Genomic DNA, 72,089 nt, shown 5'->3' with positions numbered 1-72,089 from the left:
ACATACGCCTCAGAACCGTTCTTTTTAACCAGCTTACTCTTAAAGGAATACTGTAGTGTAATATAATCCCAGCAGTTGGACCCCCCATGATCTCCTGTACGGGGCCGCGGCAGTCCACAGGAAGTGCCACTAGGTGGGTTAGGGGGCTTTCTGCAAACTGTTTTAACATTGATACATGGGGGGCGGGCTGTTGGCCGCCACATCATGCTGGGGACGGTCACGCTCCCTTCCTGCGGACTGCCAAGGCCCCGTATAGGAGATTGCAGGGGGGGTTCCAGCGGTCCCTATCCTAGGGATAAGTTATATTACACTACAGTATTCCTTTAATCCAAAACACAGGCCAGGGCAACCAATGCAATGTAAGTACCCTGAAATTGCCTAAAGATAAAATAGTTAGATTTTTTTTCTAGTTGAAACAACCACTATTAACTAAAGAAAAACCTGTACTGTGGTAACAGATTGACATAGAATTATCTAAACTGGTACTGTGTATAATGGCCACAGTTAAAGGGAACCTGTCATCACTTTCATGGTGCCTGAATAACAAATCATTGCGTGATCCCTAGAAGCTTGTCCTCGATCCACCAGGCTGGTTAGATCTCTCCTTGTTTGAGTATAGAAAGAGATCCATCATTCAATGCTAGTGAAGAACGAAGAAGCCAGCTATGTATCTGATCATCAGTACAGGAAAGAGTTCAAATGCAAATAATAATTTGAATTACCATTACAGGGTATTTCTGGCCAAAAATTATTGATGGCCTACCCACAAGACACTTAGGCATGTTTATAGTGGTGCAGCTAGGTTACAGCACCACAGCTCCTATTTATCAGTTATTTTTGGCAAGAAAACCCCTTTATGTCTTTTTGTACCTCCATAATCCATACAAAGCAGTCATTGAAAAATACAGTATGTCTTGTTGCTGAATTGGGACATCTCATTGTCCTCAAATATAATACTTGTTGTAATGGAGCTGGATGTGGATCCTCTAACCTGTGTGGCTGATGACACGGACCATATCGGGGAGCGGAGTCTAAGGTGCCGCTGGTCTTCACCAGAGCCCGCCACAAGGAAGGATGGGCTTGCTGTGGCAGGCGACACCCAGGTCTCTACCCCCGACACGGCTCGACCACACAGGTAGCTGGGCAAGGCGAGGTACCGAAGGATAAGGCAGTAGCGAAGTCAAACATAGCAGAAGGTCAAGGCAGGTGGTAAAGGTGCGGAGTCAAATAACGTAATGGGAAGGTCTGGATACACGGGTAAGGGAAATAGGCAATATGGAACGCTTACTCTCAGGCTAGGGGCACTGAAGGGCCGGAAGGGAAGTGTGGGAGGTGCAGGGACTTCTAGTGTTGTGTGAGGTGCAAACACTAATTATGGGCGCACTTGCCCTTTAAATTTCAGAGCTCCGGTGCGCATACGCCCTAGGAGACGAGGATGCGTGCACCGGAGCTGAGACACAGAGGCAGCAGAGCAGGGTGAGTGACGGGCTGGGACTCGCATGCGGGCGCCTCCCGCGATGCGAATCCCAGCCCCGCCGGCTAACAAGGACACAGGGACACTTTGCTCACGGCCGGAGCGCAGAGCGTGACACTTGTCAGGTGTTGTCTATTACAAAAACAATGAACATGGAAAATCTGAAAATGAATATCAGAATTCAGCATATTAATATCATAGTTAAAACCAAAATGATATGAATGAGGGTGATATATGGATACATCAGCCCGTGTATCACTTACTGTAGTATTCTGAGTACAGGGATTGTGTTCATGAACAAAAAATGAGCATGAAGATAGAGGGAGTAAAAAAGAGCGAGAGCAAGTTACATGAACAGCAAGACAGGTGTTTCCAGAAATTACAAAGCGGTTCCCAGCAGGACGCTGGGACTCATGAGGCTAAGTTGTATTCATGAAGAAAATTAATTTACAAAGTATGTAAGCTTGGGGCCGGAGTCTGTAAGCCTTTTCAAGAACAGATTAGTCATTACAAAGTTTTCTTCTTTTTTTTTTGCCTTTCTCAACAGCCTGTTAAACAATTAGTGCAGTAATTGGAATGGGAGCGACTACTAAAATGTGCGCAGCCTTAGAAACGATTCCTATTGAGACTGTATACACCTGCTATATAGTCACAGGAATCAAGCAGGATCAGGAAAACACAGTGGAATTTAAAGGGACAAAAAAACAGCAGCAGACAAATAGCTAAAACCTCCAAAAAGAGTGTATACTGAACAGTATACAACGTGTTAAAATAACTCTATAATAAAAATATTTATTGAATAATCCAAAGAGCATGTAGTTTAGGATTAGAATATCCACATGCTCTTTACCTTACAGAACCAAGAAATAAAAAAATAAAAAAGTTAGAATTGAAGGAAGTGTGGACCCCCCAAATGCCTGTATAAGTGCAGTAGATGCCCACTTGAGCAACATTTTAGTGTTTTAGGGTTTTTTTTGTAGCAAAAAACAGGTTTGGCAGAAAACATTCCGTGCAGATAATTTTTCAAACCATCTTTATAGTTGTACCTTGCTCCAAAACATCTGCATAGCTACAAATGATAAATGATAAAAATCATGCTGTCTGCACTCACCAATAGGGGGAGCTTAGGTGTTTACTGTACTCTGTTTATATTTTGAAATCAATAAAAAGGACCCCTACCCCACCTAGTGGCGGCTGCAGGCTGACAAAATGTTGTAATTATATTATAAATATGTAGGTTATTTGGAGATTTGTATTAGAAGAATGATTGATCTGAAAGTTCTGACTACTATAAGAGATATTAAGTAATAAATCTGCATAGAAACTGGACCATAAAAGTGATGATTTTATGGAGGACATTGGCTTCATTCAGGATAAGGGTATGTTCACACGGCGCTGAATGTCAGTGCGGAATTCCACCAGTATATTGCCCACAGACATTCCGCTGCAGCAGAGTGCCATTGATTTCAAGGGGATTCTTCTGCACTGTGCACATGGTGGAACTTCAAAATTCCGGCATATGCAGAAAGAATAGACAATTCTATTCTTTCTGCGGATTTCGCTTGGAAATGCATTGCTGTCTATGAGACAGCACATTTCCAAGCAGTCCTAGTGTCCGCCGTAAGTATCAAATATGCAAAATGTCCACTTGTGTTTTCTAGGCAGACATTCCGTACATTTTATATATCAAAGAGCAACACAGAAATAGAGATGAGCAAATTTTTGAAAAATTCCATTTGGCCGATTCGCCGACAAAAAAAAAATTCTCTGCAAAATTTTATTAGTAATGTATTTTAATAACGTGTTTAATAAAGTGTGTGTGTGTGTTTCACTTTTTTTCTAAATTTTTAAAAACATTTTAAGTGGTACTACTACTCCCAGCATGAAACAGACTGTTCCATGATGAGAGTAGTAGTACCTGTGCTAATAGACAGATCACAGCAGCTTTCTCCTGCACTGACATCTCTGCACTATACTCCGCTGGCCAGTGATGTGAATAAAATTCACATCACTTATTCCTATTTTCCTCAGAGAGCTGTGATTGGCCAGAAGGTTACTGCCATTCACAGCTCTCTGTGGGAAATATGAATAATAGATATATATGGCATTTACTCATACTACAGTGGGAGAAGAGCGGCCGGCCGCCTGCATCTATACATTATACAGAACGATTGCATCGGGTGTCAGAAGTGACACTTGCTGCGATCTGTCTATTAGTGCAGGTACTACAGCTCCCAGCATGGAGCAGAGTGTGATCCATGTTGGTAGTAGTACCTGCAGTTAAGGACAGATCACAGCAAGTGTCATTCCTGACACCCGATGCAATTGTCCTATGTATTGCAGAGATGCGGAGCGTAGGAGAAAGTCGCTCGCATCTATACATTATACAGGACGATCGTGGCGGTGTCGCTAATGAAGAAATTCGTTATTTTGAATCGAGTCGAAATCCAGATTCGGTCCGAATTGAATTTTTCATGAAATTCGTAAAGAATTCGACTTCGTCTGATTCGATTCGCTCATCTCTATACAGAAATGTCTCTTATTATGTATTTATACCAACACTGTAACAATAACAAGGGAACATCCTCTATACTTAGACCAAACAAAGATTCTACACCAACACAAAAGTGGGTTCTTTACTATAAGAGTAGTGAGACTATGTATGCCTAAGATGAGGAGGAAAAAGGAGGCCCTTGTGTCCAGCGCTGCTCAGTCCAGAGATGGTTCAGACAAGACGTAGGTTTTAAAAAAGGTTTATTTATATATTAAATAAATAAAACTATTAGTTAAAAGTGCATGCAGGCAATAACGCGTTTCGGGATCAGCATATCCCTTCTTCAGAAGAAGGGATATGCTGATCCCGAAACGCATTATTGCCTGCATGCACTTTTAACTAATAGTTTTATTTATTTAATATATAAATAAACCTTTTTTAAAACCTACGTCTTGCCTGAACCATCTCTGGACTGAGCAGCGTTGGACACAAGGGCCTCCTTTTTCCTCCTCATCCAAGCACTTTACGGGTTCCTGCCCAGGATACCGGTCTAGGCACCTTCGGCTGCAGCACGGATTCCACCCAATACCCCTAAAAACGGGGAGACACGCTTAACCCCAAGAGGGTCACCAGGTGAGAGCACACCTTGCTGGGGGACCCACCTGGGTATTCCTGTTTGTACGGTATCAGACGAGGCGCTGCCCTCTCTTTTTTGTTTCCTCAATTTCCTTTATGTATGCCTAAGGAAGTGGTCATAGTGAACTCACTAAAACAGTTCAAAACAGGGCTGGTTGGCTAAAAGTGTAATATTACTGGTTATACTTTCGCAGACAAATCCACAGCACTCACTAGGTTCTCACAAGAGTTCTGAAGATTTCTTAAAACTTCAGGTTAGGATATAGGAAAATTGTACAAAGTACAACTGGCAAACAACCCACAGACAACAAGCTCTCACAGTCTGTAGATGGAAAATGTAAAAAAAAAAATATGGATTTCAAAAGGAGGAAAAAATGAAAACGGAAAGACGAAAATCGCTGTATCATTAAGGGGTTAAAATTCCTGGTTATTTTGGAGCCCAAAACTTGCCCCGGGACTAAACCAAAGCAAGAGATGTGTTTGCCTATAGTTCCTTGCAATTCTATGGGACTTCTGGCAAATATATCTCCAGATTGTTTGTCTCGGAGCAAGTCTTGGGCTCTGAAGTTGTCAGGAATTTTAAACAGTTATCTTTCTTCTGGGACGATCATCTGTAGTGCACTTTAAGTATATCTTAGCATTCATGCAAGATTTATAAAATATTACTTTTTTTTATTAAGATGCATGTAAGAAAGTTGAAATCAAATAAACGTGTTGTATGTCAGCATCTAAAAAATGGGCAATTATATATCTTATCTTCGAATTGAGTTACAAACGTTTCAAATAATAAATTTTCCCATCTGTTACTATGTATTATACCCTTTATGGTTCTAATAAATGCAGCATAGATATAGAGATGAGCGAACTTACAGTAAATTCGATTCGTGACGAACTTCTCCGCACGGCATTGATGACTTTTCCTGCATAAATTAGTTAAGCTTTCCGGTGCTCCGGTGGGCTGGAAAAGGTGGATACAGTCCTAGGAGACTCTTTCCTAGGACTGTATCCACCTTTTCCAGCCCACCGGAGCACCTGAAGGCTGAACTAATTTACATAGGAAAAGACATCAACTGCCGAGCCAAGAAGTTCGTGACGAACCGAATTTACTGTAAGTTCGCTCATCTCTACATAGATATCTAAAAGTAAAAAAAAAAAGTGAGAATTCTCAGTGGTAGATACATTTTTTTATAAGTAACTGAAAAGTAAGCACACTTTGAAGATCACCGCAGTCTCTTCATCAGGAAGCAAGAGACCCAGGTAGTCTTGAAAGCCTGCTATTTTATCTTTTTAGTATGCAAGTAGAAAAAAAGTAGCCCCGTGTGACTGTTGAACCCCCCGCACATTCCATCTTGTCTGCACCTCCCTTTGTTGTCCTGTGAAACCCGCAAATAAAGAACCCTCCGTGATTTACCTGCAAACGTGGGGATTGCTCCGTTCTTCCTATCTTCTATAGTGTAGAAAAAAAGTAGATTGCACTCACCCACTTGTGAAGTTAAAACGTCTTCTTTATTGGAACATCATTAAAATATGCTGGGGGAGAGGGTAGAGGGATGCGGTCAGCGTAAGCTGACTGACCGGCCTCGGCCGGTCAGTCAGCTTACGCTGACCGCATCTCTCTACCCTCTACATCAGCATATTTTAATGATGTTCCAATAAAGAAGACGTTTTAACTTCACAAGTGGGTGAGTGCAATCTACTTTTTTTCTACTTGCATACTGCATATACAAGCTCCGAACATTTGATTGGCACCCCTTGAAGTAGATGTAGTCATTACCTCTGCGCTGTTCCACGCTCCACACTGTGTCTTTAACCCCCGACATCCCAGCTTTGGTGCCTGCCTTGTCTTTCTCAGCCTTAGTAATATTATCTTTTTAGTTATCCTTTAAAAAGTATCAACAACTGATTCTTACTTCTTTTATATCTTTTTCTATAGTGGTCAGATATGTTTTTTCCTGTACAGAATTTTGTGGTGATCTAAGACGTAAAGAATCATTTGAGGCAGTCATACAGATGTCAAGCTGAGGCAGACTTATAACTTTACTCCAGTCTACTTTGATGCATCATGTTCTGGGTCTAAATAAAACATAATAGATGGAGAAATAAATAGTATAATTGCATGTTAGAATTCTGTAGATTTTTGTGTTAAATGTTTTTAGATTACATCTAATTCCATAAACAGTTAAATGGAAAAATAATGGTCCCTTATGGTGTGAAAATAAAGGATTGTTAGTGGTAGATTATTGCCAGGAAAGCTATTTTGTCCAATACAGAAGCAGCCTGCAGCCTTCCCAAACCAACAATGGAATATTATTTAACATAATTTTACAAATGGGCCTCCCTTTCAGCCAGATTATAAAACAATCATGATCTGGGGGTTTAGAGGCCATTTAGTGCGGCCACTTCAGTCAGCCCTGATAAAGCCGAGCAGGCAGCGAATCCTAGAGCCGATATCGGTCGCATCTTGACACTTAAAAACTGATCAGAGCAAACTGCACATTATTTACGGCATGTTTAATGTGTCCCTGCTGAGAGTTTCCTTCTCCTTATGGGATATAGCAAAGACATCAATTACGAGGCTCTCTGCCTATCAGCTCAGAAGGAATATGATGATGCAGTTTAGCGTTCAGTACGTGTAAGAACAATTTGCAGAGATAATATTTTCTGGACATAAAATCACCTGCCTCATGCTGAGTGATAAAGACAATCTACCAGGAAATGGGCCATGATAATACTGCTTTTTAAATAGAGCGGACGTGGAAATCCAATAGGCAAATTCTAAAGCGTTTAGCTATACAAAGTTAGATGTCAAATTAATTTTTATAGAACAAATATTTTTCCTTAGTCGCCATCGCTAATAAATTCAATTCCTGAGGAGAGAGAATATAGTTCTCAAGTATAGTGTGAACAGTCACTTCCTATGGTGTCAGTGAACAAGCAGATATACTGAATGGCCACCGTATTAGAGACACCTGCTACCTATACTGAATGACCACCATATTAGAGACACCTGCTACCTATACTGAATGACCACCATATTAGAGACACCTGCTACCTATACTGAATGGCCACCATATTAGAGACACCTGCTATCTATACTGAAGGGCCACCATATTAGAGACACCTGCTACCTATACTGAATGACCACCATATTAGAGACACCTGCTACCTATACCGAATGGCCACCATATTAAAGACACCTGCTACCTATACTGAAAGGCCACCATATTAGAGACACCTGCTACCTATACTGAAAGGCCACCATATTAGAGACACCTGCTACCTATACTGAAAGGCCACCATATTAGAGACACCTGCTACCTATACTGAAGGGCCACCATATCAAAGACACCTCCTACCTATACTGAATGGCCACCATATTAGAGACACCTGCTACCTATACTGAAAGGCTACCATATTAGAGACACCTGCTACCTATACTGAAGGGCCACCATATTAAAGACACCTACTACCTATACTGAATGGCCACCATATTAAAGACACCTGCTACCTATACTGAAAGGCCATCATATTAAAGACACCTGCTACCTATACTGAATGGCCACCATATTAGAGACACCTGCTACCTATACTGAAAGGCCATCATATTAAAGACACCTGCTACCTATACTGAAGGGCCACCATATTAGAGACACCTGCTACCTATACTGAAGGGCCACCATATCAAAGACACCTCCTACCTATACTGAATGGCCACCATTTTAGAGACACCTGCTACCTATACTGAAGGGCCACCATATCAAAGACACCTCCTACCTATACTGAATGGCCACCATACTGAGACACCTGCTACCTATACTGAATGGCCACCATATTAGAGACACCTGCTACCTATACTGAAGGGCCACCATATTAGAGACACCTGCTACCTATACTGAAGGGCCACCATATTAGAGACACCTGCTACCTATACTGAATCGCAAACCATATTAAAGACACCTGCTACCTATACTGAATGGCCACCTTACTGAGACACCTGCTACCTATACTGAATGACCACCATATTAGAGACACCTGCTACCTATACCGAATGGCCACCATATTAAAGACACCTGCTACCTATACTGAAAGGCCACCATATTAGAGACACCTGCTACCTATACTGAAAGGCCACCATATTAGAGACACCTGCTACCTATACTGAAAGGCCACCATATTAGAGACACCTGCTACCTATACTGAAGGGCCACCATATCAAAGACACCTCCTACCTATACTGAATGGCCACCATATTAGAGACACCTGCTACCTATACTGAAAGGCTACCATATTAGAGACACCTGCTACCTATACTGAAGGGCCACCATATTAAAGACACCTACTACCTATACTGAATGGCCACCATATTAAAGACACCTGCTACCTATACTGAAAGGCCATCATATTAAAGACACCTGCTACCTATACTGAATGGCCACCATATTAGAGACACCTGCTACCTATACTGAAAGGCCATCATATTAAAGACACCTGCTACCTATACTGAAGGGCCACCATATTAGAGACACCTGCTACCTATACTGAAGGGCCACCATATCAAAGACACCTCCTACCTATACTGAATGGCCACCATTTTAGAGACACCTGCTACCTATACTGAAGGGCCACCATATCAAAGACACCTCCTACCTATACTGAATGGCCACCATACTGAGACACCTGCTACCTATACTGAATGGCCACCATATTAGAGACACCTGCTACCTATACTGAAGGGCCACCATATTAGAGACACCTGCTACCTATACTGAAGGGCCACCATATTAGAGACACCTGCTACCTATACTGAATCGCAAACCATATTAAAGACACCTGCTACCTATACTGAATGGCCACCTTACTGAGACACCTGCTACCTATACTGAATGGCCACCATATTAGAGACACCTGCTACCTATACTGAATGGCCACCATATTAAAGACACGTGCTACCTATAATGAATCCCTCACGATTGAGAGAATAAGGACCCGAATCTCCTCTCTAAATGGAGCAGTGGGACACCATGTGCAGCTGGATTCTCATGCAGACCCGCTGCTCCATTAAGCAGGGAGAGTGGGGTCTCTGATCTCATGATCACTGGGGATCCCAGAGGTAAGACGCCTCTCCTAATGACTTGCTTTGACTTCTTTATTGAATTGTCTAATTCCACTATTTGCTGATCGCTGGTCCTATTACACAGGTCAACACAATTTTAGTGTAATAGGGCCCAAGAGATATCCACACCTAAGCATGGCTTTTTCTATTCACTGTTATAATAAAATATTTGTAGGTGGTAATGAGGATGTTGCAGGCGTTCACAGTCCATCATACCTCTAAAACGCTGCAGGGAGCTAATGAAATGACACAAGGGGCTGGTGAAATGGCACAAGAGGGTGATTATATGGCACTGGGGGGTGGGGGGAATGAAATGGAGCAATGGGGTAATGAAATAGCACAAAGGGGGTGATGAAATGGCACAAGGGGGTAATGAAATGCCCAAGGGGGCATTGGAAATGGCACAAGGAGTTGATAAAATGGCACAAAGGGCTGATGAAATGGCACAAGGGGGTGGTGAAATTCCACAGGGGGCTGTTGAAATGGCACAAGAAAACAGTCCCGTGCAGGGCTCTACATGGGACCCCTACTCCACATACAAATGTGGGTCTAAGCGACCCTGCCGCTATGCCATAAACATCCCATTATCATCATATTCCTTTAAAGGGGTACTTCAGTGGAAAACAAATGTTTTCAAATCATTTGGTGCCATAAAGTTAAATAGATTTGTCAATTACTTCTATTAAAAAATCCTAATCCTTCCAGTACTTATCAGCAGCTGTATGCTCCAGAGGAAGTTGTGTAGTCCTTTCCAGTCTGACCACGGTGCTCTCTGCTGACAGCTCTTTCCAGGTCAGGAACTGTCCAGAGCATGGGGATTATCTTCTACTCAGAGCTCTCGGCAGAGAGCACTGTGGTCAGACAGAAAAGAACAACTCAACTTCCTCTGGAGCATACAGCGGCTGATAAGTACTGGAAGGATTACAATTTTCAAATAGAAGTCATTTACAAATCTGTATAACTTTCTGGCACCAATTGATTTGAAAACATTTGTTTTCCACCACAGTAACCCTTTAAGTCCAGCTGCTGGGATTGACACTTTTATCCGAGTTTTTTAGTGAGCAGATGAAGCGCGCACATCCCTCCATTAGTAGGATGGAGACTGAATGGTCATTGCACCGATAACTCCTATGAATAAGCTCTGTTGATTAAAGTCATTAATAGCAGCATCAGATGCCTTGTGATGTATGGACACAAATCTACCCCCAAGATAATCAGTCTTTTCGTGCCACGATTGTTTAGACATGTCCCGGCCTTCACATTGACAACAAGGCAATTTTGAGGAACGCACTGGAGATAAATGGTGTTAATGCCGCTAAGCAAACATGGCATTTTTGCTGTACTCTGGTCATAGATGAGTCACTAAGTACCGTGATTAATCACGAATCAATGTTACCAGGCTCATTTAGAAACTATCTCCCTCTTCAAAAACAGTTCGAGGCTTGAAATTTCGAAGCTAATGCGTTTATTCAACAAGCATCGTCTCTATTATTGGTTCTAACCCTTTGAGAATACAGGAAATGTGCGAGCAATTAAAAGAGAATGATGTCCTCCTTGTAAACACTTTGGCACATTTTTTATCTTGCCGGAGCGCTGTGCAAATATATAAATGAAATAATGCATCCCAGCTAAATTATGGCTAATGCAGTGTAGTTGGAAAAAATAGATTTCTTTCAATAGGATGATGGGTCACGGGCTGGGCTTTTATCTGCCCGTAAATGGATAGATATTTGCCTTGATTTTTCTTGATTAGGAGCATTATTACGTTCGATATACTTTTTTTTTAATTATCTACACTTTCGGGACGGTAGGCCTTATCCCTGCTACTTTTTAAAACAGCGATATTCTTCATTACTGGATTAGACAGCGAGCCTGTGTGGTTTATTGAAAATGTTACATGACATCGATAGGGCAGGAGGTTTAGATCAATAGTTGCATGGTACAGTTTATTGCAGTGTTTCCCAAGCAGGGTGCCTCCAGCTGTTGCAAAACTACAACTCCCGGCATGCCCAGACAGCCAACGGCTGTCTGGGCATGCTGGGAGTTGTAGTTTTGCAACAGCTGGAGGCACTTTAGATGGGAAACACAATGTCATAATTTAGAAAATAGAAAATGAATACTATTTAAAGGGATATTCCAGTTAAAAAAAAAACATCTTTTTCATATCAACTGGCTCCAGAAAGTTAAACAGATTTGTAAATTACTTCTATAAAAAAAAATCTTAATCCTTCCAGTACTTATCAGATGTTGAAGTTGAGTAGTTCTTTTTCTGTCTGACAACTGTGCTCTCTGCTGACACCTCTATCTATCTCAGGAACTGTCCAGAGCAGGAGCACATCCCCATAGCAAACCTCTCAAACTCTGACAGACAGAGGTGTTAGCAGAGAGCACTGTTATCAGACAGAAAAGAACAACTCAACTTTAGCATCTGATAAGTACTGGAGGGATTAAGATTTTTTTTTTTTTTTTAATAGAAGTAATTTACAAATCTGTTTCACTTTCTGGAGCCAGTTGATATGAACAAGAAAGTTGTTTTTCACTGGAATACCCCTTTAGGTAAAAGTTTGTATAAGTCTCTCATAGTAATCATGTTTGGATGCACAGTTATGATTTGTTTTGTTTGGTTTTCACTTTGATTTATTTTTTTGGTATTGTATTTGTTTTTGATAGTTCTTTTTTTTTAAGGGGACAGGTTGGCTTTAAAAAAAAAAAAAAAAAAACACAACAACAATTAATCAATCATTACTCACCCTCCAGAGTAATGACTCTAGAAATCCGCTACCCTTACGTCTTGGGCTGCATTCACATCTCATTTTTGCAATACGGTTCCCATTTCCGGTTTGATTGAAAAAAACGTATAGAACCGTATTGCAAACCGTATATATAGACATTTCATTGTAAACCGTATGCCAACCGTAGCATCAGGTTGTGTACGTTTTGCATCATTTACAGGTTTATACGGTTTTTAATGGTACACCAAAACGTAGTCTACTATGGTTTTTTTGTCCCAGTCAAAAACCGTATCCAACCTGTATACGGTTAATTTAAAATAGAGTTCTATGGTAACCGTATTGAACCGTATGTGCGTACGGTTACATCCGGTTTGCACAATAATGTTTTTCATTTATTTTTTAATTTTTGGGGGAAATTCAATAAAAAAAGAACTTTATTTAAAACGTTGACAAACATAAAACTGTATCCGTTTTTTTCAAGGAAAACGTATTAAAACGTATGCAAACGGACATCCGTTTTCAAACCGTATACGGTTTAAAAACATGATGAGGCATATGCGGTTGCATACGTTTCGGTCCGGTTTGGAGACATACGTTTTTTTACAGAAACGGGATACGGGACCCGTATTGCAAAAACGAGATGTGAATGCAGCCTTAACCAGTGGCACATATGGGGTATTTTGCCCCCGTGGAACTGGTTAGGACCAGTGGAATTTTAATGACACACCTCAAGTAATTAAAGTCTTTAGACCCTCCCACCTCCCCCATAAAAGGAGGAGAAACACCAAGCCCCCTTGTGTTTTTTACTGTCCTCTGGACAGTGTTAGGATCGATGATGGTCCTGTGGGACCCCCCTTTTTTCTTACTTTGATATATTTTGACATACCCTGTGGGGCTTTTTCTGCCCCTCTCTTTTACTACTGGGAGCTAGCCCCGGCGGTTGCGGCTTCTGCCGCTGCTCTTTTTCTATATAGGAGCCACAGTATGTGTTTCTGGGATCCTCTGCTGTGTGCGCATTCTCCAGCACTGCTTCCGGCCGCGCGTCCTTGCGCTGTTCTGGGGGCGGTGCGGGATTGCATCGCACGTCACTTCCGATGAAAATATACTTTTGATCCTTCTATTGTTATTTATGACTCCTAGCGATGCCAGGAATGTTTCTTTAGCCCCGTTTTTTCCTTCTCTTTAATCTTTTGATTAAAGAGGTTTCCTGTTCCTCCCATTGGGGGTGCCGCACTCCCAATGGGAGGAACAGGAAACCTCTTAAGGTTTTGGCGCCCAGGAGACTATTTAAACCTGCATATTGCAGTCTTTGGGTCGCCTGGAGCGGTTGCACAAGTTCTACTTGCTGCAACTTAACTTTGAGTGCCTAACTACTTAGCTTCTGCTATTTAGTGCTTAAATTTTTCCTATTTCTTCCGTGCTTTGCTCGGTAGAATTTTCTTCTTTGGGAAAAAAATTTTTTTTCCTTTTTCCCCCTCCCTTCTTTAACACTTTTGGCTCTTTTTTCAGAGCATGTCTTCAGCTGATGGGTCCAGGGATGCTTCCTCTAGGAAGGCTACCTCTAAAAGGAAACATCTCCAGTGCCATGATTGACTGGAACTACTGGAGGATGACTACCAATATTCCCATTGCCCGTCCTGTCGTGCTAGGAGTCAAGCCCAGTAAGAGCCAACCATTCAAAACATGGTCGTCTGGGTGAAAGATTTCGTCTCATCCAACATGAGTACCATGGGGCCTCCATTGAGGAGTTGAAACAACTCGTGACCTCCAAGCATGCCAGATCGTCGTCACCACCTAGGTCCATGGAAGTGTCGGGGGAAGCTGCTCGGGAATATTCCCAATCTTTTTCATCTGAAGATAAAGATCCTGAAAAAACTCAGCTGCTGCTTAGAACCATCAGGTCGGGGGACCATGATGTTGACAGGGATGAAGCCTCTACTTCTGCCTCTAAAGGGCCCAGGGCCTTTAAAGCAGATGATTCCCTCCTGTCTTTGATGAAGATGGAGGGGAAAAAAACAGAAAAAGGTCCCGTTCTAACCAAATGGTTTAAATGCATGTTTCCCATTCAGGAGGACCAGGTGCCTTCCTGGGGACCTGTTCTAAAGGTGGATTTGGCCATCTCAAAACTGTCCAAATGAACCCTGGTACCATCTGATGATGGTTCTAGCCTCCAAGATCCGATGGACCGCAAGGCCTACTGCGCCTTTAGGTGCAGCTATTCTACTGCCTCATCTGCTGCTTCGGTGGCTATTTCTTCTGCTGAGTTAGTAAAGTTTCTCTTACCATTTTTCTTAGATCCAGTTTGACCTAGACCAGGGGGTCTCTAGAGACGACATCCTTGCCTCCTATAAGACCGCTAGCTTAGCGATTGATTTTCTCTGTGATGCTGCCCCCCAGCAATTAAAGCTTGCTCTCTCCTCTGTGAGCCATCGCCCTCTGTGGCTTAAACCTTGGAGGTCGGATACATCCTCCAAGCATACACTTTGTGCTATGTCCTATGAGCCTGGCATTTTGTTTGGGACTGAACTCGACCGCATTATGGAGAGGCTGTCTGATAGGAAGGGGAAATCTTTTCCTCAGCAGTCCATTTGCGGTCGAGGCAAAAGGTACGAAACCAGACTCGAAAAGATTGGGGGTCCCAAAGACAAAGGGGCACTAGATGCTCCAGGGGTTCCAAGCGCGGAAAGTACCCTGCACCCTGACTATGGGCCTCTCCGAGGCTCTTGGATTGTTGCCAGTGCTCCCACTCTGTCTCAACTCCCTTCTACTTCCATTCTTGTGGGTGATCGCCTTCAGCATTTCCTGTCTTCATGTGAAACTCATATTCAGGACCCTTGGGTCCTTCGAATAGTCTCGGAAGGTTACAAGGTGGAGTTAGACAGCACTCCTCCAGACAAGTTTGTCAGGACCAAACTTTTACCTTCCAACAAACAAACAGTTTTGGAAGCTTACATTCTAGAATATCTCCAAAAGGGAGCCTTGGAAGAGGTTCCTCTTCAGGAGCAGGGGGCAGGAATATATTCTCCTGTGTTCCTGGTCCCCAAAGTCACTGGGTACTGGAGAATGATAAAAGACCTAAGGTTTTTCAACCGGTCTATCAGACTCAAACGTTTCCGCATTGAAACAATACAGTCTGTCATCAATCTTCTCATGCCAGGGGATTTCCTGGCAATCTTGGACCTAAAGGATGCTTATCTTCATATTCCCATCCATTCTGGGTCCAGAAGATTCTTAAGGATCACTGTCCAAATTCAGGGAGTTCTAAAGTTCTAAATCAGTTCATTGCCCTCTCGTTTGGAATTTCTTCGGCCCCACACTCCTTTACCAATGTGGTAGTTTCAGTGGTGGCAGCTCTAAGACTTCAGGCACTATGTATAGTCCCTTACCTAGATGATTGGATTATCAAAGCCTCTTCTCAAGTGATCCTGTCCCAACATATTCAAACAGCTGTTTCCCTCCTCCATTAACTAGGATGGATAATCAATTGGAACAAGTCCAATCTTCAACTTGCCACCTCAGTGAGATTCCTGGCGATCCTGATAGACTCGGTAGCCATGACTATTCATCTAACTCCCAAAAGAAAGCTGCGAGTTCAGGAAACAGACCAATTTCTCTTAGTTCCCAGGAGGATAACCCTCCATTATCTAATGAGAATGTTGGGACTAATGTCAGCAACCACGGAGGCAGTTCCTTGGGCATTATGGCACCTACGTCCGCTTCAGTCGGAAGTATTAGCCAAGTGGGATTACAGTCCAGAGGGACTAAATTCCGTGCACTCCCTGCCTCCTCTAGTCCGGTCCTCTTTGAGATGGTGGAGTCATCTCCAGGACGGCAAGTCCTTGATCCAACCCGTTTGGATCATACTTACCACAGACGCATCCCTTGTAAGCTGGGGAGTGCACTTGTTGGACAAAACAGTCATGGGGTCCTGGTCACCCCAGGAGAAGATGCCGTCTTCAAATCTCCTAGAAATCAGGGCCATCAGATTAGCCCTATTCCACTTTGCGCCTTACATCCAAGGCAAGGCGGTGAAGGTTCAATCAGACAGCATGACGGCTGTTCTATATATCAACAAGCAGGGAGGCACGAGGTCACAAAGTCTCCTGAGAGAGAAAGGTGTGATTCTGGATTGGACAGAGGTGAACCTCACCCATTTGTCGGCCGTCCACATACGGGGTACTCACAATGTGATTGTGGATCTGCTTAGCAGAGGTCTTCCTGCCGGAGAGTGGTCACTTCATCCAGACATCTTCAAGGAGATCGATCTCATGGCAACGAGGTTCAACGCCAAGGTGCAAAGGTTTTGCTCCATATACAGGGAGGACAATCCTGTAGCAATAGATGCCACATCCCTTGGAGGTTCAAGCTGGCCTACATCTTCTTTCCAATTTCCTTGAATCCGAGGGTATTGATGAAAATCAGGCAAGACCAAGTCTCTGTCATAGCCATCTTTCCATACTGGCCCAAAAGAGCTTGGTTCACCCAGCTCATTCAGATGAGTTGGGGTCAATTTTGGAGGCTTCCCCCAGAGCAAGCACTAGTGTTGGGACACACACACAGCTGCTCCAATCTCCAAATGTTCAACCCGACAGCCCGGAGGTTGACCAGCCCCTTCCAAATGTAGAAGGGCTTTCAAGGGTCGTCTTGAGGGCCTTATCGCACTCCAGATCTGAAGCCACATCAAGATCCTATAGTAGAACATGGAATATATACTTATCCTGATGCCGGCTACGCCAACTGTCTGCCAAGAATCCTGCTACTTCTGCAGTTCTTCAGTTTCTACAAGACAGACCAGACAAAGGTTTATCTCCTTCCACTTTAAAAGTGCAAGTGTCTGCCATCTCAGCTTTTCTCTACAGGTCTCTCTCTCTCAAGATCCCCTGGTTAGAAGGTTTCTTAAAGGAGAATCAAGCCTACATTCGACCTATCCTTGCATTGGATTTATCAGTTGTGCTCAGGGGGGTTATCATCTCCCCCTTCGAGCCTTTGGAGGAGGTGGATCTTAAATGTTTCTCTTCCTGTGTTAGCTCTACTCCCCTCCTCGGAGGAAAACAGAGAACTTCACAGCCTTGACCTATCGAGATGTCTTCATATTTACCTGGATCAATCCAAGGATTTCCGTAAGGATAAAAACCTTCTTATTCTTTTTTTAGTGGCTGTAAAGGCCACAAGGCTTCCAAACCAACTATCAGTCGCTGGATTAAGGAAGCTATTCGTGAGTCTCCTGTTTCTCAGGGTCTGGAGCCCCCTGAATTTGTTAAAACTCACTCTACTAGAGCAGTAGCTGCTTGTTTTGCAGAGAGAATCTTGATTTCTTTGGAACTCATGTGTAAGTCAGCTTCTTGGAGTTATCACTCCACCTTTATTTCACACTATAGAGTGGATTCCAGAATAGCTAGCTATTCCTCCTACGGACGGTCGGTTTTATCCTCGGCCAGGCATGAGTGCCCTCCTATGGGGGTATCTGCTTGCTAAATCTCCATCTGTGCCACAGGTTAGGATGTAAGGGAATCGTTAATTTCTAACAATAAATTTTTTTCCGTTAGTCCTAACAGTGGCACAACAATCCCTCCCTATATTTTTTGTATGTTTTTCTTTACTTGCTATAACAAAAGGAGGCTGGGTGTTTCTCCTCCTTTTATGGGGGAGGTGGAACAGTCTAAAGACTTTAATTACTTGAGGTGTGTCATTAAAATTCCACAGATCCTAACCAGTTCCACGGGGGCAAAATACCCCATATGTGCCACTGTTAGGACTAAGGGAAAACAATCATTGTTTAGCTATTGACCAATCAGAACTCCCGTATTCCGGCGGCGGGGATTATAAATTATGACAGTGTATACAAGAGCCGGCGGCAGCGCAGTGTAGCCGCATGTACCGCCGGCTTGTATAGTTAATAAATGCGGATCACAGCGGGACTCTGGATAATGACCTGCTGCGATCTGCACCTCAACCCCTGGACTACAACTCCCATCATGGACAGAGTCTGTCCATGATGGGAATAGCAGTCCTTATGGTGTCAAAATAGACACTTTGGTACGTGTCCTCCGAGGTGGTGTATATTTGCGCAAGAAAATGCTGTTTGCGCATTTTTTTGCGCAAAAAAAAAACGCAGTTAGTAAATTCGATTCTACAGTAGAAAATGCTCTATGGTAAACTTAACCGTAGACAAGGGGATGAAAAATTTTATCAAAATTTGCACAAAAAAAAGACTTGCGGTTATTTTTACGCCAAAAAAATAGACACAAAACAGCTCTATATACAATGATAAATTCCCCACAGGGTGTGTATACCATATAAATGATAACAGTTAAATTTGAGCACTCACAATCAACATTTTTTTCTGATCAGTGTCGTCCTTTTTTGTTTTCTTCTCTGTCCGCATCAGACCGCCATGTCGACTTCTTCAAGCCAAAATATATGTAAGACAAAACATGTTACACTCTGCATTTTTACAGTGCCCTCCCCTCATCTACACAATCTCCCCATCTATAGGTTATGAACTGTTATAATGCCCTCCTGCAGAGTAAAAGGACAGGTAAGTAGGCAGCCAGGTAGGTAGCTAACTAGATAGTTAGGTAGTCAGGTATGTAGGGAGGTAACTAGCCAGATAGGTAGGTAGCCAGCTAGGTATGTAGGTAGGTAGCCTGGTATGTAGGTAGGTGTGTAATTAGGTAGGCAGGTGTATAAGTATCCAGGTAACTAGCAAGGTGCTTTGTCATTACATCACTCATTTTACGATAAAATCTATGGCGAAAGCAAATATTTGTGGATAGAATTTTCTTTTAAAAACAGCACCGTCTGCAAATTTTGGAGGGGTTTGTTACTGCACAAAGATGACACATTGGCCCAGATTTATCAAACTGTGTGAGAGAAAAAGTGGAGGGATTTTCTCACAGCAACCAATCACAGCTCAACTTTCACTTTACCAGAGCTCCTTAGCTGAGCTGTGATTTTGTTTAGATTGGACTTTATGATCTTTTTCTTTTTATATATAAAGGTATATGAAGTGGTCAAAACTCAGCAATTCTAGACATATGATTGATGTCATTCCAAAGCAAAATTTGTGGCGCAAAAAAACTTTAAAGTCCTCATATAGTTAATTCTGTAGGAGGAAAATTGAAAGTGTTTTGATTTTTAGAAGACGAAGAGGAAAAAACCAAAGTGCAAAAATGAAAAAGCCCCGTGTTTTCTCACCATTTTTAGTCACTATAGGGAACTGTCACAAGTTACCTTTTGTTTGCAAACACTGAACAATTGTGTACTATAGCACAGCATTGATCAGTGCTATTGGCGTTCTATTTATACAGGCTGCCTATATTCTTGGAGAGCCGATCTGATGCCAGGTAGGGCCCCTACAGCCTTCCTCTCAGCTGATTGGGACTCTGCGATTTTGCCGCGGTGGTCCTGATCAGCTTCCCTGACGAGCACATGCGTTTTAACACTTAGACACTGCCAACAACTTTGATTGGAGCATCTAAAGGGTTAATGTTGGACATCGGCCTGATTGGTGAGGGTTCCAGCTAATGATTAATACAACACATGTACACATGTATGCCTTGCATCCTTAGGGTACGTTCATACGTACAGGATCTGCTGCATATTTTTGCTGCATATTTTGTGCAGCTGATTTTGCAACCCTTTGAAGCTAATGGGTTGAAAAATCAGCAGCACAAAACATGCAGCTAAAATATGCAGCAGATCCTGTACATGTGAATGTACCCTTTAAGGCAGTGTTTCCCATTTTTGCTGCAATTTTTGCCAAAAATTATTCTTGTAATGAGACATGTTGGTAACCTGTGGACACTGGAGAAGGGAAAGTGACCCCACTGGGCTTCTACCGCCCCCCCCCCCCCCCCAAGCCCCAGGTTATACTGCTAGTCATGGGGGAGAGAGGCAGGAAACCCTCACCCTCACAGCCGCGCTGTGTTCCTGAGAGGCCTGTCAGCTCTCGGCCCCCATCCTCTTCCTGTGCTGGGAGCGGAGCCCAATCAGGTATCCTTCATCCCTGTGCTGCTGCCTGTCTCTGCTAATGATACCCAGAGCAGGAGCAGCGCAGGGATATTTACATAGAAAATAACATCAGGGAAAGTAGCACTTGTCTGACTGGGGATCTGAGGCAAGTGTCCTGGATTCTCAGCAGCTGCAGCGGGCCGAGACCTTGGACTACATCGGAATGGACCAGCCCTCAGTCAGCCCCTGATTTCTTCTATACCTCACAGTCCTCACTGCTCTTATTGAAAGTCACGGCGGCCTGCAGACGTTAGGGGGATCAAACCATTATCGGTCCCCCACCCTGAATTCCTGGGGGGACCCGATGCAATCATCCTATCTAGTACAGCGCTCTCATCTCTGCTCTGTACTCCGGCCAGTGATATGAATAGAACATCACTCAACCATCCGTTCAATCACCACTCTGGGCGGAAAATAGGAATGAGTGATGTTCTATTCACATCTCTGGCCGGAGTATAGTGCAGAGATGTGAGTGCTGTATAGAGCCGCTCCACATCTCTGCTATATTATGGACAATCGCATTGGGTGTCACGACTGACAACTGGGGCGATATGTCTATTAGTACAGGTACTACTACTCCCATCATGTTTCATGCTGGGAGTTGTAGTACTACCTAAAAAAAATTAAAAAAATTGAGAGAAAAAAAAGTTAAACACTTTATTAAAAATTAATTATAATTTCTTTATAAAAAAATATATATAAATTTTGTTAAATACATTTTTCTTCCATCACTACTGTTTTTTTTTTTGGGGTACCAAAAAAAATAAAAAAGACAAAGGGGCCAAAAAATGCAATTTCCACTCAAATGCAAAAAACGCCTGAAAAAATGCAAAAATTGGGAGTGTGTTGTCCACTTTCGGGTATGTCCGCGACTGCTATTGGGAGTGTCCCCTATTCAGAGGGTGCAAATACATTAAGTCTTATGGGACTCTGCTGGGGAATTAAAAACTGTCCCCTATTGGAGATTTTACTGTATAGCCTTTAAAATATATTATATATATATATATATATATATATATATATATATACACACACTAGCTGAGTACCCGGCGTTGCCCGGATTTTACTTCCTCATCCTTGTTGGGGAGGAAAATCAACAAAGGAGGAAGCTTTTGACTTCAAATCCCATCCCCATATATTGTTGTCATATCCCAACCCCATATCCCGTCCTCCTATCCCTACCTCCTATATCAACCTCCTATCCCATCCTCCTATCCCGTCCTGCTATCCCATCCTCCCATCTTGACCTCCTATCCCATCTTCCTATCTCGTCCTCCTATCCCGTCCTCCTATCTCAATCCCCTATCTCGACCTCCTATCTCAACCTCCTATCCCGTCCTCCTAACTCGACCTCCTATCCCGTCCTCCTATCCTGTCCTGTAATGTGTACCAGGTATTGCAATATCTCCAGCCGTACAGAAGTTATGTGAGAACATACATTTCCCATTGATTTGCATGGGACTTTAAACAAAAACCCTGACCCTCACAAATGGGGGTAGTTAAGGGTTAAATTAACTATCCTATATTTTAAGTGGACATATAAGTAACATGTGACCAAGTATTATCGAAATATCTTCAGCCATTTGGAAGTTATGCAGTAGCATATATTTCCCATTGACTTGTATAGAAATTTAAACATAAACCCCGACCCTGGCAAATGGGGGGTGAGTAAGAGTTAAATCAACTATCCTATGTTTGTTGTTGACATATAAGTAAAATGTGTGCCAAGTTTCATGTTAATATCTATAGCCGTTTGGAAGTTTTTGTGGAACATACATACATACATACATACATACATACATACATACATACACACACACACGTTGAGTTTTATATATTATTGCCCGGTTTTTCCTTCCTAATCCTTGTTGGGGAGGAAAATAAAGGAGGAAGCTTTTGACTTCATATCCCAACCAACTATCCCGTCCTCCTATTCTGACCTCCTATCCCGCCCTCCTATCCTTATCTCGACCTCCTATCCCATCCTCATATCCCCAGCTCCTATCTCAACCTCCTATCCCGACCAGGTATGTGTACCAGGTATTGAAATATCTCCAGTTGTACGGAAGTTATGTGGGAACATACATTTCCCATTGACTTGTATGGGACTTTAAACATAAACCCCGCCCCTGGCAAATGGGGGTGAGTAAGGGTTAAATCACCTATCCTATGTTTGTTGTTGACATATAAGTAACATGTGTGCCAAGTTTCATATTAATATCTTTAGCCGTTTGGACGTGATGCTGGAACATATACGTGTGCGCGTGTGTGTGTGTGTATATATATATTTTTTTTATTAGAATCAATCACTAGAACACTCCCCTTAAGAAGGGTCAGGACACCACCAGAAAATTGTTACAATAATATGGAGTCAGTCAACAATCCCCGATATAGAATGCCATAAAGCAGCAGCAGTCTGTCCTTGCCTAACCGGAGGAATTAAAACTCACAATCAGGTAAACAGAAACCTCTCTCTACTGAATTTCGGAAAGTAATTCTGCTTAAAGAATTGCACTCGGAAACTCCACTGCAGCAGAATCCAATTGATGTCACATTGCACAGCGCAAACTATGGAATTTCAGGGGCGGACGTGCAGCGGTGATCTTGCTCATTCTTTCGACAGAATCTGCCTCGAATACAAAGTCGAATGGCAATGTACAGGCGGTCCTAGCACAGGTCTTCTCTGGTCAGAAATTCTGTCATGTGGACCTAGCCTTAGGGTCTATTTACACAGGTGGAATCTCCTCAAATGAGAGCCCAATAGACTTCTATAGGATTCAGGATTTTCACACAAATTAAACACAAGCCAGAAACTACCCACAGAAGAGGAAGCGGAATTGGTGCAGAAATTCCACCCATCTGAATAGACCCTAACTGTTGAAATACAGCTGATGGCTTAACCCCTTAAGGACTCAGGGTTTTTCCGTTTTTGCACTTTCGTTTTTTCCTCCTTACCTTTTAAAAATCATAACCCTTTCAATTTTCCACCTAAAAATCCATATTATGGCTTATTTTTTGCGTCGCCAATTCTACTTTGCAGTGACATTAGTCATTTTACCCAAAAATGCACGGCGAAACGGAAAAAAAAATCATTGTGCGTCAAAATCGAAAAAAAACGCCATTTTGTAACTTTTGGGGGCTTTCGTTTCTACGCAGTGCATATTTCGGTAAAAATTACACCTTATCATTATTCTGTAGGTCCATACGGTTAAAATGATACCCTACTTATATAGGTTTGATTTTGATCACTTTTTATTCATTTTTTAATGATATAAAAAGTGACCAAAATACGCTTTTTTGGACTTTGGAATTTTTTTGCGAGTACGCCATTGACCGTACGGCTTAATTAATGATATATTTTTATAGTTCGGACATTTACGCACGCGGCGATACCACATATGTTTATTTTTTTTACACTTTTATTTTTTTTATGGGAAAAGGGGGGTGATTCAAACTTTTATTAGGGAAGGGGTTAAACGACCTTTATTAACACTTTTTTTTTACATTTTTTTTGCAGTGTTATAGGTCCCATAGGGACCTATAACACTGCACACACTGATCTCTAATGCTGATCACTGGCGTGCATTAACACGCCTGTGATCAGCATTATCGGCGCTTGACTGCTCCTGCCTGGATCTCAGGCACGGAGCAGTCATTCGTCGATCGGACACCGGGGAGGCAGGTAAGAGCCCTCCCGGTGTCTGATCAGCTGTTCGGGACGCCGCGATTTCACCGCGGCGGTCCCGAACAGCCCGACTGAGCAGCCGGGTCACTTTCACTTTAGAAGCGGCAGTCAGCTTTGACCGCCGCTTCTAAAGGGTTAATACCGCACATCGCCGCGATCGGCGATGTGTGGTATTAGCCGCGGGTCCCGGCCGTTGATTAGCGCCGGGACCGACGCGATATGATGCGGGATCGCGGCGCGATCCCGCTTCATATCGCGGGAGCCGGCGCAGGACGTAAATATACGTCCTGCGTCGTTAAGGGGTTAAAGGGGGTATTCCAGGCAAAAACTTTTTTTTTTTTATATATATATATCAACTGGCTCCGGAAAGTTAAACAGATTTGTAAATTACTTCTATTAAAAAATCTTAATTCTTCCAATAGTTATTAGCTTCTGAAGTTTTCGGTCTAACTGCTCAATGATGATGCCACGTCCCGGGAGCTGTGCATGATGGGAAAATATCACCATAGGAACTGCACAGCTCCCGGGACGTGAGTCATCAGAGAGCAGTTAGACAGAAAACAGCAACTCAACTTCCGAAGCTAATAACTATTGGAAGGATTAAGTTTTTTAATAGAAGTAATTTACAAATCTTGAAAGAACTCCTTCCGGCACCAAGGTATGAGGTAAAAGGCTTGTCTTTATTTATTCCACAGCAGGATACATACAGATAAAGATGTCTGACGCGTTTCGCCCTTTGCAGGGCTTAATCGTAGACTAATACATCTTATAACAAACACGATTAAAATACTGAGCGGTCCGGTCACATGACCTACCGCATCATCACATTAAAATTGCATGGAAAAACTGGATACCTGGATAATACATGGATCACACCCTATTTTGGGAAAACCTGAGGTGGCTCTCTACGAGCTAATTCACACCATCCTATTTGGCCATTGCTCCTGTGTACGGATTTTATCCTAAATTTATACCAATATGGCTGTAAGCCTGACTAATCTGATAATCCCAAATGTTAAATACAATTAGTGTAAAACAGAAGGGCCATCTATGAAAATTGTATCGCTTATAGGAATGGTAGGAACGACAAAATGACTAATACTATCTGAGAACTAGTTTAAGACTATACGGTATTCCTGAGATAGTAACAAACTCACTCTTGTTTTATTTTATTTTTATCTATTGTTTTTACTTTTATATATTTTATTTTATTTATTTCAATTTTCTGTTGTTCTAAATATTGGAACCTGAGATGATTTTGCTGATAGAAATAGATTTTACATATATTCATCACACATAATGGAGATGTGGATGAATTTAGATAGTGCTTGGTACATTTTATTTTATTCTTATATATAAAGATATTTATCAATCATGGGAAACTGGATTATAACATTAGCTATAACATCATATACCTATAATTTTATAGTTGCCAATGTATATTCTTCTCGATTTCATGATTATATATGCACTTTACTATATTCATATTTTATTTATATTTTTATTTTTAATATTGTTATTACATTGTAACTTAAGTTTTTATTGTATTATATTTTTATTAATATTTTTATGATTTTAGTTTTGTTACTATTTATTAATACATCACTCGAGTTGTTAGTGTTACACCAAATATTATGCGCTATAATGATTATTTTATTTTAATTTTATTTTTGTTATTAAATTGTAACAAGACTCTTCTTTTTATATTGGTGAATAGCCTAGTTAATAGGTATTATTCCGTTATATATTAATTTATTTCATTATATTTATTTGTAAACGGCAATACTCTAACAGATGCAGACCAATTTTTTATGATAAATAGCATAGTTTAAAATATTATTTTGTTATGTATTGTTAATTTAGTTCATTATATTTATTTGTAAACAGCAATACTCTAACAAATGCAAACCAATTTTTATATATATATATATATATATATATATATATATATATATATATATATATATATATATATATATATGTTGTGGCGGGTATTGGATCCCTTGTGGAGCGTTTGGGTGAGTCGGTGGATTATCACTTGCAACCACTCACAAAAATAACTCCCACATTTCTACAGGACACTAAGCATGTCATTAACACACTTAATGGGGTGCACTGGGATAATTCTTTTTCATGGGCCACGTGCGATGTGGTAGGGCTCTACCCATCAATACCGTGGTCCCAGGGTCTAGAGGCACTCAATTTCCATTTGGAAAATTATAGCGAGTACTCCCCTGGTCTGAGGGAATTTCTCACCGTCGCAACAGAATTTTTGTTGAAACACAATTACTTTATGTTTGACGGTGACTTCTTCCTTCAGACAAGGGGAGCTTCAATGGGGGCGAAATACTCGCCCTCATTTGCTAACATATACATGTTTTTTTGGGAACAGAAATTCATATTCAATTCGGATAGCCCCATTTTTGGAGAAATTCACTGGATAGGAAGATTCATCGACGACTTGCTGATTATTTGGAAAGGCACTGAGGAGCGGTTTTGCGAATTTGTGCAGTACATCAGTTATAATAATCTAAACCTCAGATTCACCTCACATTTCAGCAGGTCGTCGGTGAATTTCTTAGATAGAACGTTAACCAGTAAGGAGAGCAAAATAGAAGTATACCCTTTTAGAAAGGATACTGCAACGAATTCGGTATTATTGGCATCATGCCACCCAAGACGTGATCAACAATATTCCATTTGGGGAACTCTGTCGTACCAAAAGGAATTGTTCGGACAAGATGAGGTTCGAACAAGTAAAAAAGGAAACAGTTGATAGATTTAAGGAAAGAGGTTATAACGATAAAGTGCTCCTAGACTCAATGGATAGAATTGATAAATTGGATCGCGATGTGTTAACAACATATTCAAATAGAAAAGGTAGTATGATTTCATCTAAAAATAGAAGTGATGGTACAAGAAAACCTTATTTTGTTACGCCTATAGTGTACAATTCAATCAAATAAGAAGTATAATTAATAAATATGTCCCGGTACTAGAAACAGACCCTGTCTTGAAAAATATAGTACAAGAAGGTATTACATCAGTATCCCGTAGAGGCCCTACGTTGGGATCCTCATTGTCACCCAGTTTATTTTCAAGCCAATCCAACCCCAAGAAAAATAGGAGAACATGGCTGGAAATAACAGGGTGTTGGAAGTGTGGACACACTAGATGCATTACCTGCAACTTTATAGAACAAACAAATAAAATAGTATCGTGTTACACGGGTAAAAAATATAAAATTAAAGATTACATTAATTGCAATTCAAAATCGATAGTATATGTGGCCACTTGTACTGCCTGTAGGATCCAATATACAGGTTGTACAGGCAACACCCTAAAAACAAGGTTTCGTAAACATGTGGCCGATATCAAAAACAATGTATCCAGTGTGTCTATGCTTTCTAAACACTTTAGAGAAGTACACAATAGCTTTTTGAGGGTCACAGGAGTGGAAAAAAATACAACTAGGAGCCAGGGGAGGTGATTTAAGAAGACGGTTATGTAATCGGGAAACATTTTGGATGTTTCTATTAGCAACTAGACATCCACAAGGTCTGAATAAGAGACTAGATTTGATAATTACCTGTCCGTGAAACACATCTTCCCATTTATATTGGTTATACACACATATATATATATATATATATATAAAATTGGTTTGCATTTGTTAGAGTATTGCTGTTTACAAATAAATGTAATGAAATAAATTAACAATACATAACGAAATAATATTTTAAACTATGCTATTTATCATAAAAAATTGGTCTGCATTTGTTAGAGTATTGCCGTTTACAAATAAATATAATGAAATAAATTAATAATATATAACGGAATAATACCTATTAACTAGGCTATTCACCAATATAAAAAGAAGAGTCTTGTTACAATTTAATAACAAAAGTAAAATTAAAATAAAATAATAAGTAATAAAAGAACCATTATAGCGCATAATATTTGGTGTAACACTAACAACTCGAGTGATGTATTAATAAATAGTAACAAAACTAAAATCATAAAAATATTAATAAAAATATAATACAATAAAAACTTAAGTTACAATGTAATAACAATATTAAAAATAAAAATATAAATAAAATATGAATATAGGAAAGTGCATATATAATCATGAAATCGAGAAGAATATACATTGGCAACTATAAAATTATAGGTATATGATGTTATAGCTAATGTTATAATCCAGTTTCCCATGATTGATAAATATCTTTATATATAAGAATAAAATAAAATGTACCAAGCACTATCTAAATTCATCCACATCTCCATTATGTGTGATGAATATATGTAAAATCTATTTCTATCAGCAAAATCATCACAGGTTCCAATATTTAGAACAACAGAAAATTGAAATAAATAAAATAAAATATATAAAAGTAAAAACAATAGATAAAAATAAAATAAAACAAGAGTGAGTTTGTTACTATCTCAGGAATACCGTATAGCCTTAAACTAGTTCTCAGATAGTATTAGTCATTTTGTAGTTCCTACCATTCCTATAAGCGATACAATTTTCATAGATGGCCCTTCTGTTTTACACTAATTGTATTTAACATTTGGGATTATCAGATTAGTCAGGCTTACAGCCATATTGGTATAAATTTAGGATAAAATCCGTACACAGGAGCAATGGCCAAATAGGATGGTGTGAATTAGCTCGTAGAGAGCCACCTGAGGTTTTCCCAAAATAGGGTGTGATCCATGTATTATCCAGGTATCCAGTTTTTCCATGCAAGTTTAATGTGATGATGCGGTAGGTCATGTGACCGGACCGCTCAGTATTTTAATCGTGTTTGTTATAAGATGTATTAGTCTACGATTAAGCCCTGCAAAGGGCGAAACGCGTCAGACATCTTTATCTGTATGTATCCTGCTGTGGAATAAAAAAAGACAAGCCTTTTACCTCATACCTTGGTGCCGGACGGAGTTGCCGGAGGCGGTGCCGGCAGTCCGCAGCACAGGTGCAGGAGGTGTCCGGAGCTGGTGAGAGCGGTATCCACATTCCTTTAATTTACAAATCTGTTTAACTTTCCAGAGTTGATCTATAAAAAAAAAGTTTTTGCCTGGAATACCCCTTTAACTGTGTGTCTCCATCTATTACAAAACTATAACTCCCAGCATGCCCGGACAGCCAAACGCTTTCCGGGCATGCTGGGAGTTGTAGTTTTGCAACAGCTAAAGGCAAACTGGTTAGGAAACACTGGCTTAGCCGGAAAAAAATAAATAAAAATTAAAATATAAACGTATATCGTAGAAAAACTTATTGTATGTAAGGTACTTAGAATGTATCACTATATTGCCCTCTTGTGGGCAAACAATATAATTCAGCCTTTGTCATACTCTATAGCAGATATCAAGATGTTACTGCCCAAAAGAGGCTATTAAAAAATATTGTACATGCTTTATCCTTACCTGTGTAAGCTGATGTGGCAGGCATGGGATAGGCTCCATGTTGGATTCACACACAATCTCTGAAACTACTTGATAATGCAGTCTATATTTGGGTGGGACATTTGATCACTGCACCTGGTCATCTAATCAGGCTGCTAGTGCTGGAGGTCACCCAGGTGAATGAATTACAGAGTTGTAGTCCAAAAGATAGGGGATAAGATGTCTGATTGCAGGGGTCAAGCCTCTGGGGACCCCTGCAATCTCTCATGCAGCACCCACTTGTGTGAGCTGCATGCAGTGCTGGAGGCTCCGAATCTGAAGCCTCACGACTACGGGGCCGGAGTATCGTGATGTCACGCCCCACCCCCTCAATGCAAGTCTATGGGAGGGGGGGGCGTGCCGACGGTCACACCCCCCCCTCCCATAGACTTGCATTGAGGGGGTGGGGCATCACAAAGGGACAGAGTCGTGACGTCACAATACTCAGACCTCGTAATCGTGACCCTTCAGACACTGTGCCAACTTCGCTCTCATGCAGACACCTACCTGTGGAAGCTGCACAGAGTGCAGAGGTCCCCAGCGGCAGGACCCCCATGATCAGACATCTTAGGGCTGGAGTACCCCTTTAACTGACCATCAGAGCCCTGTATGTCAATCATGGAGGGTCTGTGAGGTGGGGCAAGTGAGAAGGGTGTGGAACTTAAGGAGCTCTGCCCCACCTCCTTGACAATTGGCTTAGTCTGGCAACCACCATCATCTCCAAGAAAGGTGTGGTTTGCTTTTATACCATAAGGCTAGGTTCAGACTACGGAATCTCCGGGCAGAAAATTTCCGCCCGGAGATTCCGAGTGCGGCCAGCGCTGACTGAATCAGTTGGCACTAGGACCGCGCGGACACTGCAGTCTCCCATAGACTGCAATGTGTTCTGCGCGGATTTCTGCCTGAAGAGCAACCCCATTCTTCAGGCGGAAATTTCCATGCGGATTTTCCGGTCATACATTCACACTTCAGAATTTGTAAAGCGGAATTTGTGAACGGAAAACCATTCACTACACTATACATTTTAGCAAGGGGAATTTCCGCCTGCAATTTCAAAGCGAAATTACAGGCGGAAATTCCGTAGTCTGAACCTAGCCTTACAGCTATTTAACAGTGTCTGCAGAGATTCCCTTCGTACCTCTATATCTAGCCCAATTATTTACAAGCAGTCATTTCAATATTCTATATGTTGCTTTTATCAGTAATATTGGCTTTGCATAGTCTATATTATCCTTGGGGAGTGGTGGTAACTGATTCAATAAACCACATCTGCAAACAGTATTTATTAAGCCGCAATTTTTATTCCACTGAAAATTTATAAACCGAATTGGAAAAAATTTCAAAGGATGGAATTGCATTCAGACCTATGCAAACATATAAAAAAACAACAACATTGCAGCTACAACATATATTGTACGTTAAGATTTCCTGTCATGACCACACGATACATATGCTAAACTGCTTCCAGACAAAAAATAAAATCTGTATTTTTCTGCAGGATACCCAGTCCGAACATAACATCCAATGTCTGTACATATAAACATAGTAGCATTGTTTTTTGTTCTTTAACCTAACACTTTATTATTACTGCATTAGGTTTGCAAGTGTTTTATATATCTGAAGATGTCAATTAATATCAGTTACAGCACCAGCCCCAGAAATATTTACAGGCAGCCATGTTTCCTTTCCACGGACTCGAGTCATATTTAGCAGACAAAGTAAAGCAGTATAAATACATAAACACACGTATAGGGGATAACTTGTCATTCCCTGCACCAGCGCAGAGAGGCAAAACCAGTTGTATTTATTTATTTTTTTTCACAAAAGACAGGGCTATATTCCAGCTAAAAAAAAATCTAAGGTGGATTATAATCGTTCTTTTTGTCAAAACTGCTTTGGAGCACAAATGGTGCCTTTAAAACCAAACGTCCACAGCTTCGGCGCAATTTAGAAAATGAAAAGTAGAATGGTGACTAATGTATCTGGGCAACAAGGACATTTCCATTAAACAGTTTTGATACGAGACACTGGTGTTGCACATAGTAGCTGCTGAAATTGGCTACACTGCCGTCATTTTATAACCAGCACTAGAACAGTCAAAATAGGTTGCTATAGACATCTTTTGGAGAAGGGGGGGGTCGGCCAACACCTTCAGTCACGGTCTGGTGGCAGGATTCCTGTTTACATTCTAGGTACACCTTCTTAGCTCAAGACTAGCCAGAGACTGCAGTGATCAGGATACAGATTTGGCAGACATCCTGTAGACTTGCATGGGACCTCCGCCATATCTTTAGCTTTATTACTGTAGTCAACAGATATCCTGACACCAATCCAAGACTGGAGTTACCCTTTAAAAGGGGTACTGCACTGGAATTTTTTTTTTCTTTTTTTAATCAACTGGTGCCAGAAAGTTCAAACGTAATCCTTCCAGTACTTATTAGCTGCTATTTGCTCCACAGGAAGTTCTTTTCTTTTTGAATTTCCTTTCTGTCTGACCACAGTGCTCTCTGCTGACACCTCTGTCCATTTTAGGAACTGTCCAGAGTAGGAGAAAATCCCCATAGCAAACCTATCCTGCTCTGGACAGTTCCTAAAATAGACAGAGGTGTCAGCAGAGAGCACTGTGGACAGACAAAAAGGAAATTTAAAAAGAAAAGAACTTCCTGTGGAGCATACAGCAGCTGATAAGTACGGGAAGGGTTAAGATTTTTTTTTAATAGAAGTAATTTACAAATATGTTGAGCTTACTGGCACCAGTTCATAAAAAAAAAAAAAAAAAATGTTTTCCAGTGGAGTACCCCTTTAACTTGTCATTTCTTACCTTGGGTTTATAAATAGGTTATACAGCACACATTCCCACAAAAAAAAAATAAAAAAAATAAAAAAAAACAATGGGACATTGATTTCCACAAGGAATTTGTATCGGAATCCATACAGAATTGTAAACAGGTGAACATATCCTCATACTAACATAAATTAAAGCAAACTTGCTGCCCTGTGTCACAATGCTGAGAAGGCATGGCTTACAACCAATTCTTGTTGGTAAACGGTTAGGTAAGCCATTTGCCTTTACCGGTAGCTGCAAGTCATCACTACTGCCTACTTTAGGCATCAATATCTTGGCACTGTCAATTGTGACAAAGCACATATAAGAAACGGAACTACAGGTGCTTGCTATATTTAACCTCCAAATATTTAAGGTGTGTTTTATATAAGGTATGTTTGAGCATGAATGTAAGGGCTTCTCATACACTTACCAATAATTTGCTAAAGGGGTACTCTGTCCCTAAGACATCTTTTCACCTATGGCGGGGAGTCCCCAGTGACGGGACCCCCGCAATCTCTCATGCAGAACCCACCTTTCTCAGCTGCATGGAGTGATGATCGCTCCGTGTGTGAAGACTCACGACCACGGGGCCGGAGTATCGTGACGTCACGACTCCGCCCCCTTGTGACTTCCCGACTCTGCCCCTTGTGACTTCACACCCCGCCTCCTCAATGCAAGCCTTACATTGAGGGGGAGGGGCGGGGCATGACATCACAAGGGGGCGGAATCGTGACAATACTCCGGCCCCAGGGTTGTGAGTCTTCAGACACAGAGCGATCATCGTTTCATGCAGCTGAGAAAGGTGGGTGCTGCATGAGAGATTGCGATCAGACATCTTATCCCATATCCTTTGGGTAGGGGATAAGATGTCTTAGGGCCGGAGTACCCCTTTAAGATTAAACACAATGCTATTTAGATGACTATACCACGTACAGGCATCTCTACAGGCATCCAATCACTATAAAGTATAAAGTACTTCCACATATATCCACAGTATTCATGTACTGTGTGCCAAATTGGCATAAATTTTAAGCAAAACGCCAACGGTGTTTCCCCTTCAACTTCATAGCCCAAGACTACAGGGATTAGGATGTCTATCCAAGTCTATAGTCTCTGCCTATGAAGTTAACAGGCAATTCACACAGGTAGCCTACTGCCGGAGCACCATCAGAGTTATGCTTTAAAGAAAAAAATAAGCTATCAAAGACTGAGGCCCCTAAAGATTCCGGACAGTGCTGATCATGGAATAACACACAGTTATGACAAAAATAGATTAGGCTCTTAAACAAAAAAAAAAAACCTTAATCTTTTTTTCCACATAAAGGCACAGTAGTTTACTAATGCTGCAATGTCTGTAAATGTCATTGTAAAATAAAAATGGAGTAAAAAAACTATATACTGTTCTGTATGTGCAAGATATATGAATTAAGTTGCTCACACCAAGGGACAGGTCACAACTACTCAGTCTCACTATTAAGGGAGAGAGAATAATGGCTTATTTTATGGAGACAATTTCGGAGAGAGGAGAAAAAAACACCGACAATTTCTGACAATATGTCATTTTAAGCAAAGCTATGTTCCACAACCTAGAACTGTGGCATGAAAAAAGTGCTTAATGCTTATGATAATAGCAAATGCCAAATGTTTCTCAGGTACCAGAATATACACAGTAATGATGCAGTAACAGTGCCACAGGCCCCTTCAGACACCAGCAGGTTATAAAGATGGAGTGCAGAAATATTGCTATATACAGATATACAGGTACAAGCAGGTTCATCAACAGCTTCCATCTTAACACTGAGGTTAGCCATAAACAGGATTACAGTGTTCTTCTTAAGTCTGAAACAGACATTCATGTGGCGTAAGGTAAAATCTCTAATATGTAACCTATTTATAAAAATAAAAAACACAAGATATTGAGGAAGTAGTGCGATACCCACAATGAACGGAGTACCCTCTTTCAGTCAACCACTAAGGGTATGTTCACATGGTAAAAGACTCACCTGTGTAAAACTATGCTACGGCTTTCTCTACAGCACAGGGAGGGGAGTCTGAGGCAGGCATGAAGCTCCTACTGACTTCAATAGAAGCTTTAGAGCAAAACTACACAGAAAAGTGTAATACGTAAAGGAGAGAAATGGATCTAGACACTGCAGGGAAACTAGGAAATGAGAGAGATGGTTTCCAGCTTCCATAAAACAAAAAAGTTTTATTTCAATCCATTAAAAATATGAACTACAAAAAAAGAAAAAGATTTAAAATCCAAATGAAACGCCGACACGTTTCGGTCTTTCAATAAACCTTAAAGGGGTATTCCAGGGAAATAACATACATATATATATACATACATATACATATCTCAACTGGCTCCAGAAAGTTAAACAGATTTGTAAATTACTTCTATTAAAAAATCTTAATCCTTTCAGTACTTATGAGCTCCTGAAGTTAAGGTTGTTCTTTTCTGTCTAAGTAATCTCTGATGACACGTGTCTCGGGAAACGCCCAGTTTAGAAGCAAATCCCCATAGCAAACCTCTTCTAAACTGGGCGGTTCCCGAGACACGTGTCATCAGAGATTACTTAGACAGAAAAGAAAAACCTAAACTTCAGAAGCTCATAAGTACTGAAAGGATTAAGATTTTTTAATAGAAGTAATTTACAAATCTGATTAACTTACTGGAGTTAGTTGAGATAGATATATATATATATATAAAGTTTTTTCCTGGATAATCCCTTTAAAGTGTACCTGTCAACAAAAACTTTTGTATAATACCATTATATGTATATTTGTAATATACATTGGTTAAAAAAAGGTGTATATTTTTGTCCCTGCAGCTATTGTCTGTGTGTGTCTATGAGGAGTCCAAATACAGGAAGTGAGGGTGGACAAGCAGGGCTCTGTGCACCAAGAAAAAGCAGGACAGTGTGCACTTGGCTCTATAACATGCTCCTGGCTCATACATCAGGATGATTGACAAGCCAGGAGCCTGCACAGAGCCCTGCTTCTCCTGCCCCCACTTCCTGTATTTGGACTCCTCACAGGCAATAGCTGCAGGGACAGTACTTTTTCACCCAAAAATACACACAATTTTTAACCAATGTATATTACAAATATACATAATGGAATTATCTTCATTATATAAAGAGTTTTTGTTGACGACAGGTATACTTTATTCAGTGATATCGCTATAAGGTTTATTGATAAACCGAAACGCGTCAGCATTTCATTTGGCTTTTAAATCTGCAGGGTTTTTTTTTTTTTGTACTTCATATTTTTAATGGATAGAAATATTTTTGTTTTATGGAAGCTGGAAAACAATTCTCTCCTTTCCTGTATCCCTACCTGGGATCTGGCCCAGCAATTAACCATGCTTCCAAACAGATGATCTCCTGTGTTACTACTGAAACCATGGAAGGGCGAGCTGACTCTGCATTCATTTATCTTACCATTTACTGCAGGGTAACTTGCCATGATTAAATCTCACACAGCTCAGGGCACTCATGAACGGATCGATGCAGCGAAACAAACACTTAGACCAGTGTTTCCCAACCAGGGTGCTTCCAGCTGTTGCAAAACTACAACTCCCAGCATGCCCAGACAGCCTTTGGCTGTCTGGGCATGCTGGGAGTTGTAGTTTTGCAATAGCTGGAGGCACCCTGGTAGGGAAACACTGATTTAGACTGTACCAAGTAGTACGGATGAGGGGTGTGACAGAGGTGACTGTGTCTCTGCACCACAACAATAAACAAGAAAATCCATTGGTGAGTGCCCTTCTTTCTTCTGCCAAACGAAATCTGTACAGAAAAGTAGTGACCTATCACTTGTTTTCCATGCTGTTCCCCACCTGCTATTGCAGTCAATGGGAGCAGGGTATTGACCATGACACTGCCTGTTTTTTTTAATGCGGAAACCAAACTGTTCTAACATAACCTGACAGTTGTTCCCCCAAAAGTTATCAGGGGTTCCCAGCAGCAGGATTTATTTCTCTATAGAACTGACCTTTTCAGTTATGTACTTATACATAACTAGTATGTAGTATAAGAGTTATACACCACTGTGGTAGATCTATTTAGCATCAAGCACAGGCTTCACCACAAGCAAAATAATGATTTGAAAAGGCTGTCACATTTGTGGTAGTGTTTTCAATGTTTCATAGAGTTTTCTGTTGCACAAGCTCTTGAGTAAAGGTCTGCTTTCATTTTCAGGAAAGCTCCAGTTTAAAAAGGGGTACTCCACTGGCCAGCGTTCAGAACTAAATGCTCTGAACGCTGTTTCCAGGCTGCGGGGATTGGTCATTCTCCCTGTGGCATCGTGGCCGTGCCCCCTCCATGCAAGTCTATGGGAGGGGGCGTGGCGATGACATCACAGGGGGACGTGGCCAACAAACCCCTCAGGGCAAAAATATGCAAAACTAAATGTTCCGAATGTTGGCCAGTGGAGTACCCCTTTAAAACCAGTTTTCCATTGCTACCATTAAAGGGGTAGTCCAGTGGTGAAAAACTTATCCCCTATCCTAAGGATAGGGGATAAGTTTGAGATCGCGGGGGGTCCGACCGATGGGGCCCCCTGCGATCTCTCTGTACGGGGCCCCGACTCTCGGCCCAGATAGCGGGTGTCGACCCCCACACGAAGCGGCGGTCGACACGCCCCCTCAATACATCTCTATGGCAGAGCCGGAGATTGCCGAAGGCAGCGCTTCGGCTCTGCCATAGAGTTGTATTGAGGGGGAGTGTCAGCCGCCGCCTCGTGCGGAGGTCGACACGCCCCCTTCCCGCGGGCTGTCAGGGCTCCGTACAGGAGATCGCAGGGGGCCCCAGCGGTCGGACCCCCCGCGATCTGCAACTTATCCCCTATCCTTAGGATAGGGGATATGTTGCTCACCACTGAGTCACCACTGGACTACTCCTTTAAGACTGTATGTACTGTAGTTTGTATGTGGGCTACTTCCTAGCAAAGGCTGCAACATTTCATGTGGATGACACATTCACAGAACAGTTACTCAAGTATTCCGGTGGGGGAAAGGCTTCGTATATCAGACTATCATCAGGAATATTGTGCAAATGTTTAGAAAGCCTAATAAGTTACACAGGTAAATGATTATATGCCTGTCTGGTTCTCTATCAACTACCACAAAACCTCAGTACGTCTTACTGACAGCTTAGAAGAACATTGTCCTTTCTGTGGTAGCTGAAGACCTCACTCCATATTCCTTCTGATGGAGTTGAATATCCAAATATTGCACTAGAGACTAGTGGGCCAAAATGTAACGTTTTGGCAAAGCCACTCTATTGTCTGTGGTTATATTATGGAAACCTCATAGTGGTTAGTGAAACTACAAGAGAGGGCAGGATATCTATGATCTTAGATGATCCTAGATAACAGCCTTATTGAGACTTATGAAGAACACTGCAAGTTTCACCCTCGTCACATCAATACATCGACATCGGCTTCATGCTCCTCTTCGTTTACTTTTAAAGACAGGACTTCTTCATTTAGAAATAAGCCACTGAGTCTTTCCTTTCGCGCCTGCCTTTGTTCCTTCAGCTGTCTTTTTCTCAAGGCTTTCTGCTGCAGTTTCCTTTGCTTTGACCTTTTCTACAATGAAAAAAAATAATATATTCAAGTAAAAGAAAACCTCTTCACTGATGTTCCATTCTATTTCTATGGTCCTAAACATTTATTAACCCCTTTACACGGCAGGTGCCGGCTGTGTAACACGTCAGCGGCCAGGGTCAGAGTTGGCCATTTAACCCAGTATATGTCACAGTTTATGCCAACTACAGCATTTAGGCATCATACAAAACTGGGGTGTCATTAGGTTGGCAAAATAAAAGTAAAGATATAGAAAGATTTATAAAATTATGGGTGGTAAAGCTGCATCCAGAACTGAACTGTCTAAACAAACATTAAAAAGCCATTAAAGGGGTACTCCGGCGCTAAACATCTTATCCCCTATCAAAAGGATAGGGGATAAGATGTTAGATCGCAGTGATCCCGCCGCTGGGGACCCCCGCGATCTCACCAGCAGCACCCCCGTTTTTTAGCTGCACAGAGCAAGGATCGCTCTGTGGCTGATGACGGGCGGTGCAGGGATGGAGTATTGTGACGTCACTGCTCCGCCCCCTCGTGACGTCACACCCCACCCCTCAATGCAAGTCTATGGGAGGGAGCGTGGTGGCCGTCACAACAGATGCATAGATAGGGAAAAATATGTATATATTGGTCAAAAACCATACTGAAGTAAACAGGTGAATTTTCTTACGTGTTGGAGGGGTTGGGAGGAGCTTCGAGCATTAGTCATTAAATATTCCAATGCTATTTTAAGTTATAAGCCGGTGACGTCCCAGCTGTCAATCAAAACAGACTTATTCACTGCTATAGTCTATGGATGAATCAGTCAGATGGAGCGGCCAGGGAGTAAAAAGCTCTACCATGCACTTCATCTGCTTATAACTCGCGATCATAGCTGGTCCTAGGACTGAGATCCTCAGCCAATTACTGGCCGTAGAGATGTCCCGCCTCAGCTAGTGATTGGCTGAGAGCTGTGTGACACCCTGGGTCCTGACATCACTACAGGCCCAAATGTCACTATTTTAGACATTAAGAGGATCGCAGGCGGGGACCAGAGCGAGCAACGGAGGCACCGCGGGAGCGCTGGAGATGAGTAAAGATGTTTTTTTTTTATTTACTGTTCAATGGCAAAAAGGTCCCTCCCACTGGATAACCCCTTTAACACCAGTATAGATCCCTCATTAAATCAAAAGGAATCAGTGATGTGTGTAAGTTGTATGTGTAAAGAGTACAATTCATCATAGATTAATAATTTAATATTTGATAGACAATATTGCAATATATAAAAGTTAGAAAACAATTAGTAAAATAATTAATAAAAGCAATTTTATAAAAGGCGGGTAATCTAAATAATAGGCTGATGAACCACAGGGCCCTTGTGGTCCACTCAGTGATGGTACATTATCTATTCAGTCCGCAATACATACAGTGGGGCAAAAAAGTATTTAGCCACCACCAATTGTGCAAGTTCTCCCACTTATATAGATGAGAGGCCTGTAATTTCCATCATAGGTATACCTCAACTATGAGAGACAGAATGAGAAAAAAAGAATCCATAAAATCATATTGTCCGATTTGTAACCACTTAAAGGGGTGGAAAACTCTGTAGTATACAGCCCCTAAGAAGTACTGGAAGGATTAAGATTTCTTAATAGAAGTTAAATCTGTTTAACTTTCTGGCACCAGTTAATAGAAAATTTTTTTTTTTATAATATATAATATATATTATATAGGGCTGCAGGATGGGGTCTGTAGCAGTGTGGAGGATGGGGGGCTGTAGCAGTGTGGAGGATGCCGCATCCTCCCACAGCCCCACATCCTCCACACTGCTACAGCCGCCCCCCCCCCATCCTCCACACTGCTACAGCCGCCCCCCCCCCCCCATCCTCCACACTGCTACAGCCGCCCCCCCCCCATCCTCCACACTGCTACAGCCGCCCCCCCACCCATCCTCCACACTGCTACAGCCGCCCCCCCCCCCATCCTCCACACTGCTACAGCCGCCCCCCCCCATCCTCCACACTGCTACAGCCGCCCTCCCCCCATCCTCCACACTGCTACAGCCGCCCCCCCCCATCCTCCACACTGCTACAGCCCCCCCCCCCATCCTCCACACTGCTACAGCCCCCTCCCCATCCTCCACACTGCTACAGCCCCCCCCCCCATCCTCCACACTGCTACAGCCCCCCCCATCCTCCACACTGCTACAGCCCCCCCCATCCTCCACACTGCTACAGCCGCCCCCATCCTCCACACTGCTACAGCCGCCCCCCCCCCCCCATCCTCCACACTGCTACAGCCGCCCCCCCCCCCATCCTCCACACTGCTACAGCCGCCCCCCCCCCCCCCATCCTCCACACTGCTACAGTCCCCCCAAACCACCCCCCCCCCCCCCATCCACCGTATGGAAGCTGCAGCTCTCGGCGGTGGTGGGACCTCCTTCTGTTGCTTAGCAGCCGGGGGCAGGGACACGTCCGTGACGTTGGCCGTGCATACGTGCCGACGTTTTAAAGTGACAGCGTCCCTGCCCCCGGCTGCTAAGCAACAGAAGGGGGTCCCGCTGCAGCTTCCGTACGGTATGAAGGTGTAGGATAGATAGTTCGATATGGCAGTGTTTCCCAACCAGGGTGCCTCCAGCTGTGGCCAAACTACAACTCCCAGCATGCCTGCTGGCTGTCCGGGCATACTGGGAGTTGTAGTTTGGCCACAGCTGGAGGCACCCTGGTTGGAAAACACTGAGATATGGGACCAACCAAAGGAGGGCGGGGTGACCGGGGGCGGGGGGTGGGTCGGGTCTCCGGGCATTACTGGCGGCCAGTTGACTACCCCTGGCCCTAGGGTTTATTTTCGGGATTTGATTTGATTTGATTTATAGATAGAGATAGATAGATAGAGATAGATAGATAGAGATAGATAGATAGAGATAGATAGATAGAGATAGATAGATAGAGATAGATAGATAGAGATAGATAGATAGATAGAGATAGATAGATAGAGATAGATAGATAGAGATAGATAGATAGAGATAGATAGATAGAGATAGATAGATAGAGATAGATAGATAGAGAGAGATAGATAGAGAGAGATAGATAGAGATAGATAGAGATAGATAGAGATAGATAGAGATAGATAGAGATAGATAGAGATAGATAGAGATATATATATATTCCACAGGAGCACCCCTTTAACCCCTTAAGGGCCCGGGGTTTTTCCATTTTTTCCTCCTTACTTTAAAAAATCTTAACTCAATTTTGCACCTAAAAATCCATATGATGGCTTATTTTTTGCGACACCAATTCTACTTTGTAATGACATCAGTCATTTTACCCAGAAATCTATGGCGAAACGGAGAAAAAAAATCATTGTGAGACAAAATTGAAGAGAAAAAAAAAAACGCCATTTTGTTAAATTTTGGGGGCTTCCGTTTCTACACAGTACATTTTTTGGTAAAAATGACATTATTCTGTAGGTCCATACGGTTAAAATTACACCCTACTTATATAGGTTTGATTTTGTCGTACTTCTGGAAAAAATCATAATTACATGCATGAAAATTTATAAGTTTAAAATATTCATCTTCTGACCCCTATAACTTTTTTTTTTTTTTTTTCCGCGTATGGGGCGGTATGAGGACTCATTTCTTTGCGACTTGATCTGAAGTTTTTAGCGGTACCATTTTTGTATTGTTGGACTTTTTGATCGCTTTTTATTCATTTTTTTCCATGATATAAAAAGTGACCAAATATGCACTATTTTGGACTTCCGAATTTTTTATTTGACCGTGCAGTTTAATTAATGATATATTTTTATAATTCGGACATTTCCGCACTTGGCGATACCACGTTTATTTTTATTTTATTTATACTTTTTTTTTTTTAAATGGGAAAAGGGGGGTGATTCAAGCTTTTATTAGGGGAGGGGTTAAATGATTTTTATTCACTTTTTTTTGCAGTGTTATAGCTCCCATAGGGACCGATAACACTGCACACACTGATCTTTTACATTGATCACTGGTTTCTCATAGGAAACCAGTGATCGATGATTCTGCTGCGTGACTGCTCATGCCTGGATCTCAGGCACTGAGCAGTCATTCGGTAATCGGACAGCGAGGAGGCAGGTAGGGATCCTCCGGCTGTCCTGTAAGCTGTTCGGGATGCCGCGATTTCGCGGCGGCGATCCCGAAGAGCTCCCTGAGCTAACCGGCAACGTATTAGTTTCACTTTAGACGCGGCGTTCAACTTTGAACGTCGCGTCTAAAGGGTTAATAGCATGCAGCACCGCAATCAATGCCGCACTCTATTAGCCACGGGTCCCGGCCGTTGTTAGAGGCCGGGCCCGACCCGCTATGACGCCTTCAAAAAAATCATAACTTTTATATTTTCATCCACAGGCTAGTATGAGGGCTTGTTTTTTGTGCGAACAGTTGTCCATTGTAATGCCATCCCTCATTTTACCATAAAATGTATGGTGCAACCAAAAAAATACCGTATTTTTCGCCGTATAAGACGCACTTTTTCTTCCCCAAAACTGGCGTCTTATACGGCGAATACACCCCTATCGCGGCGGTCCCTGCGGCCATCAACGGCCGGGACCTGCGGCTAATACAGGACATCACCGATCGCAGTGATGCCCTGTATTAACCCTTCAGACGCGGCGATCAAAGCTGACCGCCGCGTCTGAAGGGAAAGTGACACTAACCCGGCTATTCAGTCAGGCTGTTCGGGACCGCCGTGATTTCACCGCAGCGGTCCAGAACAGCCCGACTGAATAGCCAGGTTAGTGCTTACAGGACACCGGGAGGGACCTTACCTGCCTCCTCTGTGTCTTCTCCGTTCAGGGATCCCCTGTATGGCCGGCACTCTCCTTCCTCGTAATCACGTCGTCGCGTACGTGCGTCGGCGTGCGTAACGACGTGATGGTGACGACGGAGAGCGAGGATACCCGGCCGGCAGCAGAGACGTTCCAGAGCGACGGGGACACGGCGACAGCGATGGAGCGACATCCAGGGCAGTGGTGACGGGTCCGGAGCGGCGGGGACACGTGAGTATTACCTCCTCCTGCAGTGGTCTTCAATCTGCGGACCTCCCGATGTTCCAAAACTACAACTCCCAGCATGCCCAGACAGCCAACGGCTGTCCGGGCATGCTGGGAGTTGTAGTTTTGCAATATCTGGAGGTCCGCAGGTTGAAGACCACTATTGGGTTCAAAACCGCAATTTTGCTAATTTTGGAAGGTTTTGTTTTCACGACGTACAATTTATGGTAAAAATGACGTGTTCTTTATTTTTTGGATCACCACGATTAAAATGATATCCATGATTAACACACTTTTCTATTACTGTTGCGCTTAAAAAAAAAAATCAAACTGTTTAACCAAATTAGTACGTTTAAAATCCCCCTATTTTGAAGACTTATAACTTTTTCATTTTTCCATATAAGCGGTGGTAAGAGGGCTAATTTTTTGTGCCGTGATCTGTACTTTTTATTGATACCATATTTGCTTATATAAAACTTTTAATACATTTATAGAAAAAAAATTTGGGGAATAAAAGGTTATAAAAAAGCAGCCTTTTTTTTATGTTCACCGTACGGTATCATTAACATTTTATTTTCATAGTTGGAATATTTACGCATGCGGCGATCCCAAATATGTATATACATTTTTTTATTTTATTTTTTACACTTTTTGGGGGTGAAATAGGGAAAATGGGAGGGGGTTTTTCTGCATTTTTTCACTTTTATTTTTACACTTTAATAGTCCCCATAGGGGACTATTTATAGCAATCATTCGGTTGCTAATACTGTTCAGTGCTATGCATAGGACATAGCACTGATCAGTATTATCGGTCATCTTCTGCTCTGGTCTGCTCGATCGCAGACCAGAGCAGAAGACCCGTGGAAGGCAGCGGAGGCCGGTGAGGGGACCTCCGGCTGCCATGCTGGATGATCGCCGCGGCAGCGCTGCGGGCAATCCGATCATCCATTTTAGTGTCCGCAATGCTGCAGATGCAGTGATCTGTATTGATCACGGCATCTGAGGGGTTAATGGCGGACATCCGTGTGATCGCGGATGTCCACCATTACTGGCGGGTCCCTGGCTGCTATCCGATGCTCGCGGTTATGCATAGGACGTAAATGTACCAGCTCACCAGGAAGTACATTTACGTACTGCATCGTTAAGGACTCAGGGCGTACCTGTACATCACTAGTCCCGCTAACAGGGATTAAACCGTTCTCATGAACGGGTCCCGGTTGCTATGGGCAGCCAGGACCCACAGCTAATGCCGGCACTGCAGATCGGGCCGATGCCCGGCATTAACCCTTTAGACGCCACAATCAAAGCTGATTGCAGCGTTTAAACTGAAAGTAAAACTATCCCAGCATCTCAGCGGAGCTGTTCGGGACTATCGGGTCAGAATCGGGATGTCCCCATTAGCTTACTGGACGATGGGAAAGTTGTCCCCTGCATCCTTGACGTCCGATCGGCGATCTACTGCTCCATGCCTGCGCAGCAGAGCGCCGGTAACACTGATCAATGCTATGCTATAGCATAGAACAGTGTATGCAAGCAAAAGATTGCATGGTATAGCCTCCTAAGAGGGCTAAACAAAAAAAAAAAAGTAAAAAGTAGTAAAAAAATTAAGAATAAAAAGTGTGAATAAGCATATATATTTATATAAGTATTAATATATATTGATCGGCCCTCTTTTTGCATTGTTGAATCCTGAGGCCACCCAATATACGGACATTACTACACATAGCTCCCTTCTGGTTAGCGTATACAAAAGGAGGGTAGTTCATAAGGAGACGCTCGTCTCAAACCAGTAAACAGGGGTGTGGAAATTTTATAAAAAACTACTTGTCCACGGGACTAACATGGAGCAAAATCTACTTGTCCCTCATGACGATCCACCTGTCCGGGCCAATTTTCGCTTTTACGTTCTGATTTTTTCGCCCTGTAATAGCCATAACTACCTACTATAATGATACCTTTTAATTTTTCAATAACATATTCTCCAAACCAAAAAATATATATATTAGGTGAAGCAAAATTGAAATAGTAAAGATTTTGCAGATTTGGTGGTTTTCTTTTCTATGCCATTTACCTTGTGGTTGAGGTAACATGTTAGTTTCATACTTTAGGCCGCCTGATTACGCAATACCAGATTTGTATAATTTACGTCATGTTTAACTAATTCTGAACTTTTTCAAATTTTTTTTAATTGCCATTTTTTAACCCCTGTAGCTTTATTTTTTTCCACATACCAGGCTGTATGAGGGCTCATTTTTTGCGCCACAATCTGTTTTTTATATCGGTACCATTTTGGTATTGATCTGACTTTTTTAATCGCTTTTAACTTTTTTTTCTGGGATATTATAAAAATTGCAAATCTGTGGTTTGGTATTTTTTTTTACATTTACCGTACGGGATACATAATGTTCTATTTTAATAGGTCGTACATTTACGCACAAAGCAATACCGAATAGGTTTATTTTTATTATGTTTACATGTTCTTATATAGGAAAAGGGGGTGATTTGAACTATTAACATGGAAGGGGTTAATGCAGCGGTCTTCAAACTGTGGCCATCCAGATGTTGCAAAACTACAACTCCCAGCATGCCCGGACAGCCAACAGCTGTCCTGGCATGCTGGGAATTGTAGTTTTGTAACATCTGGAGGGGCACAGTTTGAAGACCACTGGGTTAATGTGTGTCTTTCAAACTTTTATTAAAACTTTTATTTATTTTTATTTTTTAACACTATTAGATTTATAGGAGGAATCATTAGATTCCTCATACAGATGAATAGAGTTCTATTGAACTCTATTAATCTGTGTGCTCTGTGATCCATTGATAGATCCTGGCTGGACTAGGCTCTATCAATGACAGAGCGGGACAGCAGGAAGCAGAGGTAAGCCCTCCGGCTACCTCTATAGTGGATCTCCCCCCTGCGATCGCGCTGGGATAGGGGTTCCCAATAGGGGTTCCCAATAGGTGTACAGGCCCCCAGATATATATGACCCCTAGGGCTGGGCGGTATACCTGTTCATACCGAATAATGGTATGTTTTTTTTATATAAACGTGCATTTTCGCCGCCCGCACATAAGGATAATAGGGCATCTTCTATGTGCTGGGACCTGTGTGTCACAGTGGGGGAGTGAGCTGTGACACTCGGTGCAACCAGTATACCGCTTTTTCTGGAAACCAGGGAGCCTCCAGCTGTTGCAAAACTACAACTCCCAGCATGCCCAGACAGCCATTGGCTGTCCGAGCGTGCTGGGAGTTGTAGTTTTGCAACAGCTGGAGCCTCACCTGATAAAGAGATAGGGGTTCCCAATTGGTGTACAAGCCCCCAGATATACATGATCACCCAGGTAGGGTTCCTATTTAAACAAGTATACCCCCGTACAAAAATATCTCTATGGACGTTTTACACTTACTGCTGCCTGTAATGATCGCAGGACCTTTCGCGCGGGCCGGGGGATGCACGATGCGCGGGCCGGGGGATGCACGATGCGCGGGCCGGGGGATGCACGATGCGCGGGCCGGGGGATGCACGATGCGCGGGCCGGGGGATGCACGATGCGCGGGCCGGGGGATGCACGATGCGCGGGCCGGGGGATGCACGATGCGCGGGCCGGGGGATGCACGATGCGCGGGCCGGGGGATGCACGATGCGCGGGCCGGGGGATGCACGATGCGCGGGCCGGGGGATGCACGATGCGCGGGCCGGGGGATGCACGATGCGCGGGCCGGGGGATGCACGATGCGCGGGCCGGGGGATGCACGATGCGCGGGCCGGGGGATGCACAATGCGCGGGCCGGGGGATGCACAATGCGCGGGCCGGGGGATGCACAATGCGCGGGCCGGGGGATGCACAATGCGCGGGCCGGGGGATGCACAATGCGCGGGCCGGGGGATGCACAATGCGCGGGCCGGGGGATGCACAATGCGCGGGCCGGGGGATGCACAATGCGCGGGCCGGGGGATGCACAATGCGCGGGCCGGGGGATGCACAATGCGCGGGCCGGGGGATGCACAATGCGCGGGCCGGGGGATGCACAATGCGCGGGCCGGGGGATGCACGATGCGCGGGCGTCAGGTGCCGTCATCCCAGGTGTCGCACGGGACGTCAGTGTCACGCTGCTGCCTATGCTTCTCGGCGTCCTGCGCTTCCTATGACGTCACGGATAGTGCGCACCGCTTAAGGAAGGAGGTCGCAGGTACAATACAATCGCTGCGCACATTTTTCAAATTCTTTCGGCATTTAGAGCTGCTTGCCCGAAGCCGGGCTAAATGCCGGAAGAATCCACCTGCCCAGCGCCCAAAACTGCATGTCCCGGGCGTCGGGCGATATAATTTCCACATCCCTGAGTAAAGCCCCAATAAACATTTAAAATCACCCCCTTTTACAATTTTTTTTAAATAAAATATATTTTAAAAAAATCATATGGTACAGTTACGTGTGTAAATGTCTAAACTATTAAAATATAAGGTTAGCTAAACCGCACGGCCAAAGACGTACACATAGGAAAATACCAAAGTCCAAAATTGTGATTTTTTTGGTCACTTCATATACCATAAAAATATTAACAAAAAGTGATCAAAAAGTCCTATCAAAACAAAAATGGTACCAATAACTACAGACCACAGCGCAAAAAAATAAGCCCTCATATAGCCCCGTATGTGGAGAAGAAAAAAAAAAAAAAAAAAGGTATAGGGTCAGAAGATGACAATTTTTTGCATACTAATTTTGGTGCATGTTATAATTTTTTTCAAAGTAATAAAATAAATAAAACCTACATAAATTAGGCATCCTTGTAACCGAATGGACCTACAGAATAAGGATAATGTGTAATTTTCACCGAAAAGTGCACTGCACAGAAACGGAAGCCCTAAAAAGTTGCAAAGTGGTGTTTTCATTCCATTTCACCCCACAAATAATTTATTTTTTGTTTCGCAGCAGATTAGGTTATAAAACAAGTAATGTCATTACAACGTACAATTGGTGATGCAAAAAACAAGCCCTTATATGGGTCTGTAGGTGCAACATTGAATGTGTTATGATTTTTAGAAGATGAGGAAAAAAATAAAGTGCAAAAACAAAGATTTTTGAGACCTTAAGGTGAAAATGGGCTTAGTCCTTAAGGGGTTAAAGAATTTATTTGTAAATTATGGTGAAAAAAATATTTTGTCAATAACAAAAGTTCACCTCAATACTTTGTTATATACCCTTTGTTGGCAAATACAGAGGTCAAACATTTTCTGTAAGTCTTCACAAGGTTTTCACACACTGTTGCTGGCATTTTGGCTCATTCCTCCATGCAGATCTCCTTTAGATCAGTGATGTTTTGGGGCAGTCGCTGGGCAACACGGACTTTCAACTCCCTCCGAAGGTTTTCTATGGGGTTGAGATCTGGAGACTGGCTAGGCCACCCCAGGACCTTGAAATGCTTCTTACGAAGCCTCTGCTTCATTGCCCGGGCGGGGTGTTTAGGATCAATGTCATGCTGAAAGACCCAGCCACATTTCATCTTCAATGCCCTTGCTGATGGAAGGAGGTCTTCACTCAAAATCTCACAATACATGGCCCCATTCATTCTTTCCTTTCCTCTGATCAGTCGTCCTGGTCCCTTAGCAGAAAAACAACCCCAAAGCATGATGTTTCCTCCCCCATGCTTCACAGTAGGTATGGTGTTCTTTGGATGCAACTCAGCATTCTTTCTCCTCCAAACACAACAATTTGAGTTTTTACCAAAAAAATTCTACTTTGGTTTTTATCTGACCATATGACATTCTCCTAATATCCAATATTCTGGATCATCCAAATGCTCTCTAGCAAACTTCAGATGGGCCCGGACATGTACTGGCTTAAGCAGGGGGACACGTCTGGCACTGCATGATTTGAGTCCCTGGTGGCGTAGTGTGTTACTGATTGTAGCTTTTGTTACTTTGGTCCCAGCTCTCTGCAGGTCATTCACTAGGTCCCCCCCATGTGGTTCTGGGATTTTTGCTCACCGTTCTTGTGATCATTTTGACACCACAGGGTGAGATCTTCTGTGGAGCCCCAGATCGAGGGAGATTATCAGTGGTCTTGTATGTCTTCCATTCTCTAATAATTGCTCCCACAGTTGATTTCTTCACACCAAGCTGCTTGCCTATTGCAGGTCTACAATTTTGTTTCTGGTGTCCTTTGACAGCTCTTTGGTCTTGGCCATAGTGGAGTTTGACTGTTTGAGGACAGGTGTCTTTTATACTGATAAGTTCAAACTGGTGCCATTAACGCAGGTAACTATTGGAGGACAGAGGAGACTCTTAAAGAAGAAGTTACAGGTCTGTGAGGGCCAGAAATCTTGCTTGTTTGTAGGTGACCAAATACTTATTTTCCACCATAATTTGCAAATAAATTCTTTAAAAAGACAATGTGATTTTATGTATTTCTTTTCTCATTGTCTCTCATAGTTGAGGTATACATATGATGAAAATTACAGGACTCTCTCACATTTTTAAGTGAGAGAACTTGAACAATTGGTGGCTTACTAAATACTTTTTTGCCCCACTGTAAATGCACCCTTAAAAGTATATACAGTGTTAAAGGGGTACTTTAGTCAAAAAAAACAACAACCGGTGGCAGAAAGTTAAACAGGTTTGTAAATTACTTCTATTTAAAAATCGTAATCCTTCCAGTATTTCGTTCTATGTCAGGAACTGTCCAGAGCAGGATAGGTCTGCTATGGCGATTTGCTCCTACTCTGGACAGTTCCTGAGACAGACTGGTAATCACATTTTTAGAATTATATTACCAGTAACAGATAGATTGTTAGTTTAGTACTATAACATACAAGTTAGCATTAGAAACATTAGTGACATATTGGCCCTGATTTATCAATCAGCCTGAAACCCTGTCTGTCTGGTTTTGCCCACTGCAACCAATCACAGCTCAACTTTCATATCTTAAAGTTTTTTTAAAGTGAAAGTTGAGCTGTGACTGGTTGCTATCGGAAAAAACAGACAATTAGGGTTTCAGGCAGATAGGTAAATTAATCGGCTACAATAAATGTAATAAACCTGACACTGATTAACAGTTCATGAGGAAATAGTCACTTTGTAGATAGTATATTTATGTCATTGAGGTATTTATAGCGATAATATATTGCACTTTACTGCTGTTGCATCCTCTTTGCAATAAGGTCTCAGATTTAAATGTAGTTTTAAAGTTTGGTGCAGTGCACCTCTCACCCAAATACCACTCTGATCCTTAAATAAATCAAGTTTCATGGCGGAGGACTGCAAGTCCCATAATGTCTTTTCAGGTTCACGCCAGCAAGCGGTTTCCTGTGCTGTGCGCAGCTCTGTGGGATCACCGGACAGGTAGGTGAAAGGTTAGCTGAGGGCTTCAGCTTAGCTATCCCTAGAACTGTGATCTTCAATGTAGTGATGAGAAGTGGCATGCTCGTGTTTGCCGAACTAACGCTCTCTTAATGAACAAGTCAGCAGTGCAAATTTCATTATAAAAGATGCTATAGTGCATCACTATTTCAGATAGTCATCAATACTTGTTATAGCCCAGCAGGTGAATGTATGAAGTGTTAGGGTCCCTTCCGAAATGAGGCCACATCTCCGCGTGGTGGATGGGGGGGGGGGGACAGACACGTTGTGATCAAAAAGTGCGCTAAGAGCCTCCATTTTTTGACTAAGAGTGCTGCTGCAACCTTCTTTTTTGTATAATGTCTTTTCAGGTTCACTCCAGCAAAGTTTCCTGTGCTGTGCGCAGCTCTGTGGGATCGCTGGCCGAGTAGGTGAAAGGTTAGCTGAGGGCTTCAGCGTAGCTATCTCTGGAGCTGTGATGTTCGATGTAGTGATGAGAAGCGGCATCCTCGCGTTTGCAGAACAAGCGCTCTCTTGGCCAAGTCAGCAGTGGGTATGTCGTTAAAAAAGGTGCTATAGTGCATCAGTATTTCAGATAGTCATCAATACTTGTATAAAAACTCTTTCTACAGCAGAATAAAGGTGTACTATAGTGAAATACTGCTGACTTGTCCATCAAGAGAAAGTTTGCTCTTCTAACACGAGGACTCCGCACTTCGCGTCTGATCATTACACTGATCACAGCAAGGGCCACATCTCTGGCAAAATCTAAGGTGAAGCCCTCATATTACCTTTCACCTACCCAGCCGGCGATCCCACAGAGAGCCGCACACAGCATGGGAAACCGCACGCTGGAGTGAACCTGAAAAGACATTATGGGACTTGCAGTCCTCTAACACAGAACTTAAAGGGGTACTTTTAATCAACTGGTGCCAGAAAGTTAAACAGATTTGTAAATTACTTCTGTTAAAAAAATCTTAATCCTTCCAGTTCTTATTAGCTGCTGACTACTACATAGAATTCTTTTTTTTTTTTTTTTGGAACACAGAGCTCTCTGCTGAATCACGAGCACAGTGCTCTCTGACATCTGTCCATTTTAGGAACTGTCCAGAGCAGCATATGTTTGCTATGGGAATTTTCTCCTACTCTGGACAGTTCCTAAAATGGACAAAGATGTCAGCAGAGAGCACTGTGCTCATGATGTCAGCAGAGAGCTCTGTGTTCCAAAAAGAAAAAAAATTCCTCTGTAGTATTCAGCAGCTAATAAGTACTGGAAGGATCAAGATTTTTTAATAGAAGTAATTTACATATCTGTTTAACTTTCTGGCACCAGTTAAACAGATATGTACCCCTTTAACCTCTTAAGAACCCATGACGTATCGGTATGTCATAAGTCCGCTCCTGTTTTACAACGTGGGGCCACGGCAGCCGGGACCGGTGGTTAACAGCGCGTGGCATTGATCGTGGTGCCGCGCACTATTAACCCTTTAGACGGGGCGTTCAAAGTTGAATGCCGCTTCTAAAGTGAAAGTAAAACGTTGCCGGTTAGCTCAGGGGGCTGTTCGAGATAGCCGTGGCGAAATCGCGGCACCCCGAAAAGCTCTAGCACAGCAGGAGGGTCCCTTACATTGCCTCCTGTTGCCCGATCCCCGAATGACTGCGGAGTGCCCGAGATCCAGGCATGAGCAGTCAAGCGGCAGAATCATTGATCAATAGTTTCCTATGAGAAAAAGATCAGTGTGTGCAGTGTTATAGCCCCATGGGAGCTATAACCTTGCAAAAAAAAGTTTAAAAAAAATTAATTAAAAAAAAGTTAATCATTTAACCCCTTCCCCGACTCGATCCCGTGTCATACCGTCCGGCCCCCAGCCGATTCCTGTAGCTGGGGGCCGGCGTTAATAGCCGACATGCGGCCGGCTATTAACCCTTTAGATCGCCGCTGTCAAAGTTGACAGCGGCACCTAAAAGGTGTCTGTATCCTGTCCCTGGTGGCCCCCCCCCCCCCCACAGCACGATCCACTGCTGAGGTAGCCTGAGGGCTTACCTCTCCTGCTGCGGCGGCGGCTCCGGTGCTCCGAATGATAAAGCCTGGCAGGGCCAGGCTTTATCAATTGAGCGCAGAGCACACAGATCTATGGGATTGTATGTAACCCCATTGATCTGTATGAGGAATCAAATGAATCCTCCTAAAAGTCCCCTAAGGGGACTAAAAGTGTAAAAAAATAAAAGTTTAACCCCTTAAGGACCCATGATGTACCGGTACGTCATGAGTCCGCTACCGTTTTATAACGCGGGGCCACAGCGTGTCGGGCCCAGCCTCTAACAACGGCCGGGACCCGTGGCTAATAACACGCAGCACTGATCGCGGTGCCACGTGCTATTAACCCTTTAGACACGGCGTTCAAAGTTGAATGCCGCGTCTAAAGTGAAAGTAAAATGTTGCCTGTTAGCTCAAGGAGCTGATGAATGTAAAAGATCAGTGTGTGCAGTGTTATGGCCCCCTTAGTGAATAAAGATCATTTAACCCCTTCCCTAATAAGTTTGAATCACCCCCCTTTTCCCATTTAAAAAAAAAAAACTGTGTAAATAAAAACAAACAAACATGTGGTATCGCCGCGTGCGTAAATGTCTGAATTATAAAAATATATAATTAATTAAACCGCATGGTCAATGGCGTACGCGCAAAAAAATTCCAAAGTCCAAAATTGTGTATTTTTTATAACTTTTTATATCATGAAAAAATTAATAAAGCGATAAAAAGGTCCAATCAATACAAAAATGGTACCGATAAAAACTTCAGATCACGGCGCAAAAAATGATCCCTCATACCGCCCAATACGCGGAAAAATAAAAAAGTTATAGGGGTCAGATGATGACAAATTTTAAGCATATAAATTTTCCTGCATGTAGTTATGATTTTTTCCAGAAGTGCGACAAAATCAGACCTATACAAGTAGGATATAATTTTAATCGTATGGACCTACAGAATAAAGATAAGGTTTAATTTTTACCAAAAAATATACTGTGTAGAAACTGAAGCCCCCAAAATTGACAAAATTGCGTTTTTTCTTAAATTTTATTGCACAATTATTTTTTTTTCCCTTTTCGCCGTAGATTTTTGGGTAAAATTACTGATTTCATTACAAAGTGACTTCATTACAAAGCAGAACTGGTGGCACAAAAAATAAGCCATCATATGGAATTTTAGGTGCAAAATTGAAAGCGTTATGATTTTTTTAAAGGTAAGGAAGAAAACACTAAAGTGCAAAAACGGAAAAACGCTGGGTCCTTAAGGGGTTAAGGACCAGGGTGGTTACGTTTTAATCTGATCCCTTATTGCAAAGAGGATACTATGTGAACAACTGTGGGAAAGTGCAATAGATTATTATAAATACCTCAATGACCTCCTACCTACAAAGTGACTATTTCCTCATGAACTGTTAATCAAAGTCAAGTTTACTGTATTAAAATATTCCATTTATTGTAGCCGATTAGTTTACCTTCAGCGGGATTTACATAATATATGACTAATGTTACTAATAGTAACCTGTATGCTATAGTACTATACTAGTGATGGCGAACCTATGGCACGCGTGCCACAGGTGGCACGCCAAGCCCCCTCTGTGGGCACGCGGCCATAGTTCGCACAATGAAGGGGCCGGCCGGGCCGCACGGGAGCAGACAATTAAAACAAGGGAGCAGAGCCGGGCTGCTGCGGTAAGTTAGCTCCCTGCAGCTCGGCCCGGTCCCTTCACTGTGCGGCGACTGACTGTTTCCTACCAGCAGTGCGCAGCGCTGGGAGGTGAATTAACCCCACCACGGGCAGGCGCCGTTAATAAACGGCACAGCGGGAGTATTAAGAGAGCTCAAGAGCTGAGCTCTCTTCATGCTGGCTAATGCCGGACATCACCGATCCGAGTGATGTCCGGCATTAACACTTTAGATGCGGCGATCAAAGCTGATCGCGGCGTCTAAAATGCTGGTGACTGCCGGTTGCTCAGTGGAGCTGATCGGGACACCGGCGGCATAATGCTGCCGGGTCCCGATCAGCTGAGAGGACAGACAGAGGTTACTTACCTGCCTCCGTCCTGTCCCATCGGCGCTCCAATAATGCTGATAGCCTTTGCAGGCTGTAGTAATGGAGCGCCGATAACACTGATCACTGCCTGCAATGAATAGATTGCAGTGCAGGTAGAACAGTCCCCATGGCAGTTTTTTCCCAACAGGGCGCCTCCAGCTGTTGCAAAACTACAACTCCCTGCATGCCTGGACAGCCTTTGTCCGGGCATGCTGGGAGTTGTAGTGTTTGAACAACTGGAGACACACCGTTTGGAAAACTCTGCCCTATGGTGACTAAAAAAATTTGTAAAAAGAAAATGTTAAATAATGTTTAAAGCACCCCCACCCCCAATAAAGGGTTAAATCGACCCTCTTTTTCCCCATTTTTATATAAAATAATGTTACCAAAAAAAATTGCCGCATGCGTAAATATCCAAACTATTAAAGGAAAACTGTCTGCTTTCTCCCCCCGCACTAATCAGCAGTACTGGCTGGTAGTGCGGGGGACGCTGATCAGTTTGAGCCTTACCGTGCATGCCCAGATCCGCCATAATCTTTTTTCAATAAATGAAAATGAGGTGCTAACTTGCACCGATCAGGCTAACTGGCACTGTGACGTCACAGAAGATTACAGCAGAAACGGCAGGGCGGAGGCGGGCACGGTAAGGCTCAAACTGATCAGCGTCCCCCGCACTAGCAGTCAGTACCACTGGTTAGTGCAGGGGGAGAAAGCAGACAGTTTTCCTTTAAAATATAACATTAACTAAAACAAGAGCTTATATAGGTAATGCACCACCAACCACCAGTGTGTTTTCTTTACTAGAATGTTAACAAAAGATGTTAATTAGTTATGGCAACTGTATGAGCGTTTTTTTTCTTAACTTAAACCTCAGTATTCTGATTTAATTGCTGCGCTGGCACTTTGAGGGGAAAAAAGTTGGTGTGCATTACGGTTTGGGCGCTCGGGCTCAAAAAGGTTCACCATCACTGTACTATACTAACTATCTGTCTGCTAAAAATACATCTATCCACTAGATATCCAAATATTGTGAACTTATGTAACACTGTATAAACTTTAAATAGAGTATGTGTGTATGTGTATGTATATATATATATATATATATATATATATATATATATATATATATATATATACATACATACATACATACATACACCCCCCGTATTTATCGGCGTATAACACGCACTTTTTAGGCAAAATTTTTTAGCCTAAAGTCTATGTGCGTGTTATTGCTATGCGCTGCACGGCGCATGACGTCAGTGCGTCGCGCCGTGCATAGCAACGACGCAGGGGACGCACGCCGGAGGCCTGCAGCAGCGCGGACCCGACCCCGGCAACAGGTAATTATGCCACCGGGGATGGGGGGGAGGCAACGGGGCAGCAGCACCGGCAATGGGTGCCGCTGCCCCTTCTCTCCCCCTGGCTGTCGGCGCCGCTTCTCTCCCCCTGGCTATCGGCGCCGGTAATGGGGCGCCGGCACAGATAGTCAGGGGGACAGAACGGGCAGCGGCGCCGATAGCCAGGGGGAGAGAAGGGCCGGCAGCAGGGCTCTAGACCCCAGGAAAGGCAGGGGGAGAGAAGCGGGCAGCGACGGCCTCTCTCCCGCTGCCTTTCCTGGGGGTGCATCAGGGTATACACGCGCAAACACGCACCCTCATTTTACCATGGATATTCGGGTAAAAAAAAACCTTTTTTACCCAAATATCCTTGGTAAAATGAGGGTGCGTGTTATAGGCCGGTGCGTGGTATACCCCGATAAATACATGCATATAAATACATACTATATATATATATATATATATATATATATATATATATACACACTCATTGAATATATTATGTACCATCGCTGAGTGGACCACAAGGGCCCCGTGGTTCATCAGTCTATCATTTAGATTACCCGCCTTGATAATATTGCTTTTATGAATTAACTTTTTTTAAATGTTAGTTTAATTACTTTATCTATAGCAATATTATGAATTGTACCCTTTTTACAAACTTTGGAGGACTGTATTTATTTAAACTTATTGGGTAAAGGTTTTATACAGTAGCCTCAGTTATACGTGGGTGAAGTGAGCTGCACTCCATTTTCTGATAGATCCCTCATTACTTTCCTCCTAATCTGAACTACAAATGATCTTTTCCGCTACTGAAAAAAAAAAAAAAAAAAAAAAAAAAAGTTATTGACCAACTAATTGTTAGTTGCAGCAATAGAATGAAGTGAATGAAACTACCACTTGTGTTTAATTAGATCTCTTAAGGTACAGGTTATACCTAAAGTAAAAAAGGAGAGAATGTGAAGAAAATAAATTTTATCCTGTACTGAATATTTTAGAGAATGAAACATAATTTGCATCATAAATGTAAAGGATAGATGTACACTTACTTTAGAATCCCTAATCCTTTCTGCCGCACTTGCAGACAGATTGCTGTCGCTATGAGTTCGGCTCATGTTTGCGCTTGAGTTGGAGGCAGAGTTGCCCGCACTAGAGCCACTGCTGCTTGCCGTGCTCACCATACTGGCACTGCTACTGCTCACACTGGCTCCGCTCACACCACTTGTACTTGCTGTACTATAACTGCTCCTTTTCCAGCTCTCCCGTGTGGATCGCTGCCGTGGACTATGCTCCTTGATATAGCTCCTGACCTGAAGATTAAATAAAAGGAGAAAAAAAAGCCACACAAACACGTTATGGCAAAATAAAATAAAAAAGACGACCTATAAATCAATTTCTCCCTTTACTTATTGAAGAGACATTCTAAGTTGCATGGAAAAATGTGTTCATGATTCTATTACTTACATAGCACCAAAATATCATTTAATGCTCCTGATTTCTCACACTGGGGTAAATTTCCTATAAAGCGAATTAATATATTGGTATGTTTTTGGAGGGTGTGAAAAAAGCTAGAATACCTAGAAGCAACCCACAAAAACAGAAAGAACATACAACCTCCGTGCAGGTGTTATTCTTGGTCAGCATTAAACCCATAGCCTAGTGCTGCAAAGTAACAATACTTACTACGAGGGCTATGTACTGTGGGCCATTTTAGATAACAGTATATGCTATGACCAGCCTGCTTTGGTCAGTCCTGGGACCCTGCTAGTGTTTTAACTCCTTTACGGTACATTCACACATACAGGATCCTGTGCAGATTTGATGTGCAGGATTTGTAACTGCAGATTACAAGCTGTGCTCAGTCATTTAGTTTACATTGAAATCTGCAGCAGAAAATCCTGCGCATCAAATCAGCATACGTGTGAACATACCCTTATCTACTTCCTTCTCTCATAAGTATACTCCCAGGTAAAATTTATCAGTACCTATATCCATTATGTCCAGTATCCAGACAAACCTGTTTAAGCTTTTCATCAGTAAGGCAGTTCAGTTCAATGATAAATTCACTGTCCGTAGGAGAGATCTGCGCTGAAGGATCGATGATTTTTATTATGTCAAGCTGTTCCCGAAGTCCCATCTCTGTGCTGACCTTCCGACTAAGGTATTCTATGTATTCCACCTAGAAGGAAGCACAAAATGATAAATGACTAAAAAAAATGTCAGAGGCCATCCTGAAGAAGGAGAGACTCCTCATCTTAGGATCCCTTCAAGCATCACCGTGTATTCCTATTCAGTCACATCAGGATCTTTACGGAGTGATCCCTATGTGGACCTATCAAGCCTATTTGTAATGCAAAGCAATAATAAAATATTCTGCAGTCATGTCATCCTATTGATAATTGTCTAATCCTGTTGTACAAGCCTCTGATGAACCCCGATATCAGTTACCAATCAAGGAAGAAACGCGTTGGGACATTTTGACATTCCTCTTTCAAAGCAGGAATTACTAGATTTTGTGCTCAGGCAGGTTTTAGGGTGTTATCTACCATATTTGCTTGGGGTTTGCCTGTTCCGAGTTTTCATATTACAGTACAAGCAACGTGAACAACATTTTAAAGAAATCTCCTTTTCACACTGTGAAAAAAATCCATATGAAATGTGTGCATACACTAACCTGTGGAGTGGATTTTAATCCCACAACATATCAGTTTAGGTTGTGGATTTTCCCTAATGACTAACAAGAAAGTGAGTTGTTGTGCATTTTGCTACAGATATACTTTGACTCTGCAGGAAAAACCAGAGATGTGGAGTACAAATAATCGCAGCATTTTCAACTTTACAGAGACAAGCTGGACATTGGACTATAAATGTATGCAACTAACATTTTGACACTGAAATGCTTGCTGGGAAAAGTGATTACTTCTTAGGATTCAATAAGTTTTGCAATTATAATAAAGTCTCCTAATCGAAAAGGCTTTACCGGTGCTGTTTAAAGAAGCATTTCAGGGTTTTTGGGCCAACATTTTTCTCACTTATCTCACTATACATGCAGTGTCAACTGTTTCATCCCAGCTCAGCTGTATCCATACATTTCAATACTGCAGCTGAGTCATGTGACCACTAATCTGACAGACCATTACATGGCTTTATTTGTCACAGGAAGTGGTCTGTGCTGAGTCAGCTAACCTTCTGTGAGCTACAGGGCCAAATGACCACCTATCAGATGAAGGGGTTGTGTCGAAGATGCTCTGTGTATGAAGAGACCCGGGATGCCATTCTGAAGCTTTGTGGTGTTTATTACATTATTTTGCATGCAAATACTTCATAATGTAATGAATATTTGCAACTGTGACAGAAAGTTTACCTACAGGACATAACTTACTCCTAAACAACTTTTGCAATATTTGTGTTTGGTAACTACTAACCCAATATAAGAGCCATTGTGCATTCAGCTTTAGAAACTGTTCATTTTACCATTAACAGTCTTCATTTGGTGACATTACCTGCTCATCATTTGTCATAGCGCTCCAAGGGAGCTCGTCCAGATTCCTGTGTTTGTTCTTTTTCTTGGAAGGCAGGCAAGGAGAGCTAGGGACGCTGGGAATAATATCTGATAACACATCGCTGCCGCTTGCAATATCACTCCCAGGCAACTAGATAGGGATTAAACACATGGGTTAAATGCACTATACATTTAAAATATCATTAAAAACAAAAAGCTTGACAGATCACATAATCCTAATGACTAGCCCTATCTAGCCATGTGCTTATTTAAGTTACCTGCCACTCAAACTCGCTGTCAGACCAATCCCAGTAAGTACTGATGGATGAGGAGACATCACTGCACACACTTCCTTCTGGGAAGAGGTCAAAGGAGGTGAAGTCCTGGTCATCCAGGAGGGAATAGCAGTCATCCTGGTCTCCGACAGAGACAGAAGAAAATAATTCTTCACTGCATTCAGAGCTTGCCACACTGGTTCCACAGGACGTCAGATTCCACCTGTAAATATATGAACACGTATGTTATTGAGTTATATACTTATTTGGCTTAATGTCCAGATACCAGCCAAAACTACCGAGGTCTAAGTAAACTGCATAGCAAAGGCCTTGGACAATCTGGATATCACTAGTTCTATGAGAAGCAGGCACAAGATATATGTTAACACAAAGTGCTTTATAGTGTATGACACAATGTTATGTTGAATTAAATGGGTACTCCTTAAAAAAAAGTTTTTATTAAATAGATTATGTAAAAAAAAAAATTCTAATATTTTATTTTAAAAAAAAATTGTGTTTTTTTTTTGTTACGTTTGTAAACCTGGCCACTAGGTGTCACCCTATATGGCTCAAGATTACTTTCTCCCCCCCACATTCAGCACGTTCGGACCAACACTGGCCGGGCAGCGTGGCACGGCGTGGTCCGAACCGGACATGAATGAGAGGGAGATGTAGGCGGGCGGGGATATTAAAATTTTGCGTGCTGCACGCGCATGACCGCTGTGCTCGCTCTCTGCCCGTTTCCTATACAGGCAGAGAGCGAGTACAGCGCTCGTCGCGCAAAATTTAAATATCCCCACCCCCCTGCATCTCCCTCTCCTCATTCACTGCAGCGCACAAGCTGCAGGAGAGAGAGGAGATGGGCGGAAGAGAGCCCCGGCCAGGCTTCAGATGACGTTGCGCCTGCCGGGGCCGCCCACTTCCTCCCCTCACCAGAGAGCTCAACTCTGAGCTCCTGCAGCAGTTAAACATAAGGTATTTTTATGGGGATTTGTAGAAATATAAAGACAGGGATAGATGTAGTTAGTGTCGGGGACAGATGGGGAAATGTAATTTAGTGATAGCAACTCTTTAAATCTGCACAGTTATAACAATATACCGGCTATAAGTGCACTGTGAGTAGAGTTCATGGGATAACCAATAGTTAAAATTGATGGCTTTATAACCTAAAATGAAATCACTTCCTAATATACTCATTTTTCAGGTTGTGCACGTTCAGAACATAGTCATGTGGTCCTGGAAGGTCAGTAGTTTCTATTGGGCGATATGTTGACACAGCAGAAAGTGACTGGGAGCTGCCTTCACTCACTTCTATCAATATGTCACCCACTACAACAGGGGTCTCAAATTGGTGGCCCTCCAGATGTTGCAAAACTTCAACTCCCAGTGCATCGGCACTTTCCTGACAGGAAGTCTTACAGAACCAAGGTAGATGCTCTTGTCCCGTCCCTCACTGTGCTAGCGGTGGTCATTTTAGGACATGACATGTATAGTGTCCACACCTGGCTGCCTGTGCATCATATCCCTTCCCAGTTTTCCGCTCATGATGCTTCCTTGCATTTCTGAGAGCACTCGCAGCTCCTACCTGGACACAACTGATGTTATTGCCGCACTCTAGGCTCTCCAATAGAAGTGTGTGGGCCTTACATTTTCTTTGTGTACATGTCCCATTCAGCAAGAACCTTTATTGTAGTGTGAGAGGGCTAGGCAGGGAAAAATAAAGTGCAGAGCTTCCCATAGAGTAGTATTGCAACAAAAGGAATGGTAAAAGTTATATCTCAATAAAGAAACTGCTCACCTTTGGGTCTTATAATAGCATAATGGAATATCCACGGTAGTGGTGCTGCCTCCCAGTAATCGGTACTGCGGGTTTCCCAGACCGATGAATACAAATCAGTGACTGGAGGGTAGAAGAACAATGCCGGGTAACAGGCACAATCCACTGGAACAGACTTGCTTCAGACGGGTTGAAGATAATGTTGATTTATTAGTCAAAGATACATAAACATTTTATCTTAAACCTGTCTGAAGAAAGTCTGTTCCAGTGGATCGCGCCTGTTACCCAGCATTGTTCTTCTACCCTCCAATCACTGATCTTTATTATAGTGGGCAGTTATTTGGGAGTGACAGCATTGTACAGCGTTATTCTCCATATCAATTCTGACCCCTCCTTATTGGATTTGAACCCATGATCCTCAACCACACCATTCTAGTAGGGCTGGGCGGTATGGCCAAATATGTGTATTGCGGTATTTTTGCAACTTATGGCGGTTCCACGGTATATAACGGTATTCCCCCCCAAAAAAATTTGCGCTGCGCTGTCCCCATCGGGGTACTACTCACGTCACCCGCAAGTGCTACCTCTTGGTCTTCCCGTTTGTTGCCGGAGCTGACACTCTATACTGTGCAGTATCCCTATGCCCGGGCTGCAAAAGGTAAACTAAAATAAACTAAACGCATGTTCCAACGACGGCCTTACGCTGGGGACGTGAACGTCGGAGAGCCGTCAGCCTATCACCGGCCGAAGCGATGTTCCGCCTCGGACGTTAATAGGCTGAGCCCACTGTCATGTACGAAGCCGGCTTCTTACATGACAGTGCGCTCAACCTATCACCGGCTGAGGCGGAACATCGCTGCGGCCGGTGATAGGCTGACGGCTCTCCAACGTTCCATTCCCTAGGAAGCAAATCCGGACCCATTGGGAAGGTGAGTTAAAGTTTATTTTGTTTACCTTTTGCAGCCTGGGCATAGGGATACAGTATAGAGCAGTGGTCTTCAACCTGCAGACCTCCAGATGTTGCAAAACTACAACTCCCAGCATGCCCGGACAGCCGTTGGCTGTCCGGGCATGCTGGGAGTTGTAGTTTTGCAACATCTGGAGGTTGAAGACCACTGGTATAGAGTGTCAGCGCCGGTGGCCGCAACAAACAGGAGGAGGAGGAGGAGGAGGAGGAGGGCAGTGCTTGCGGGTGATATGCGAGTAGTACCCCGATGGGGACAGCGCAGCACTGGGCTAATAAATTGGGGGGAGGGGGGCAGAACAGTGCTCGCGGGTCACATATGATTAGTGGGGACAGCGCACTGCGGTTGATCATTCATTCCCGAGGGGGAGGGGCCAAACCGTTATTGCGGTATGGGTTAAAATTCATATTGTGCAGCACAAAAATGTTGGTATTCGGTATGAACCGGTATACCGCCCAGCCCTACACTCTAGCTATATCGATGACATCCTCCACAAGTGATAGACACATTGTGAGCCCCTGACATGTATGACCTTACAAGAATATCGGCGATTCCCCATCATAAAGACTAGGGTTGCACGATTTGAGGAAAATGTGCGATTGTGATTATGGGGTAAATATTGGGATTTCGATATACGATTGCGATATAATAAACAAATTGTGAAATCCCTCCTAATTCATGTCCAATCTCCTCATTTCATATAGCCAACATATAATGGGGGAATTGGAGAACTCCCCAATCTAAAGGAAAGAGAATAAGTTTTAGATCACAGTGAGTCCGACTGCTAGGACCCCCGCGATCTCCTGCAGGCGCACCCGGCAGTCCAGTAGGAAGGGGGGTGTGTAGACCTCCGAATGAAGTGGTGGCCGACACACCCCCTCCATGTAGGTCTATGAGATAAGTAGCAATATGAGATACATGGAGGAGGGGTGTTGGCCACCGCTTCGTGGGGACTGCAAGGGTGCGATACAGGGGATCACAGGGGCTCCCTGCTGTTGGACGCCCCACGATCTAAAACTTATCCCTTATCCTTTGGACAGGGGTAAGTTTTACTGCACTGGAGTATTCCTTAATAATGTCCCCTTCTGACCCCTAAAACATTCTTATTTTTCCATATACGGAGCAGTAATGGGGCTTATTTTTTGCACCATCATTTGTATTTTTTATTGCCACCATTTCTGTTTTGATTGGACTTTTTGATCATTAAATTTTTTCCTACTATATGAAGTGACCAGAAATCAGCAATTCTAGACTTTCTATTTTTTATGTTTACGCCATTGACTGCGCAGTTTCATTAACGTTATATTTTATTAGTTCGGACATTTATGCACGTGGAGATACCAAGTATGTTTAGGTTTATTTTTGTTTATTTTATTTTTTTAAAAATGGGGGGGGGGGGGGATTAAAATTTTGATTTAGGGGAGGGGGCTTATTCACATTTATTGCCTCTTTTTTCACAATTTTTTTTAAATCCACCATGGAGCAGTATTTTCACACAGTGTTTCTCCAGTTGTTGCAAAACTACAGCAGAAAGCTGTACGGGCGGGCATGCTGGGAGTTGTAGTATTGCGACAGGTGGACACACACAGATTTTTTTTGGCTACTAGACCAGTGTTTCCCAACCAGGGCGCCATCAGTTGTTGCAAAACTACACCTCCCAGCATTTGGCTGTCCGGGCATTCTGAGAGTTGTAGTGTTGCAACAGCTGTAGGCACCCTGGTTGGGAAACAGTTCTAGACACTGATCAATGCTGTGCCATAGGAGCCTAAAGCACAGCACTGATCAGTGTTATCGGAACTCCATTACTACAGGCTTTTTGGAGCACTGAACGGACGAGCCAGAGGCAGGTAGGGAACCTCAGCTGATCGGGACCTGGTGGCATTTTGCTGCCAGTGTCCCGATCAGCTCCACTGAGCTACCGACACTTCCTTTTGGCAATCAACGTTGATTGCGGTGTCTAAAGTGTTAATGTCGGTCATCACCCGGATCAGTGATGTCCGGCATTACCCAGTATAAAGCGAGCTCAGCTCCTGAGCTTGCTTCATAGACCCTCGCTCCATGGCTGCACCGTATATAAATGGCGGGGCTGGACACGGGCTGGAGGGGACGGGCAGCTCGTGAGCTCAGCCTGCAGCTGCCGGAGCCCAGTGACCTACTCTGCTGCAGCGTTTAATCTGCATGTCTGCTTCTGTGCGGCCAGGACCGGACCTTCAGCGTGCGGCTCACTGTTTCGCTGCATAATCACATGTTTTTTCATAGGGTGAAATAGTTATCGCATTATGCAAAAATCGCAATTCACTTGTGACTTATCATGGAGCCCTAATAAAGACACAATGTAATAAATCTACTCAAACATCTAAAAGAATAATATAACAAGATCAATTACTCGGCCTTCGCTTGTATGTCCTGGGCAGTATACTGTACACACAATCACTCGGCCCTCGCTTGTATATCCTGAGCAGTATACTGTACACACAATCACTCGGCCTTCGCTTGTATGTCCTGAGCAGTACACTGTACACACAATCACTCGGCCCTCGCTTGTATATCCTGAGCAGTATACTGTACACACAATCACTCGGCCCTCGCTTGTATATCCTGGGCAGTATACTGTACACACAATCACTCGGCCCTCGCTTGTATGTCCTGGGCAGTATACTGTACACACAATCACTCGGCCCTCGCTTGTATGTCCTGAGCAGTATACTGTACACACAATCACTCGGCCCTCGCTTGTATGTCCTGAGCAGTATACTGTACACACAATCACTCGGCCCTCGCTTGTATGTCCTGGGCAGTATACTGTACACACAATCACTCGGCCCTCGCTTGTATGTCCTGAGCAGTATACGGTACACACACTCGGCCCTCGCTTGTATGTCCTGGGCAGTATACTGTACACACAATCACTCGGCCCTCGCTTGTATGTCCTGGGCAGTATACTGTACACACAATCACTCGGCCCTCGCTTGTATGTCCTGGGCAGTATACTGTACACACAATCACTCGGCCCTCGCTTGTATGTCCTGGGCAGTATACTGTACACACAATCACTCGGCCCTCGCTTGTATATCCTGGGCAGTATACTGTACACACAATCACTCGGCCCTCGCTTGTATGTCCTGGGCAGTATACTGTACACACAATCACTCGGCCCTCGCTTGTATGTCCTGGGCAGTACACTGTACACACAATCACTCGGCCCTCGCTTGTATGTCCTGGGCAGTACACTGTACACACAATCACTCGGCCCTCGCTTGTATATCCTGGGCAGTATACTGTACACACAATCACTCGGCCCTCGCTTGTATATCCTGGGCAGTATACTGTACACACAATCACTCGGCCCTCGCTTGTATATCCTGGGCAGTATACTGTACACACAATCACTCGGCCCTCGCTTGTATATCCTGGGCAGTATACTGTACACACAATCACTCGGCCCTCTCTTGTATGTCCTGGGCAGTATACTGTACACACAATCACTCGGCCCTCGCTTGTATGTCCTGGGCAGTATACTGTACACACAATCACTCGGCCCTCGCTTGCATATCCTGGGCAGTATACTGTACACACAATCACTCGGCCCTCGCTTGCATATCCTGGGCAGTATACTGTACACACAATCACTCGGCCTTCGCTTGCATGTCCTGGGCAGTATACTGTACACACAATCACTCGGCCCTCGCTTGTATGTCCTGGGCAGTATACTGTACACACAATCACTCGGCCCTCGCTTGTATATCCTGAGCAGTATACTGTACACACTATCACTCGGCCCTCGCTTGTATATCCTGAGCAGTATACTGTACACACAATCACTCGGCCCTCGCTTGTATATCCTGGGCAGTATACTGTACACACAATCACTCGGCCCTCGCTTGTATGTCCTGGGCAGTATACTGTACACACAATCACTCGGCCCTCGCTTGTATGTCCTGAGCAGTATACGGTACACACAATCACTCGGCCCTCGCTTGTATATCCTGGGCAGTATACTGTACACACAATCACTCGGCCCTCGCTTGTATGTCCTGAGCAGTACACTGTACACACAATCACTCGGCCCTCGCTTGTATATCCTGAGCAGTATACTGTACACACAATCACTCGGCCCTCGCTTGTATATCCTGAGCAGATTACTGTACACACAATCACTCGGCCCTCGCTTGTATATCCTGAGCAGATTACTGTACACACTATAACATACAGGGGGCGCCCACCTGTTGGAGTGGAACCGGTGCAGTGGGTCTGTGCGGTGACAAGAGGACAGCTGGCAGCCGAAGTCACTGACGTCCAGGCAGCCCTCTTCACTGATGCTGCCCCGCTGTGAGAGAAGGGGGAAGGGCTCGTCCGGGGCCAGGAACTTCTCGTACAGGCCTTCAGACATGATGCAGGATTTAGGCGGCAGAGCCCTTCCCGTCACCGCTCCCCCATACCAGAGAGCTGCTCCTCCTCCTCCGCTCCAAATAACCGAGCAAAACGTGGCAGATCCGGGGTAGTGATCCGCCGGCTGTCGTAGCTGTTCCCGGGATTAGGCCCTTCTTCCTCCTCTCCCGTAGGATGCGTTCTGAGAAAGTCTGGAGCCACCTACAGGCAAGGAGAGCAATGTCAGGTGTAATCGCCTCCTCGTGTGCGTCCCACGTGACGCGGTGTTTAGGCTTTACAGCGCCTAGTGACTCACTCGTTGTCCTCGCCGAGCGCCCCCTGCAGTACTGGAGGATAAAGGCAGGCTTTCAGCAGCGGTGACTCTCCTGCTTGTTAGAAAAGTAGATCTCCATAGGCTATGTTCACACCGGCAGAATGTCCGTGTGGAATTCCGCATGGCTATTCCGCAGCAGCATGATTTCAGTGGGATTCTGCTGCACTGTACTGTGAAATCTTGATTCCGGAATCGGCAAAAAGAATAGGCTTGTCTATTTTTACGGATTTTTTTTACATTGTCCTCATGAAAGAAAGGAAATGTCCATTCTTCCTGCAGACACTGGAGTCGGAATTTCTGCGTCAGAAACATCTGGTGTGGAAGTTCCACCTTGTGCGGCGCTAAGAGCTCTCAGAAATGCACCATCTCAATAGACGGCAATGCATTTCTCTGTGAAGTCCGCAGAAACATTTAACAGAAAATTCTGCTGTCTGCAGCAAAATCCCATTAAAATCGATCAGACTGCTGCTGCCGAATTTCTGTGCAGAATTCTAAGGCTAAGTTTCTACTTTTTTTTTGGGGGGGGGGGGAATGCCAAGAAAAACGCCAATTCTGCCGCATGCCGTTTTTTCGGCCCAAAAACACTGCGGCTAGATGTAAATCAATGAGAAATCACAAAGAGGGGCATTTACTAATCTTTTACTATGTTGTCTGGTTTTTACCCTGTTTTTTTCTACTTCATTTTTGACTATGTGCGACAAATTTACTAAATTGTTGCACGGCATTAATAAATTGGGCACACATAGGCAAAAGTGGGAAATTTACTTCATGTAGTAGAAAAAATAGTCTGTTCCTTTTTCCTGCTGTCTGAATAGGTTTGGCTGCCAAGTTTCCTTCTGGATCTTTTGTTTTTGAGTTTTTTTTTAGCTTTTTCACCACATCTAAATAATTCAATAACTACAGTGGTCCCTCAAGTTACAATATTAATTGGTTCCAGGAAAACCATTGTAAGTTGAAACCATTGTATGTTGAGACCATGACTCTATGGAAACGTGGTAATTGGTTCTAAAGGCACCAAAATGTCATCCAAAATAGGAAAAAGTGACAAAGAAAAATAAGTAGATAAGTAATATAGATAAAGCAAATCCTTACATATAAAAGTAATAAAGATCTGCTGGGAGCTGTAAATCACTGTCTATGTCAGTGTTTCCCAAGCAGGGAGCCTCCAGCTGTTGCAAAACTATAACTCCCAGCATGCCTGGACAGCCAAAGGCTGTCCGGGCATGCTGGGAGTTGTAGTTTTGCAAAAGATGGGGCCACCCTGCTTGGGAAACACTGGTCTATGTAGAGGACAGGAGCTTCTTCAGGGGTCCTGTACAGTACAGGCAATGTCCCAAACAAGTAATGGAGTCGCCCTCATCTGGTGTCCAAAAGAGCAGCTAACCCTGATACAGGTAAAGTCTACAGAACATGTAATACCAGACACCAGTCAGTGCATACACTTCAGTAATACAGGGGTTTTACCAGTGAATGCCCATTTTGATTGGTTGGTTCTTCCAGCCATTGACACGTTTCACAGATCTGGACTGTCTGTAGCATTGTATGTTGAGTCTGGTTTCAACTTACGATGGTCCAGAAAAGACCATTGTATGTTGAAACTATTGTATGTTGAGGCCATTGTAAGTTGAGGGATCACTGTAAATTGTAGTCATGGCTCAGAAGTGGTAAACGGTGTTTAGTGTGTGTGTGTGTGTGTGTGTGTGTGTTTATTACATTTTTTTAACACAGTTTTTTTCTCCCTAAATGTACTTACACTTTTTTTTTTTTGGTTACTTCTTCTACAGATCTGTGTATCCTGTGGACTCCTTCGGATTCGGTGGACTACTTCGATGACCAGCGTTTTTCTTTGTTTGATTTTAATAAAATGGTTAACGAGGGCTTGTGGGGGAGTGTTTTTTTGTAATAAATTTTTTTTTTAAACCTGTTGTGTTTTTTTTAATTTAACTTTACTAAACAGGCTTAGTAGTGGAAGCTGTCTTATAGACTGAGTCCATTACTAAGCCGGGCTTAGCGTTAGCCACAAAAACAGCTAGCGCTAACCCCCAATTATTACCCCGGTACCCAACACCACAGGGGTGCCGGGAAGAGCCGGTACCAACAGGCCCGGAGCGTCAAAAATAGCGCTCCTGGGCCTAGGCGGTAACAGGCTGGCGTTATTTAGGTTGGGGAGGGCCAGTAACAATGGTCCTCGCCCACCCTGGTAACGTCAGGCTGTTACTGTTTGGTTGGTATTTGGCTGAGAATGAAAATAGGGGGGACCCTATGCGTTTTTTAAATATATTTAATTATTTATTTAAAAAAAAAAAAAAAACTATTTTCATTCTCAGCTAAATACCAACCAAACAGTAACAGCCTGACGTTCCCAGGGTGGGCTAGGACCATTGTTACTGGCCCTCCCCAGCCTAAATAACGCCAGCCTGTTACCGCTTAGGCCCAGGAGCGCCATTTTTGACGCTCCAGGCCTGTTGGTACCGGCTCTTCCCGGCACCCCTGTGGCGTTGGGTATCGGGGTAATAATAGGGGGTTAGCGCTAGCTGTTTTTGTGGCTAGCGCTAAGCCCAGGTTAGTAATGGACTCTGTCTATAAGACAGCTTCCACTACTAAGCCTGTCTAGTAAAGTAAGAAAAAAACACAACAGGTTTTAAAAATTTTTTATTACAAAAAACACTCCCCCACAAGCCCTCGTTAACCATTTTATTAACATCAAACAAAGAAAAACGCTGGTCATCGAAGTAGTCCACCGAATCCGAAGGAGTCCACAGGATACACGGATCTGAAATGAGAAGAAAACAAAAAAAATGGGTTAGTACATTTATTATCACCTGCTCACACATCTCCCGCCCCGCACGACTACAACTGCCAGCATGCCCTTACAGTAAGGACATGCTGGGAGTTGTAGTTGTGTGGTGCAGGAGATGTGTGGGCAAGTGACAAGCTTGTCCCCTGCCCCCAGCTGCAGGACTACAACTCCCAGCATGCCCTTACAGTAAGGTGGGGCGGAGGCCGGGCACAGTGTTTCCCAACCTGGGTCTTGTAGTTTTGCAACATCTGGAGGCACCCTGGTTGGGAAACACTGTTTTAGGCCAGTGTTTCCCAACCAGGGTGCCTCCAGATGTTGCAAAACTACAAGCCCCAGCATACCTGGACAGTCAAAGGCTGTACAGGCATGCTGGGAGTTGTAGTCTTGCAACATCTGTAGGCAACCTGGTTGGGAAACACTGACCTAAAACAGTGTTTCCCAACCAAGGTGCCTCCAGATGTTGCAAAACTACAAGTCCCAGCATGCCTAGACAGCCTTTGACTGTCCAGGCATGCTGGGACTTATAGTTTTGCAACATCTGGAGGCACCCTGGTTGGGAAACACGGTTTTAGGCCAGTGTTTCCCAACCAGGGTGCCTCCAGATGTTGCAAAACTACAACTCCCAGCATGCCTGGACAGCCAAAGGCTGTCCAGGCATGCTGGGAGTTGTAGTCTTGCAACATCTGGAGGCTCCCTGGTTGGGAAGCTTGCGCAACTTACCGGCTTCCGTAGGATCCAGCGCTGCACGACACTGCCGCGCGACGATCTCCGACAGCGATCGTCGCTGAAGCCTCGGAAGGGTAAGTGAACGTCTTCACCGGTCCCCTTCAGCTGTTTAGTTTTGCAACAACTGGAGGACTACAGTTTACAGACCACACACCAGTGGTCTGCAAACTGTGGCCCTCCAGCTGTTGCAAAACTACAACTCCCAGCATGCCTGGACAGCCAATGGCTGTCCAGGCATGCTGGGAGTTGTAGTCTTGCAACATCTGGAGGCACCCTGGTTGGGAAACACTGTTTTAGGCCAGTGTTTCCCAACAAGGGTGCCTCCAGCTGTTGCAAAACTACAACTCCCAGCATGCCTGGACAGCCAAAGGGTGTCCAGGCATGCTGGGAGTTGTAGTCTTGCAACATTTGGAGGCACCATGGTTGGGAAGCTTGCGCAACTTACCGGCTTCCGTAGGATCCAGCGCTGCACGACACTGCCGCGCGATGATCTCCATCAGCGATCGTCGCTGGAGCCTCGGAAGGGTAAGTGAACGTTTTCGCCGGTCCCCTTCAGCTGTTTAGTTTTGCAACAGCTGGAGGACTACAGTTTACAGACCACACACCAGTGGTCTGCAAACTGTGGCCCTCCAGCTGTTGCAAAACTACAACACCCAGCATGCCCTGACAGCCAAAGCCTATGGCTCTCAGGGCAGGAGCCCGGGCTGACATTACAGTGCAGCCGCCCGGGCTCCTCATACGGTCTCCCCGCAACACCCCCCCCCCCCCCTTGTCTCCCGCCCGGGCTCCTCATACGGCCTCCCCGCTCCCCCCCCCCCCCCCCCTTGTCTCCCGCCCGCGCCGCTCAGCTCCCGCTGCTACAAGACTACACCTCCCAGCGTGTCCTCACTGTAAGGGCATGCTGGGACTTGTAGTCTTGCAACAGCAGACAGATGGGAGTTGTGTGGCGCTGGCAGGTGAGAGGGGTGCGATGTAAATCACTGTAGTGTCCCGGAGCGCAGTGAGGGTAGCGGGGAGAAAGTATGTCGGAGCCCGGGCGGCAGTAGCTTTTCCTGCTCCATGTTGGAGCTGGAGTAAATTTAGTTACGGCCGTTGCGACAGTTTATTGCGCAACTGCGACTGTCTCAGTTAATAAATTCCTGACCACTGCAAGTAAAAACTGAAAACTTGCGTAAATTAAGCGGGAAATTTTTTTTTTACTTTCTAGCTCTTGCTAGGGAAAGTCGCACAATTTATAGGGTAGGCGCAATTGCGACAATTTTGCGCCAAAAATAGTCAGAAAAAAATTACTAAACCCCTTAGTAAATGCCCCTCCATATTCTTATTCCACTTGGCGTTTTTCACTTTGGCGTTTTTTTTTATCCTTTTGGGGTTTTTTCACTCTTTTTTTGCCGTTTTTCAGTTCCTTGGCGATTTTTATTCTTTTTTTTTATTTTAGCGATTCAAAAATGTGATGGAGATACCTTTTTTAAAAAGTGTTTTTCACTTTTTTTTTTTTACATATTTTTAGGTACACTGTTCCATGATGGGAGTAATAGTACCTGTAATAGTACCTGT

General features: G+C 43.4%; 1 protein-coding gene across 1 annotated transcript; it reads right to left on the bottom strand.

Annotated features, from left to right (window-relative positions):
- Positions 1 to 37,303: 37,303 nt before the first annotated feature.
- On the bottom strand, positions 37,304 to 67,003 carry FAM199X (family with sequence similarity 199, X-linked). Its single transcript, XM_056538487.1, has 7 exons — positions 66,989 to 67,003; positions 66,528 to 66,894; positions 59,566 to 59,785; positions 59,289 to 59,438; positions 57,803 to 57,964; positions 56,835 to 57,095; positions 37,304 to 38,020 (listed from the first exon to the last, which is right to left on the bottom strand). Exons 2-7 carry the CDS (start codon positions 66,692 to 66,694, stop codon positions 37,850 to 37,852), a joined length of 1,131 nt encoding a protein of 376 aa, XP_056394462.1. The 5' UTR covers positions 66,695 to 66,894; positions 66,989 to 67,003; the 3' UTR covers positions 37,304 to 37,849.
- Between the last annotated feature and the right edge of the window lie 5,086 nt (positions 67,004 to 72,089).

Source organism: Hyla sarda, chromosome 9 (genome assembly GCF_029499605.1).
Source record: "Hyla sarda isolate aHylSar1 chromosome 9, aHylSar1.hap1, whole genome shotgun sequence".
NCBI classification, from domain to species: Eukaryota; Metazoa; Chordata; class Amphibia; order Anura; family Hylidae; genus Hyla; species Hyla sarda.
Note: the sequence above shows the minus strand (reverse complement) of the source record. Positions and strands in the feature narration are given on the sequence as shown.

Bases quoted from the DNA above. Each gene is read 5' to 3' on its own strand.
- FAM199X (XM_056538487.1), bottom strand. From the start codon at position 66,694: ATGTCTGAAGGCCTGTACGAGAAGTTCCTGGCCCCGGACGAGCCCTTC. The intron at 59,439-59,565 runs GTAACTTAAATA...ATCCCTATCTAG, and splicing joins ACAGCGAGTTTGAGTGGCAG to TTGCCTGGGAGTGATATTGC. The intron at 38,021-56,834 runs GTAAGTGTACAT...TTTTCATTGTAG, and splicing joins AAAGGATTAGGGATTCTAAA to AAAAGGTCAAAGCAAAGGAA.